The sequence below is a fragment of the Adiantum capillus-veneris genome, chromosome 22 (assembly GCF_014529385.1).
Source record: "Adiantum capillus-veneris isolate H3 chromosome 22, ASM1452938v2, whole genome shotgun sequence".
NCBI classification, from domain to species: Eukaryota; Viridiplantae; Streptophyta; class Polypodiopsida; order Polypodiales; family Pteridaceae; genus Adiantum; species Adiantum capillus-veneris.
This window is the reverse complement of record NC_140952.1, coordinates 61,403,338-61,475,426: the sequence shown is the minus strand read 5'-3', so window position 1 is coordinate 61,475,426 and position 72,089 is coordinate 61,403,338. Positions and strand designations below refer to the sequence as shown.

The 72,089-nt window shown below is 42.7% G+C and overlaps 1 non-coding gene and 1 pseudogene across 1 annotated transcript; one reads left to right on the top strand and one right to left on the bottom strand.

The window, feature by feature from the left end:
• The first annotated feature begins 24,835 nt into the window (after window positions 1–24,835).
• On the top strand, window positions 24,836–24,908 carry TRNAA-AGC (transfer RNA alanine (anticodon AGC)). Its single transcript has one exon. It is a non-coding gene; the product is annotated as a tRNA-Ala (tRNA).
• A 4,927-nt stretch (window positions 24,909–29,835) lies between these two features.
• On the bottom strand, window positions 29,836–41,443 carry LOC147429456 (phenylacetaldehyde reductase-like; annotated as a pseudogene).
• Window positions 41,444–72,089: the final 30,646 nt, after the last annotated feature.

The following is a 72,089-nucleotide window of genomic DNA, read 5'->3' as shown; positions in this document are numbered from 1 at the left end:
AGGAGCTTTATCGAGTGCTGGAAGAGAATCATGAAGGCGCATGTGGTGGCCATTTTGCTCTAAAGATCACCTTGCATAAGATCTTGCAAGAGGGGTATGTATGGCCTAGTTTGCACAAGGATGTTCACCATTGGTGTAGGTCTTGCAATAGGTGTCAAGCATTTGGGAAGAGAGTGTTGAAGCCAGAGCTATGAAAAACCATTATAGCATTTGATGTGTTTGAAAAGTGGGGGATTGATGCAATAGGCTCGTTACCTATCACAAGCAGGGGTAAAAGCTATATTTTGGCTGCAATGGACTATCTCTCTAGATGGGCAGAGGCTATAACAGTAAAACAGATCACTGCAAAAGATGTGGCAAAATTTGTGTATGATGAAATATGTTGCCAGTTTGGGGTGCCACTAGAGCTACTTTCGGATAAGGGGCCAGTATTTAGAGCAAAATTGCTAGACTTCTTATGCGCGAAGATGAAGATTAGGCACCAGCATACTACTCCTTATTACCTGTAGTGTAATGGCTTAAATGAAAGATTCAATGGTGAGTTGGTACAAATTCTTTCAAAAGTGACATAGCACCAAGGAAAGAATTGGGATTTGGAATTGCCTAGTGCATTATGGGCTTACCGTACTTCGGTGAAGACAGGTACATGGTTTACTCCATTTCATTTGGTGTATGGAAAGGAAGCACTATTGCCTGTGGAGGTAGAGTTGCCTGTAGTAAAGATGCTAGAGAAGCTACTTGGGCCGTCTAGTGATGCATTCAAAGAGAGGCTCTTACAGTTACAAGAGGTTCAACTGGATAGGATGAGTGCATTGGAACATTATGGGCAGATGCAAGATAGGGATTTGGAAAAAATAAATGAAAAAGTCAAAAGTAAGGGTATCAAGAAGCATGACTTGGTTTTGCGCTACAACAGTAAGCTCGACAACACCTTCCAAAAGAAGTTTCAAGTTAAGTGGGAAGGCCCTTTCAAGGTAGTGGAGTGTTTTCCAAATGGTACATATCAACTTGCTAACCTGGATGGGATTCTACATAAGTCAAGGGTAAATGGATTGCGTCTTAAATTGTATCATGTTAGATTAATGATGGTGGAACAAGATGAGCTGTCTGTGGAGCAAGTAATGTCTGTGAGGGATGAGGAGACCTGTGATGAGGCGAGTCTCATATCTCTTTTTGCTCTGATCATGAATGATCTAGCAGGCTAGGGGATGGGCAAATTATGTCACAAGTTTTTTGGAGCAAGGGATTGCGCATATGTACATACCCATGCATGGTGCATCAAATAAAGGATTTCCCATTTTCCAGAGCCAGGTGGTTACGTGGGGCCCACATGTGTACATGTAGGACAGCATGTACATAGTGCATCGATTTTCATCGTTACCAGTACCAGTGTGTTTTTTCTACAATAATGAGGAGTTGATAGCGCGTAAAACTTATCGAGGAAGCTATCTGCGGGCCAAAGACATGAGGTAAGCAAATGCGTCAGATGGCATCTAGTGGCGTAAGGAGGTCGAATGGGGTCAATACTTGCACGTGGAGAAGTACGGGCACAACGTGGATGTTTTCTTGTGATAATTATGCAGAAAGGTCATCATGAGGACCATTTATTGGGGCCACTTCACGTGGTGGCGGGATGCATTATTGAAAAAAGCTGAGTGCCAGGTGTGCGGATGGATGCAGCAGGGTGACAACTATGCACTGCGAGGTCAGTTTTTGGCCTGTTCGGGGTCCGTTTGAGGTCATCTAAAAGGCCAAGGGTGCCCAAGTAATAAATCTAAGTGTGGTAATTGAAAAAACTGAGAGAAGATCAGAAAAAATGTGGAGAAGAGAGGAGGAACAACCGCAACTGTGTTTTCGCTGTTTTTGGAGCTTGTTTTGGCCGAAAATTGCTCATCCGAGGTCGGATTTGAGCACTTTGACATTGCAGACTGGGGTTTTGGGACGTTTTGAACGTGATGGTGCTGTCCATTTGCCAAATTCCTCACTGTTTTTTTGCTGTGAGTGAAGCTTCTGCTCCAATTTGTGATTGTATCTGACATATTTTACCCATATTGTGTGAGCTATTTGCCCCATTGGTGTTGGCCCAAGCTCAATTGTATCTAAACATCAGAAATTCTCCTCTTTTGAGCTGAGTTTTTGGGGGTGTGTGTGTGTGTCTCTGTGTGGAGTGGATAAACAGATAGTCTCTCTCCTCTCACTCCATAGGTGTGTTCCCTGTCTCGGCCAGGTGGGTTGTGTAAGCCGAGTGGTGTCCCATAGTGTGTGTGTGTATCTTCCCAAGAGTGTGTGTCGGGTCATTATAGAGGCATTCTGTGTGTTCCATCCCGCTCACAGCGTTTGAGAAAGCGTTCTACACAGGGTTCTTCACTTGGCAAATGAAGATTTTTGGGCCAGTGATCAGCAACCTGACTTCGAGATTTGTAGGCTACTCCGCTGTTGAGCTTAAAAACAGAGTCACTATGCAGTTTTTGCAGGTGCTAGATAAAGAGAGAAAGATCAGATACGAAAAGGCTCTAAAAGCACTTAAAGACCGCCTCGCCAGCCATCAACCTGAAGACAATTTCAGCCCATAAAGCTGTGTCAAGGGACGACACATGCGAGGAGGGGGGGAATGCTAGCAGCAAGCTAATTTGGATACCATTTTTTGGAGCTCTCATTGTAAAAACACTTATTATTTTGATAAATCAGAAATATTGTAACTTCTATTTTTTGGATAAAGTGTTCTTTCTCCATTCAAGTGCAATCTATTGTCATTGCTCTATTTTTATCTTGCACTCTCTTATGTCTTGACATTGTTACCATATACATATCAGAGTAGGTCACGTCCTCCCGGGCTGAGTCGCCAGCTGTACCAACACACACCTGCTCACTTTCTCCGATTTCAGTGAGCTTTGGCGAGTGTTCGCAGGTCGACAAATACTTTGGGCAAGCTCATAGAGCTGGGTCTGCTCAGAATTTTGATTTGGGCTCATTTCGGCCTCCGTTTCCACTATAGGCAGTACTGCACATGCTATTTCGTCATTTTGTGCAGAATTTCTGTCAGTTCTATTTTCTGCATAATAGGTGCGTTATAGTCTTCTACTGTTTGTGCTATATAGCACAGGTTGTTCCCGCTCCGTTTCTCCTATTTTCGGGCAGTTTTCACATCAGGTACAACATTTACCATGGCTGACAACAACAACACAGATGTGTTCAAGATGTTTGTTGCTGAGGACAGGTTGGATGGGGACAACTACCCTATGTGGGCTTATATGATGCAACATGTTCTTGTGTTAAAGGGCATTTGGAACATTGTGCAGGGCATTGATGTACGTCTTGGTTCTGAGGATGTAGGTGATGTTGAGGATGTTGCAGGTCTTGCTGCAAGGATTGCAGCTGTTAGAGTTGTTTTGCCTACGGCAGAACAAGCTCGTTGGGATGTTAAGGATGCGCAGGCTCATGCATTGATTGCGTTGTCTGTGAAGCGCACCTTTGTTCCTCACATCCGTTCAGCAAAATTTGCAAAACAGGCTTGGGATATTCTAGCAGGTCTTTATGCAAGCCGCAATGAGGCTAAAATTGCTTTGCTGCGTAAAGAGCTGGAGTCGAAGAGATTATGCATGAGGAAGATGATATGGACACCTTCCTTGCTAGTGTCAAGGATATCAATGAGCAACTTATTTCTGCAGGTGAAGTTATTTCAGACAGTTCCCTTGTGCAGACTAATCTTGATGCCTTAGCAGATTCTTACCAGACTTTTGCTAGTACTTGGAGACTTATGACCCAAGGAAATCCAGAAGTTGTCAAGTTTGATGCATTATGTACATTGCTGTTGCAAGAGTCACTTTCTGGAAAAAACAGGACTAGACAGTGTGCAGTTGAACAGGCTTTTATTGCTTCTCAACAAAAGGGTGGTAATAGCAATGCAGCCACTTCTTATGGTTTTGCTGCGAGTGGCAAAAATTTTGTTCCTAATGCTTCTCCTGGCAGCAATTCATCTGGAAATTCTGGTGATAAGGGCAAAAAGAAGATGCATTGCCATTATTGTAAAGCCAATGATCACTTGATCAAGTCGTGTCCTAAGTTGAAGGCCAAAGAGGCTAAGAAGAAAGAGAGTGGTTCCACTGCAAATGCTGGTTCCACTACAAATGCAGCCATTGTTGAGTCTTCTATGAAAGGAGACTGTGTTGCTGATGTTGATGCAGAATGGGCTTTTAGCGCAGAGTGCACTTACAATCATGCTGTCGATGATGCATGCTTGTCAATTGCTGCAGATTCACATGTGTGGTATCTCGACAGTGGTGCTACAAAGCACATTACCTCACATCGTGAATTGTTTACCTCTCTCGAGTCTGTCCCTCATGGGAATTCAGTCACTTGTGTCAACAACGCCTCTTATCCAGTTTAGGGAGTTGGAAAGATGGTGCTCACTGTTGCTAATGGCAGTTCCTTCACACTTGTTGATGCACTTTATGTACCTAGGATCAAGAAGAATCTCTTGTCTGTATCCGCACTTGCTAGACTTGGAATTGTAGTCAAATTTGTGGATGACAGATGTACAGTTCACGATCTCAGTTTTGGTGATGGAATTGTTGCGTCTGGGCTTTTGTGCCGTGGTCTATATAAGCTCACTTTGTATGACAAGTGTGGACAAAATTTTGCAAATGTTGTTGCAGATTCAAGGGCTATTTCATATGCAAAACTTTGGCATGCACGCTTTGGTCATCTGAATTTTGCCAGTTTGCTGCGTTTGCAAAAATTTGATATGGTTGCTTCTTTGCCGCCTCTTGAAGCACCTGTCAAATGCAGGTTGCAGCTTGTGCATAGTGATGTTTGTGGGCCAATGCAAACTCCGTCCTTGGGCAATTACCTGTACTTCGTGACTTTCATTGATGATTACTCCAGGCATGCATGGGTATTCCCGCTAAAGAGAAGTCGGAAGTTTTTATGTGCTTCAAACAATTTCTGGCTATGGTTGAAAATGTCTCGAAATGTACTATGGACACCCTCCGTTCTGATCGAGGGGGGGTGTATATGTCTCATGAATTTAATGCATTTCTGGCAAGTCGTGGGATAAACACCAATGTACAGTGCCTTATACACCTCAACAAAATGGTGTTGCTGAGAGGAAAAACAGGTCACTGATGGAAATGGCACGATGTATGGTCAAAAGTCAAGCTTTGCTGCATTCTTTTTGGCTTGAGGCCATCATGTGTGCCACTTATGTACTTAACAGGTGTCCTACGAAACCGTTGCTGTCTATTACTCCATATGAAGCATGGCATGATAGAAAGCCTTCTATTGAGCACATGCGTGTTTTTGGTTGTTTGGCATATGCTTTGGTGCCACAAGTGCAGCGCAGAAAATTGGATGATAAGACTGTCAAATGTATTTTTGTTGGTTATAGTGCTGAAAGCAAAGGTTACAGGTTGTATCATCCGCAAAAAAAACGTATTCTGGTTTCTCGGGATGTAGTGTTTGTGGAAGATTCTGTTCAACCCTTGCTGTCATGTACTAGAGACAATAATGTAAGCTCACAGGACATTTATGACACTTTGTTGCCTCTTTTCAGTGGTGGAAATACGAATGTAAGTTCCAATGAGGTAAATGTACAACCTATGGGGGTTTCGAAAAATGTTCTAGATCAGCCTATTACTAATGCAGATGTACATGATGTACTTGATGAGGAAAGGGCTGAAAATGAGCAGGCTAGAGGTATGCCAAAATGGTTGGTGCACACTTTGCGTGACAGTAAATTGGATGCACCTTTGTCTAGTCGTACTCGTTCAGGCTCTCACCATGCATCTTATGCACCAGATTGTTATGCTTTGGCTGTGTCTAGCTTACATGATGTTGAGGAGCCTCTGTCTTTTGATGAAGTACAAAATTCAAAAAATTGGATGGCTGCCATGCAATCAGAATATGATGCACTTATAGAAAATGACACATGGACTTTATGTGATTTGCCTCCTGGCAAAAAGGCCATTGGTACGAAGTGGGTTTACAAGTTGAAACGCAAGCCGGATGGTGAGATCGATCGCCATAAGGATCGACTTGTTGCAAAGGGTTATGCACAGCAAAAAGGCATAGATTATGAAGAGACTTTTGCTCCCACTTTTCGTATGACTACTGTGTGTTTTCTATGTGCATTGGCAGCTCATTTTGGTTGGGATGTACATCAATCAGACATTGTTACTGCTTTTTTGAATGGTGACATATTTGAGGAAGTTTATGTAACGCAGCCTCGCGGTTTTTTCATAAAAGAACAAGAGGACAAAAGTGTGCAGATGTAAGAAGGCTTTGTATGGGTTGAAGCAATCTCCTCGTGCTTGATATGAGAAAGCTGACACTCATTTGGTTAAACGAGGCTTTCGTAACAGTCCAACAGAAAGCACATTGTATGTAAAGCGTGAGGATGATGTACTTCTCATTGTGGTTCTTTATGTCGATGATTTGCTGATCACTGGACCAAATGAGAGACATATTGCTGAATTCAAGGCTGATTTGAATGCTACTTTGAAGATGAAAGATTTGGGACTGTTGCATCATTACTTGGGTATACAGTTTAAGCAGTGTGATGGTGATATTGCCTTGTGTCAAAAAAGTTACATAGAGACATTGCTATGTAAGTTTGGACTTGAGGATTGCAAACCTATTGCCACTCCCATGGAAACAGGTTTGAAGTTGAGTCTACATGATGCTGGTGATCTTGCTGATGTCACTCTTTACCAAACTGCTGTTGGCTGCCTCATTTATGTATGCAACACAAGGCCGGATATTTAATTTGCAGTCTCATAGGTCAGCAGATTTATGCATAGCCTAGGGTCTAAGCATTGGCAGGCTGTCAAGAGGATTTTCCGCTACCTTAGTGGCACTTTACATCTTGCCTTGTTTTATCCCAAGATGGGATCATTGCCGCCAGACTTACATGCTTTTTCGGACTCAGATTGGGCTAGTTGTTTTGACAAGCGAGTGTCCACAAGTGGTTTTTGTTTCATGCTTGGCAGTTCATGTATATCATGGTTGAGCAAGAAGCAACCTACTGTGGCCACTTCGAGTTGTGAGGCTGAGTACAGGGCATTCTTCACAGCTATGGTTGAGTGTGTATGGCTCGGACGCCTTATGGCTGATTTGGATGTTGGACATGACACTGCCAACACTATCTACACTGACAGTCAGAGCGCATTGGCAGTTACGAGGAACCCAGCTTTTCATGCTCGCACAAAGCACATTGAGGTGCATTACCACTATGTCAGGGAGAGGCTCTCAGTAGGAGAGATCAGCTTGGCTTATGTGCCAACACAGGACAACCTTGCAGATCTTTTCACAAAGGCATTGTGTTGTGCGAAGCTTGAAGCTTTCCGAAAAGCTTTGGGCTTACTCCCCTTTGTGGACTGATCATGTCCTTAGGGCATGGAACTTCCCTTTACTCATGTGCCAGCTCTCGTTCACCGCATCACTCTAAGGGGAATTTTTTACCATATACATGTGGTAGTGATGTGTGTGCACTAGGACCACCGGGGTATTTTTTCCCTCTTTAGGAGGTTTTTTCCCTCGTGCATTGTATATACGCCCATCACTCTAGGGATATCAATGCTTCCATTGCACACTAAGTAACACACTCTCTATTGTGTGCCTTGAGCTTCCTTCATCTTCTCCAAGATGTGTGTGTCTCTCTGCAACCCTAATTCCAACAGACATTAGCATATTAATTTAAAATTAACAGCGATATTAATCACATTTAAGTTAATCTCTCTAGCCCACACTCGAAGCCTCACTCTCCCTTCTTTTCCAGGAATTCGGCACCTCGAAAGATGGCCGAGTTAGCTTCTTCATCTTCTGCATCCACCTACAAGCCCCGCTACATTATCGACAAGCTTAATGGCACAAACTACCAAGTGTGGAAGATTTGGATGGAACTCTACCTCACGTAGCTGCAACTTTGGGACATCATGTCAGGAGTCGAAGAGCAACCTAACCACCCCGAAGACAAAGATTCAACATACTTCATCGACACCTATAATACTTGGCATAGTAGAAACAATAGTGCCAAGATGGAGCTCATTCTCCATTGCCAAGATCAACAAGTCCAAATGGTGAAAAAGCTAACGCTAACTACTGCTAGCGCCATTTGGAAGTTCTTCGAGAAGAACTATGAGCACACTGACCTCGTCTACCAAGTTTCCCTGATCAAGAAATTGGTAAACACGGGTCAGTCATCCTCCAAGTTTTTGGAGACTTGGCAATACTTCTAGATGAAGTACTTATCTCAGGGCTTGCCATCCTTGAAGAGCTTCAAAGTATGCTCTTATTGGCTTCTGTACCTGCATCATAGAGAGCCTTTATCTTTACACAAGCCACCACAGCTAACTTGCAGCTACAAAATCTTGTAGCCAAGATCCATCAAGAGGAAACGCTTCGCGACCACACTAACAGCTCGCATAAGTCCACAACACTTGTCACTATGACAAGAAACTCACGCCCTTACAATGGCAAGAAGCCTCAACATTCGGGCCCTCCTCGACAACACAATAATTTTGGAAGAAAGTCGCAATTTCAAAGCCACCACAATCACCAAAGTTCAAAGAAATGTGCTAACTGTCATCGCTTTGGACACCTCACAAAGGACTGTCGGCAACCACGCAATCAAGGTAATCGTCCTATCTCTCACGCTAATATATATCCTTCATACCGTCAAGGGGGGACACGCCATGGCCAGCCATCTCCTTTTATTTGTGGTCAAGCTCATTATGCTGACATATCTACTTATGATAGCCCATCTTATCCTTGCCACCCGTTAGGAAATTTCAGAGGTCATTTGGAGGGCCATATGAAGAGAGAGAAAAATAGAGTGCGTCCAATGAGAACGAAGGCTACGTTACGTAGGAAAGTACGTGGAAAGACTCAAAAAATAGGAAAATAGCATAAAACTTTCACGAATCTAGGATTGTAGCATCGTAATTTCCTTCCTTTTACCGAGCTTTTAGGTGCTTGCATGTGGTCCCACTTTTGATATTCTCTTATGGTCATTAACATACTGGAGGGTGACCATTAAGCCCGCACAAGATATTGGAATTCTAAAACAATTTCCCTCCATTAGAATGCTTTCAAAGTGAATCTCCCTCCACTAAAGCTTTTCTCTGAGAGCTATGGCTTCCACGTCTTCTCGCCCAAGAAGCTCCAAGTGTTTACTGTCTCTCACACCAACAACCAACAGCTGCACTTTGCCTAGAAGGCCAAGTAGTAGCATATCCTCAATTACAATATCAACTTCAATAAGTGCAGAGAACCAATGGGTTGAAAAAAGGATAAACAAAGGTTCATGGGTCCTCATGCAACCAAGAAGACCCAAGAGGTCTAGTGGTATCAACGTTTACCGCTCAGCATGGAAGGCCAGAGTGTTGGATTTCAAAGTTGAAATCGGCAAAAGATCTGTAAAGGAAGTTCTTGTTCAGCATGTGTTTACCCATCCAGAGGTGATAGCAAACGGTGGAAATGTATCAGATATACATCAACCACATTGCAATTGTAAGTACTCTTGACATGTGAACTTACTGATACTCTCATTATAACTTTTCTTATATATTTTGCAATGTTTCTCCCGCTTGTTATGAGCAATGTCTCCATTCTTCACAGCTCAATTAGATTAGATTTGTCATTTTTACTTATTGATACTCTTAGTTTAACTCTTCTTATATATATTGCAGATGTTTATCCCTCTTCTTATGAGCAATGGGAGCCTGTGGAGTGCATAATAGGCCTCTTCCATGTTGTTCATGCCCACATTGGTTCTCTACAGTATTCAGGGAGGAGCAGCAAAAGACTGGCTGATGAGGGAATATTTTTTTATGACCACTTCTACCAACTTAGCTTAGGGAATAAGAATGGCATGTTGGTGAAAGTGCCTCTACCAACTGATTGGAACACTGTGGACTGGCCAGTTCTCGAGGAAACAATGGTGGAGGCAATGCGAAGTAAGCTCTACAAGGATATACAGAGGTCTCTACGTAGCTCTATTCCCACCAAACTGGTTAGAATTGCAAAATTTTGTCCTGTTGCACTCTTCATAGAGTTGTTTCATAGCTACAACATCCGTGTTACGAAAACTATGTTCATGTGCAAGTCATTTCAGCAGTCATCCTGTGACAAACTTCTTGACAGAGGATGGTATGTAAAGGAAGAGATTGGTTTACGGTGTGAGGTCGCGCTTGATACTCTAGTTGTCAAGTACATGATTGCAAGCCAATCACTGTTACTCTCGTTTTGGTATATGCGATCACAAATGCTCAATGGTAAGTACATTCCTATGGACCAGGTTTCTGCAGGTTTGGAAGATAATCCTGCTGTGGATGTGGAAGTGATTGATAAAGAGCATGGCCTACTGTTGGTGGTTACAATAAGGGAGCTATGCAGTCTTTAGCATTTGCGGCATGACATAATTGAAGAGTCAATGGACAGGGACCTATCAGATTTTTCCTTTTTCCTAGCTGGCCGTAAGGTGATGCGGCGAAGGGAAAAAGATATTTTGTGCAAAGAGTTGGATGGTCGGGTTGAAGTAGTGTCAATGTAACAGATATTCTTGTGAACCCAAGTGTATACAAATGACTTTCAATACATGAAGTTTATTGAGCTCATTTGTCAATTGTGCCCTGTGAAAAAGTGTGCTTGAAATACATCTCTTTACCATGTCAAATCTCTCTCTCTCTCTCTCTCTCTCAATGTCAGACAAGACAAAGACATGATAGAAGAGTCATCTTAATTCATTAGAAAGTACAAACTCGTCCATGAACAATGGACTGAGATACAATTTCTGTAAGTATGGAATCAGAATGTCTTCAAGGTAAAAATCGAAGGAATGCCCCTCGAAAGAAGGTGGTGAGATAGTTGTTCACGGCGGATTTAGTTCTCCCTTTTCAGGAGTATCATCAATCAGTAGTGTATTAGTTGCATCAAAGGGTACACCGATTTGGCTAAACGGTTTGTACAAAAGAGGTAAGTGTGGTTTTTTAGGGTGGTAGTGGCCCTCAACGGTAACTCATTTTCTTTGATCATACAAAAAGGCAAAATCTGACGTGTGAGCGTCACATACACTGCAAACTATTGTAACTAGTGGCGACAAGTTTTGCCTTTGCATTGAAGACCATATGGCAACTCTGAAGCGCGGAAGAAGAAACTGAATAAATTCCTTGGTTCCTGGACGAACCACGACTCGACAAGTTCCCATCCGAAACGTTTGCAAATCCTCAAAGGGTTCTGTGTCACCGAGAGGCACGCGCATCAACAGCAATCCATTGATGTCCAAGATAATCAACCTCTGTAAAAGTTGACAAGTACATATAAGTAGTTAGAAGCTGCACATATTTTGCCATACTTGAATAGACATTACCGGAACAACCGTATCTACAGGTAGCAAGGGTCCATACTGGGTCTCTGTAGTGTTGATGTCGTTGTTGCTCTCCTCTGCTTTAGCTTCATCATTCACATCTTCATAGTCATCATTCACATCTTCATCAGGGGTCTCCCCCATGGCTCTTTCTGCCTCATTCAAGGTTTCCTCCAAGGTCTTTTCCTCTCCCTCGGTTGACCGGCTTGCCTCATACATCCTTGCCTGATCCATATCAGTTTGCTCATCCCTAGGCCTGCTTTCCTCATCCATATCCTTTTGCTCATCTATAGGCCTGCTTTCCTCATCTTGGGTTTCAGCCATAGGCTCTTTTGGCTCCTCCACTGGCTGACTTGGCTCTTTCATTGTCTCCTCTGGTTGTACACTAGCACCTTCCATATGCTCATTTGACCTTTCCTTATCCTCGGCTCTTTCATCTTCTGCTGATATGAGCCCCTCGGCCCGTTGTGATTCCACTGTATCGGATGCAGGGGTTTGTCGTGGTGGCACGTCATGTATTGTTAGATCAATAGTGCGGTCATCCAAGCCGCTATCTTCAAGCTCTCTGGGGCTAGACATAGTAAGCAGGTGTTGTATTAAACTTACCCGGTATCTTTGCAAATAATCATATGTGTAGTTTTTTAAAGCACTCTGCAAAATTGAAAGACCACATGGTGAGAATTCTTTTATAAACTAAACCAAAACTCACTGAATGCATTGCCAAATGGTTACCTTAGTCATGAAAGGTTTTAATGCAAAGTAGCTTTGCAGGACATATTCTGCATGGAGAAGACATCTCCAGCCGCAAGAATTTCCATCGGTTTGATTTGGGACAGGTACATCTTTGATTGGGGCCTTGTATAGTTCATACCTTCCACATAGCTTGCCATAGGCAAGCAACAACCTCTTTATACAACTGCACAAAGCAATGTCAAGATGTTATCATGAGGCTTCAAATTTACATGGATATCTATAAGAAACACTTTCTGATACAAAACACTTACAGCCTAATTTCAGGGTGGGTTCCTTTTATTGAATTGAACACCCACACTGCTGGTTGGTCAACATCAAGGCATATGAGACTCCAGTGATGGTTGTTCTCATATGGAAAGATGATGACAGTAACTTCCAGCATAGCAGAGTGGAGAAACCAACTCTCAAAGGTCCCAGATGGACTGTTCTTTTGTCTAATAATCACTGACATTTGTGGATCAAGAAGAAACACCTCTGTGTGGGTGTGCAGTGGGAGTTGACTTTTGATCAGGCTGCAGAGACTTTACCTGAGTTAGCAAACCTATTATCTGAGTTTTCAAAGCTAGCAAGATAGTAACACTTACTTAAGACAAGCATAGATAATTGTGTCTGAAATCTGAGCATCTGGATTCTACAATAAATTAATGTCCACTTTTTCCAGATCTAGCTTTCTGGCTCCATCTACAAATGGTATCTCTGCAAGCAAACCATCCTTCATTGAAAGTAAAGTTTCTTGATTGCTTGCCTCTATGGACAGGGTCACATTGCATTCTGTTTGCCTCTGGGACTCCATTGCTACTTTTGCTTTCTTCTTAAGCTCTGCTTCCCTCATGTCCTCTGTTTGGCGAGCAATAGTCTCTGCCCTTGCCCTTGTATTCACATCATGTGTGACATCTACAACTGTGAGTTGTGGCACTAGCTCAGGGGGGTATAACAAAATTTCCCTCATTTTCTTATCCCTGCAGACATTGGGGACCAGTATTTTGTCATACCTCCACCTTATTCTTTTCAGTGTCTCACTATCTTTGTCCATTATAGTAACCCTGTGGGCATGGGCTGCAACAATGGTGATGTCACTGAAGTACTCCAGTAGGAAGTCCTCTACTGCTTCTTGTAGAGCCATTAATGCCACCACCTTCCACCTTTTGGTGCCCCAGGTAGCTTCTTCACATATGGACCTCACCATCCTCTGAAAGGGCAGCTTTGGTATGCATAAATCTACACATTTCTGTGCCTTTTTGATTTCTCTAAAAAGTCCCATGCAGGTTTGTAACTTCTTCACCCTTGGACCTTTCAGAATTTTATTGGGTTTTCCAGGTCTTTTCTTTGGGGTTGCAGATCTGCTACTTGCTTTAGCTGCTAATCCTGGTCCCTTGCCTGCCTTCCTTGCAGTGGCTTTTGTTCTAGCCATTTCACTGTATACAAAAAGAGGAGTCTCTCTCTCTCTCTCTCTCTCTCTCTCTCTCTCTCTCTCTCTCTCTCTCTCTCCTTTCTATAGCTTAGCATATTTAAATAGAGAGAGAGTGAGAGACTCCCATTACTAAAGGCACGCGTGGAGCATGTTTTGACCTCAAAAAACACCTCCGCGCGCCGTTAGTATAAGGTAAAAGAAAGACTCACACTCTCTCTCTCTCTCTCTCTTTCCCCCGCCTTACATCCTCTCTCTATAACACTCACACATACAGTGGTCGATGCACAGTACTAACGACGCGCATAGAGACATGCACACCGGTTATGCCTCTCTACGCGCGCCTTTAGTATAGAGAGAGAGAGAGAGAGAGAGAGAGAGAGAGAGAGAGAGAGAGAGAGAGAGAGAGAGAGAGAGAGAGAGAGAGAGAGAGAGAGAGAGGCTCTGTGTGTGTGTGTGTGTCTGTATTTGTGTGTGTGTGTGTTTGTGAGTGTGTGTGTGTCTCTGTAAGTGTGTGTGTGTGTGTCTGTGTGTGTGTATGTTATATTTGTGTCTCTGTGTGTTTGTGTGTATGTTATATTTGTCTGTATTTGTGTGTGTTTGTGTGTGTATGTTAGATTTGTGTGTCTCTGGGTTTGTGAGTGTGTGTGTCTGTATGTGTGTGTGTGTGTGTATGTTTTATTTGTGTGTCTGTGTGTTTGTGTGTGTGTGTGTGTGTGTTGTGTTTGTGACTGTATGTGTGTGTTGTTTGTTAAGACAGAGCTAGATATGCAATATACTGTGACAGAAACAGAGAGAGAGAGGTAGAGGCAAAGGCAGAGGGAAATTTCAGAAGCAGAGGGAGAGAGAGAGAGGGCCAAACCTCTTGAGGACGCAGACCTTCGTTATGTCTAAGATGGGTCGGCTTGCTGTCGGAGACGCAGACGACGGCTCTTTCTCTTTCTCTCTCTCTCTCTCTCTCTCTCTTTCACGAGGTGTGGTTTTTCTCTCTCATGACCTCTATATATGACGTACAAAAGTATACGGTCTCAATAATGACCGCACGTGCGACAACATGAAATTATACTCTATTTTATAGTAACACGTGGGGCGCCGCCGTGTGTATCCGTTATAAGTGTGATTTTGAGAGAGAGAAAGAGAGAGAACAATAGAGAGAGAGAGAGAGAGAGAGAGCGAGAGAGAGCGAGAGAGAGAGAGAGTGATAGAGAGACAGAGAGAGACAGAACCATAGAAAGAGAGAAGGAGAGAGAGAGAGATAGAGAGAGGGACTCCTTACTCTCAGAGAGAGAGAGGGAGAGAGACAGAGTCAGTTTGACAGACAAAAAGCAATGGAGGAGACACCTCCCTTGGAGTTTTTGCAAACCCCACCAACAAAAGGTGATCTCTCACTCTTTCTCTCTGTATTTCCAACAGTTGGTATTAATTGTGTGTGTGTGTGTGTGTGTAAACAAAGAAAAACCCAGACTGTTGTTCAACACACACACACCTCAACACATACTTCCATAGACAGAGACACACACACACAGACACACACACACAGACACACACACAGAGATATACACACTCTCTCTCTCCCTCCCCTCTCTGTCCCCGTTACTAACGGCGCGCAGAGCCAACCAAACACTGGCTGCAGCTCTCTCCGCGCGCCTATAGTATAGTTATGACTCTCTCTCTCTCTCTTTCTCTCAATTGTACTTAAGGCGCGCGTAGAGAGTTGCAAAAAGTATGTTGTCGTCCTTGCGCACCTTTAGTACAAAGAGACACATACAGAGAGAGAGAGAGAGAGAGAGAGAGAGAGAGAGAGAGAGAGAGAGAGAGAGAGAGAGAGAGAGAGAGAGAGAGACTATGTGTGTTTTTGTTTGTGCTTTGGAGAGAGACAGATATATATATATATATATATATATATATGGAGAGAGAGAGAGAGAGAGAGAGAGAGAGAGAGAGAGAGAGAGAGAGAGAGAGAGAGAGTGAGACTTGTCATGTTTCCTGATGAATAGGATTAAGGTCCAGCAGGCAGAAGAGGTTGAACCCAGATCCAGATCTTGTGCCAGGATTTCAACCTTTGCAGGCTCAGTTGCTTAATGTTTCTGCCAAAAGAGCTGTTGACTTTTTTGAGGACATATCTGAAGAAGGGTCAATTGGTGAAGATCAATCAAAGAGGTCACCAGTTCAAGAGGATCCCTCACCCTACAAGGCTCCCTCACCCTGTACAGTACTTGTCAAGAAAAATACAAGAAAGAGGAATATAGACTTCTCAGATGATGCAGATGTGCTAGAAAGTAGTCCCTGTGCAACTAAATGTAAAGCCAAAGAGGATGTGTCTTCTCTGGAAGACCCAGTTGCAACTGATGAGAGGCTGTTTGATTTTGCAGCATCTTGTGGTGCTGGGGACAAGTTTGATCTAGTTCATTCTATGTTTAATCCAAAGTTTGACATTGAAGACCTGTTAGCTCAGCACAGTAATTTCTTGCAGTCCTACAGAGATAAATTTGAAGTGATGGTGCAGGTAGGGAGGGTTGTTCTGCCCACTATGACTCTTGTGCATTTAAATGACTGTGGTGGAAAGGGACAGGGACTGAAGAAGTATAGGGAATTACCACCTTCTTGCCGACATTCAGCCTGCCCTTTGCACCAAAAAGAATGCAAACTCATTCAGAAAGCCTTTGGCTTTATGATTTACCTGAACAGCCTGTTTGGATTCCTCATGCAGAATCCTGATGAGGTGTTAGAGGAGCAGGATGCAACACCAGATGAAGAATGCGAGGAGACAACTCATATACAAGAAGTCGAGGAGGTTGAAGATACAGTCGACCTTGAGGTTGAGGCAATTGAAGTACAAAGAAGTAAGATGCTCTCTGTGAAAACCACAGAAATCAAACTTCCATTGGATGTCAGTAACTTCACTGAGAAGCATGCTCAGATGATGTTGCCTGCTGTGCCTGACTTCAGGATTAGAGACAGGACCTATATCTTCTTACATGATGTGCAAAGCATCTTTTATTTAAGGGAGGATTTCTCCCTGGCTATTATTTCCAGAGTCCAAGAGGAGAGGAGTGGATTTGTTTCAGAGGATAGTAGTGATGATGAGGCAATGGAAACATCCAGCAATCCAATGGAATGCCTCCGAAGATGCTTTGAGAAAGCTGAAAAATACAAGGAGACACTACCTGATGAAGCCACCTTCCAAGCAATAAGACAAAGCCTAAGACCATCAACAAGTAACAAAGAAGTGGAGGATTAGTTTAACCATTCAGGTCAGGGCTCAACTACATCTGTAGACCTGTGGCAGGAAAACCTCTTTCTGCAGGATGAGAGCTTCATGGTAACTCTCTCTCTCTCTCTCTCTCTCTCTCTGTCTCTCCTTTGTGTCACTTCTGACATGATATGTGCAGTCTTGGATTGCTGACAAGGATGACTTCCTTCGACGGCGGACTCGAGAGTATCGTGGAAGGGATGCGGCCCTAGCGCAGTACCTTTCAAAGCTTTGCGAGTCATCGATAGTAGTTTTTCACAATTCCATGTCACAAGAGGGTTCAATAGAAACTTACACATTCAAGACACTATCACGCTTCTTGGGTGGACCCGTGCTGCCCAAAAGTGCAGATAAAGTCATTCTTGTGGACAAAGTGTTTGCTAGAGATTGTTTTGGTTACTGTCCGGGCTATACAGGTGGTCGGGCAGCGTATTACTACACCTACACAGCAATGGCACTAGCTCTTGGTAGACAAAACCCATATGAACTTTTAGAGTATGGAAAACATCTCATGATTCGTTACAAGGGTGACGTGCCAAAAAACAAAATTGAACCTTCAAAATCTTGATACACTTCAAGTAGCAATTGTATAAGATCATGTATTACATAAATTTTGTACAATGTCATCCACTTAGAGTATCTTTCTCCACTTGTGATTCACATACACCATTGTCTCTCTCCACCTTCGTTGACTTTCACAAGCTCCGGAGTTGTTGTATGCCATTGATCTTTTAACTTTTTGTTGTTGTAAATGTCTCATGGCTTGTGCTGTTGCTGAATTTGCCAAGACTTCTTTTGCCTGCATTCGATGAATGATTCTACGATAGAACCATTCAAATAGTTCTCTCAAACTGTTAGCCTTGATTCGAGAGCCACCATGTCGTGTGTGCCTGAAATAAGCATTTCTCGCCATGTAATGAGACTTTTCCATCCCTTGGGTATTCCATATTGCCGGGTTCCCATACTTTTGTATAAAATATGGTAAATGATTGAAGATGATGTGCTGGATATGAAAACAGATTAGTTAGAATGTTTTACACTCACATATTTGCACATAAGAGAGAATGAAATACACGATAATACCATGTAGTGAGTAATCTGGGTGTCTGTCCATGCTGTCTTGAATGATTTTTTTAGAAGGTTGAGATTCTCCTTGAACTTGTTCATATCACCTTGTGACCAGTCATCTTTGTCGCACATCAAAAATAGGATGTCTATTGATCGCCAAACCTCAGCCTTCGCGTTACGAGTAGTTGGTTCTTGGTCTTTGACTGCAATATGTATCTTTTTCCAGCTCTGATACTCTACCTTGCTAACATAAGATGTGTTATATATTTTTCCATGTTTTGTTAGCTTCGGATCTCTTGTACCTTGGGGTTTAGATAAAAACCTCCGTGCCTTCACCCCACCGATGGATGGTTTGCATGGGACATCCTTCTCAGCAGTTGATCTCTTTTCATCCTGCTGGATTTTCACATTGCCACCATGAAGCCCCATATCCGACAGTACCATTTCTAAGCACTGCAGGGCTACTTGTCGTTCTGCCGAGTTCTTAATCTTCCAAGCAAACCCGATATATAAGTAGACCAATTTCTCCACAATTCTACAAAGGGCATGCATTGTACAAATGTGGACATTCACAAGTGGTATTTTCAAAACCGATCGAAAAGCAGGATCCTCAATGTGACGTGTTGGAGCTTTTCTCCACCACTTTGGGTCCATGACCTTTGCAGGCTCCATGCAGAACAAACACGGCGACTTTGCCATTGCACCCATTCCACAATTATACATGCACTTTAATGTTTTGAGGTCACCTGCAAGATGCCACTGAACTTGAAAGTCTCCCCTTCCATCTAGACGTAGTACCTCTCCCTGGTTAGTCTGTCGATCAATCACCTCCGGAATATTAGTTCGATGGAACACCCAATATAGAATCTCATGATCTTCTTTCTTTACTTGCAACAAAAAATAAATGAGACTTAAGTAGATGTGAACATTTGAGCTTACCTGTAAATCTCGCTTACCTCAAACGCACCAAGCCACCATATGTTAGATTCTGATTGAACACTAAAATATAAAGGATCATCACTGGGACACTTTGAGAGGGCTCTATTCATTAAAGTAATAGTAACACGCTCTAGCTTTTTCTCTTTAACAAGCTCACACTCATCCAGTTTTAACACAAAATGTAATACCCCTCGTGACTCTTCAAATGTGATGTTGTAAAACTCCACCATTCTCTTCTGTAATATTCGCAGGTCCATAAAAATATTATTGAACTCATCATATGCCATGTTTGCTCCATGGCCACTGTAAGTTGCTTTAATATGAAAGGGCTGTCCAAGATAGTCTCCCTGTGCCTCGTTAAGCTGAAGCCTCTCTTTCCAAACACTTGAGGCTGATGGTAGAAGTTTGGATTTAATACCCTTCTTAACAAAGATGGATGAGACAGACTTTTGGATAGCCGAATATCCTCTTTTTCTTACACCAAGTGAATCAAGTGTGCCTTGTATCTCTTTTGCAGGCACTGAGTTCTCTGAAATAAAGCGGTCCACTACATTTCGCTGTAGGACCTTAAACTTCTTGTCATGTACTATATCTGCTGCCAGGCTTCTACTTATAAGTGGCTTCAATCTCTTTCCTATATTGGCTTTGGGGTCAATGTTTTCCTTGTCAGGATAGATTGAATCTCTACATGAAGACAATGCATAAGTAAATAATAGAAAATTTGCTTCACTAACACTATTTAGGCACATGAAAACAATGCATAACAAGAAAAAACAAAAAGATTACTTAACTAAGACAATGTAGCCAACCAAGAAGCATCACCTTAATGCTCGGATTCTTTTCTTGAGACCTCCTGATGCAACCTGCAATGTTTCAAGATTGCGCAATTTCTTCTTTCGGATACGACCACCCAAGATGGTGTCCTTCATTTGACAACTTTGCACCTTTCCTTTCAGTTCTTGTACCTCTGTTTTATGTTGCAAAATGGTAACCTGATCTGTAGAATGTAAATGTGAAAGGCGAACAATCTCACATTGTTGAGCTTGGAGAATGCCCTTGTAAGTTTCAGCTTCTCTTGTAAGAGATTTACAATAACCTAGAAGGCCCTTTTCTCCATCACCAGCAAAGGTCAATAAGCTTGTAGGATTGACAAACGGTGGAAACGCATTAGTCATTGGATTCTTAGGGTAGAGAGAGCCTCTCGTCCAGATATCTATGTGTTTAGCTCCCTGAGCTGAGCGTGTCTATGGAAGCGGGAGGTATATGTGTGTTTGTTTTACTGCGCTTAATCAATGGTTGGTACTCATTGTCCAAATCAATGTGAAGGTGATATTTGGCTCATTTCTGGGTAACATTTGTGCCATTTGAGGAGTGCGCCGTTAGCCAAATGTGCAGGTTTAATGGAAAGTGAATAGCGGCTGCGCCTTCGTCCCTCCATGTTAGCCTCATTCCCTCCATATTGACGAGGTTCATTCAATGCAACTGAAAAGAGGATTATCCCTCAATCACTACGAACGAATATTCAGAAGAGTAAGGAATCTACTTAAAGTACACTTTTTGAACTTTTACTATGAAAGACCCAGCTCTATTATTTGCCATTTTTTCTAGAGAGAGAGTGCAAAAAATATATTTTCTTAGAAGGCCCTCCAAATGACCTCCGAAATTCCCTAATGACTATAGTTACTTCATATCCCAATATATGGCTACTTGATACGGGCACCACCCATCATATGACATATCACCTACACTGGCTATCCAGCATCACTTATCTAGAACACCCTCTAGAAGTATACCTCAGTGATAACAGCATCCAGCTCCCCAAAGCCTATGGAGATGCTGTCATTAACCTACCTAATCGCCTACACACCACTATTTCTCACGTATATTATGTCCTTGGTCTCAAGAAAAATCTCATCTCTGTCAGCGAGCTAACCGACAACGGCATCATCATCAAATTCATGCGAGAAGGCTGCCACATTTTGGCACTAAACAAAGATGGTCAGTATGTCACACTTTTGGTCCCCAAAACTGGGTGTCTTTATCCATTGAGTGACTCATCGCCTGCACATGCATCTGCATCATCCATAAAAACACAAGAAAACACACTCAAATAGCATTATAGACTAGGACATATTTCTCAATATGTTTTGCACCAACTCACTCATCACCAACTTGCACTAGGACTTCCCAAGCACCTCACTCACATCACACTTTGTGAGGGTTGCATTCTTGCTAAAGCACATCATGTCCCATTCCCCACTTCATCATCACGAGCCACTGTACCTCTCAACCTCTCCACTCTGATGTTTGTGGCCCATTGCCCGTCAACTCCCTCACTGGCAATAAGTATATGCTTACTTTTATAGATGGTTTCTCAAAATACACAACTACTTACTACATGGCCAAGAAATCCTCAACCTTCTCTCATTTTTGCACATTCAAGGCATTAGTTGAGACTAAACATGGCTGCCAAATTAAAACTCTCTGCACAGATCATGGTGGGGAATACACTTATCATGCATTCAAAGATCTATGTCTTTTTGCTGGTATTCGACATGAATTCTCCATCACCGATCACACACAAAAAAACGGTCGTGCCGAGAGCAAGAATCGCACACTATTTGAAGCTTTTCGTGCCATGCTTCTTCAAGCTAGCCTCCCAGACACCTATTGGGAAGAAGCTACCGCCACTGCGTGCTACATTCAAAACCGCATTCCATCTACCCGCAATCCTACAACAACACCTACACCCTCTGGCACGGTCACTCACCTCATCTTGGCCACCTTCGCATCTTGGGAAGCATTGCATACCCACTTGTGACGCAAACTTTATCAAAACTATCACCACATGCTAACACACAACTTTTGTCGGCTATGGTGATCGCTTTGACATCAAGGCATACCGCCTCTATATCCCAGATCATCACAAGTTTATCTTTGCCCGCACCATCGTCTTTGATGAAGAATTCGTCATTTCAGGCAAATCTTCTCCACCATTGCACCCTACATTCTCATCACCAGTCCACTCTTCTCATCAATCTTTGTTGAGGGCCTTATCGACACACACACCCATGCAAATTTCCCACCCTTCTGGGCACAATCTTGAGCCTCCATTCACCATCCAAAGGCCTTTCCTCATCGCCCATCCACCTCCTCGTGTCCTGCATTCTCATGCACAGCCAATCGGCAACACTCTTGCACCACCTCTCGCACCCATCTCCTCACAGTTGACACCATCACCAACATTGTCCATCACGACTGCCGCTACTTCCATCACACCGCAGACACTCGGTGCTCCACCTTGTGAGCTCCCATCACCTTCGCTACCGGTCTCACCTTCATAATTGTCATCTTTTTTATGCAACTCCCAAGAAGCCTTGCCAGGTACTCCCATCCCAGTAGATGTCGACGAAGTCAAGCCCCATAGCTCTACTTCTGCCACCTTGCCATCGCAACACACTTCGGCTATACACTTGGACCAAGCCGCCTCTAGCTCGCATGGCTGCACCCGCTCTCTTCGCGAGATCTATGAAGCCACCAATTTCTCTGTTGTCCTCAGTGATGAAATGATTCTTGAACATCCACTAGAGCCTCTTGAAGATGCCCTTCCCCTCTCTGTTCTCAATGCCCTCTCTTCTAGCGAGAGCAAGGAGTGGCATGCCACCATATCGGATGAACTCCAAGCCCTCAAAGAAGCTAGCACTTGGGAGCTTGTGCCCCCTCCTAAGACTCATAACATTGTCTCTAGCAAATGGCTATTAAAGAAGAAATACCACCCCAACGGATCAGTCGATCGCTACAAGGCACGCCTTGTCGCTCGCAGCTTCACTCAACAACAAGGTGTGGATTACTTCGACACCTATTCGCCAGTACTGGGTATGACTGCATTTTGGCTTCTTATTGCACTTGCTGCTAAGTTTAATCTTCTTTTACATCATCTTGATATAAAAAATGCCTTCTTACATGGCTTGCTCCAAGAGCTTATCTATATGCTACAACCTCCTCATTTTGAAGACCCTCACCACCCTGATTATGTATGTAAATTGCATAACCCTATTTATGGCTTATAACAGTCTGCGCGAGAGTGGTACATCCGCATGCACCACTTGCTCAAATGTGGCTGGGAACGTCTTATGGCAGACTACAATGTCTACATATGGTAGACCTCTATGGCTATCTTAGGCCTCTTTGTGGATGACATTCCTCTTCTTGGCACATCAGAGTACATGTTGCTACAAGCAATTGATTGCATCTGGCATGAATTCTCAGTAATCGACAAAGGACCTATGACTTATTTTCTCGGCATTGAAGTCATAAGAGATCCAACACGTAAATTTATTCAATTATCCCAATCCAAATACATTGAAGAACTCCTCCTCTTCTACGGTATGTCTGCTTCAACCCCTGAGTTTACCCCTTTGCCTGTTAAGCACAAGCTTGCTCCTGAATTTCATGATTACACTCACACTGATGCACTCTACTGCCCATCATTTCATTTCCCAAAATTCTGCGGACAATTACATTATCTTATCTCTTGTACCCATTTCAATCTTTGCTACGCGGGCCATATCCTCTCTTGCTCTATGTCAAAGCCCTGTAAAGTGCACAAGCAAGCTACAAAGCGCACCCTTCGCTACTTACGCACCACTCAACACTATGCCCTCACTTTCTACTACGACCCCTCTAGCCCCATCTCTATTTCAGGATATGTTGATGCCAACTAACCCTCGATGTTTTTCTACAGGGGGACTATGTATTCACTTTGGCTGGTGGTCCTATCTCTTGGCAAACCAAAAGACAATCTTCTATTGCAAGTTCTTCTCCTGAAGCGGAATACCTTGCTGCTGCTCTTGCCTCCCGCGAGGCTCTTTGGATCTTTGAATTGATCAACGAATTGAAGCTACCCTTCAATATCCCTACTGATCCAATCACTCTTTTTTGTGATAATCAGTCTACTATCGCACTTACAGAATCACTGTCCTTCTCATCCAAGATAAAACACATTAAGATAAGCTTTCATCTCTTGAAAGAATTAGTCGTAAATGGATTTATCAAGCTAGCATATGTTCCATCTGCAGAAAACTGGGCAAACTTTCTCACCAAGTCTGTGCCCGCCACTAAACAAACAGCTTCATCTCATAAGTTGAGTTTGATCCCTACTGGATGAACTTCTCATTGAGGGGGGATAACATGTATCTACGACATGACTGCTTCACAAAGCTTTGTTGTTCATCAATCTCAATGCGTTACAACGCGAAGTCCACTCTTAAGGGGGGATGTAAAAGTAACTTATTACTTTATTACGTGTGGACTTCTTTCCACCTACCTCTATTCCCTAATTCCCACATGGACCCCTTCCACCTATGTAAGTCTCAACATGTGTCTATTCCCACCAACCTATAATTCACATGTGATGGATAATCCTCACTCCCTCAACTTGTATATGAATCCCATTAGCTGCTCTCATTTGTAACAAGGTGTTCTTTCTCCATTCAAGTGCAATCTTTGTCATTGCTCTATTTCTATCTTGCACTCTCTTATGTCTTGACATTAGCATATTAATTAACAGTGATATTAATCACATTTAAGTTAATCTCTAAGTTCTCAGAGTTCAAGGAAGACACACACCCTGATTTTATTTGCATGGTGAACCCTTCAAAGAGGCTGTTGGATCTTGGATTCATGTTTACACCAGAAGAAAGGCTATCAAGGATGCAGTACTAAGCTTGCAAGAAAAGGGGCACCTTGAAGCATGAAGCACGGAACATCAGATCTCAGAACCTGTAGTTGTGTACTTCAACATTGTGTAATGATATTGTTGCCTTCAATAAGCATATTAATTAGTTCCTTTGCTTGACAAGCATGGATTAAAGAACATAGCAATGAGAAGAGAAGTATCAGGTATTTTTTTAAAGGACAAGCACTTTCCATAAAACTGTTCTTTTACAGTAGGACACTTGAAATGATAAGCAACTGAAAGCGCCCATGTGTGAGTTCCATAATTACTTTATAAACGTTATAGTAGTAATTATATCAGTGTTTTTGCCAACCCGGGGATGTAGCTCAGATGGTAGAGCGCTCGCTTAGCATGCGAGAGGTACGGGGATCGATACCCCGCATCTCCATCACTATTTCGCTACTCGGGAACCTTTGTTGGGTACTGCTGAGCCCACTCCTACTCCAGGCTTTTTGATACGCTCCAGTCTCTTTCATCTTTTGCTTGTTTGCACCTGCTTTACAGATGTCGTCTGCATTCGGCTTTACTGATGTTGTCTGCTTTGTTAGCTCTGCACTCGGATTGAGTCTTCTTTTCTTTTTTAAAGAGAAAATAACTGAATTAAAATAAAAGGAAATGAGTTATAAGTGCCCCTAAGGTAGGATAGGGGTTATCTTGTCCTGTGAAATAAGATACTAGGAAAGGGATTTGCCTACATCTGCTGAACCCATTCCATATAATCAAGTATCTTAGATACAATCTGGAAGAAGTACACTTTCTCCATTTTTGCCAACATACAGATTTTTGAATCTCAGTGGTACTTATATGACAGGCTTCCTTTATATGAGATTTGATCTCCTTCATGACGATCAGGAAGGTAATCCGTAGTAGTACGTACCACCTTATTTCTCTCATTCCATGCATGCCAGATGTATGCACTTCTGAGACAAGTCCAAAGAGGGATGTCCATAAGTTTACATTCCCCAAGCAGAATAGACTTCCATGAAATTTGGAACACGCTACTTGTAATTCCCTTCTGAATTGGAAGTTGCGAGGACAGTTGAGCAAGAGTTTCTTTCCTCTTGAAGATTACACTTGTAGCAAACTCCATCAGAGATACCAAACTTCTTGGCTTTTGCACCTATTCATAAACCTTGTTGAAGGATTAATTAACCACACGAGGCAACTTTGCTTGGTAGATAAAGGATAAGCCCACAGCATTAGATTCAAGGATTAATTAACCACACGAGGCAACTTTGCTTGGTAGATAAAGGATAAGCCCACAAGCATTTGAATCTATAAGCCCATCGGTGGACATTCCAAGAAATCCTCGATCTGGAAATCAATTTTTCAACCAGAGTGGTCCATTTTGGTTTGAGCACATCTGGAGTTGTAAATGAATCTGTAGATCCTTGTTGCAGAAAATGGTTGCCCTTTGAAGAATCTTGGGACTTTAGGTTTCATAATCCCCATTTTCCCTAAGATATATTGTGCATAACCTTTTGAAATTTGGTATTATTGGAGAAGTTCATGCTTTGTCAGCCATTGGCCATCTTTGATGTCAGGCCAAGGGCCACCCTGGAGGAGCCAAGGGCCGGCTGCTCTACTGGAGATGGGATCCTAGGGGCAAGGCCTATAAAGGGAGGTTGGGCGGAGGATCGAGGTCGGACAGTCCCAGGGTTTTACATTGGTATCAGAGCTCAGGGGAGAAGGAGAGGCATGGAGGAGCGAGCAAGGCTCGGCATGGTTCCTCTCTCTCTCTCTCTCTCTCGTCGTAAGGAAGGAACAAGGCACGGAGCCCATGGCGGATTTGATGAGTGCGTGAAGGCATGCAAAGGAGGAGGATGGTCGAGGACGTGCAGGAAACCGCCCCTGCAAAGCCAAGAACAATCGACAAAAGTTGCACGTGAAGGAGGGCTTGCATAGAGAAGGGGGGCCGCTTGACCTGCTCGATTTCTCATGCAAATCACATGGTTGGATTTGCACTGTAGTGGGGGATAACTTTCGTCACATCACCTTGCTCGGAGAAGGTCTGTAGCGCTGGCCTTGTCTTCTTCTTGGCTCGCGTTGTCTGTTGCCGCCATGCAAGCTACAATTTTTTTTTTCATTTTTTTTTTTAGTGCCCTAGCTTGACCATGCAAGGGCACTTACCCACGGGCAAGGCCCCTATTTTCAGTATCTTTTCCCAGCACCGATGTTGTACAACAAGTTTGTTGGGGCAAGGCTCCTAGGCAAGCTGTCTCCCATGAGTTACATTACACGAGCCCGACTATTCATTTTCATATCTCCTCGTTGTGTTACCTAGAGGAGGAGGAAAGCAGGCAACATAACTACATGAAGCATAGTGGAAAAACATTGCATTCACAGCTATGAGCTGACTCCAATGTTGACCACCACCTATACCATCACATGAATTTTCACAATGGCAACTTGTCGAGCAAATGTTTCTTCGATCAAGCAGTGTTGGGCAATAGCTGACATCTGACCGCTCAGCTGTAGACGCTATCTCTCTTAGTATTGAGCAATCTCATAATTCTCAGTAAGTAGAAAAACTCGGCATGGCCGATTCTCTATGAAATTTTGACAAGGTCGATCCTTTTGTGCTTGGACATATGTGTGTCAACAAGAGAATCTGTTAGCTATGAGCACTCAAGTTACATTCTTGTCTCATCTATTTGATGAACTTATGTGAAGCAAGGCTTCCATTTCTGCATCTTGCGTTGAGACTTCCCACGTTTGGCATATGCTATGAGCATACACCTTGGGAAGGATATGGCGAAATTTTTGCAGGTTAATTCATTTTGTGCCCGACGGTCGTATATGATACACGTGACGTATATGTACATACGACAGCTACCACTCGTGCAGTAGATATGGCTATCAGCCATCTTTGAGCGAGTTTTTTTCCACAAAATCTCGGGACAACTAGTTATAGCAACGTCCAGGTTAGCCAATTTTAAGCTCTGCTTATTTTTTCAATGTTTACACCTTTGCTTGGAAACTACTTGTTTTTTTGCAAAGCAAAGTGCTTTGACAATTTTACACGTAGCAAGGCTTCTCACTTGTGCCAAGGTATTGCCCATTGACTTGGAATCAAGGGCATTGGCAGATAAGTTTGGGACACTGGCAAAATAGGGAATATCACTTCACAGAATCCCTACCAGTCTAGACTGTGCCAGGCATGTATGATTTTGGCTCTCATGTTTGAGGCCATCACTCTTGCCAAGGGCTTAAAATTTTGCATGCACGGCATGCTAGCTAGGTGGATTCAATTCTATTGCCTCATGAAATACACTTCCGCTATAACACCAGACACTCTATCACGAACAAGATACGTTCTGGATTGTTTAACATGCTTTTTGGTGGCTGTCAACGTACAACAACACTAAAAAGAACCTAAAACTCAAACTCGATTCATAGTAGGCAAAGTGCCAATGCTAAGTCATCCTCATCCAATCACGACCCCTGCAAGGTAGGTGGGTCAGGATGTGTTTTGTGTTTTTCTGTTAACAGGCTCTCTTGATGAGAGAGCGTTATACCGGAAAACTGTGGAATGCTTATAGGATAAGCTGCAAGTCAAGCATAAGATGCGTAAGAGCACACAAATTGGGTACACACTCTAGTAACTTAAGGAAAGTTCCTCATCCCAGCATGCTCTTCTTCTTTCTCTCTCTTATTTCTCTCGAAGAATAATGAAAACTTTTTTAAGAATCTTTTGATACATGTTTTTCTCGTGAGTCATCCTGAGCCAAGATGCTTTAACTCAGCTAGAAAGTGGCAAGACGCCATCCAAATTAGTCTTCATCGGTTTGTCGATTGAATACTAATTGCCATAAGGGCTGAGTCACACACACTGGCTAAGACTCATTGTCAGATCTCGGGTAAGACCCAACTATTGGTATTCCTTGGATGATTGTTCTCCAACTTAAACAGATCTAGCCAATGGACTTCCCATCGATGTTCATGGTCAAGCAAGAGTCTTGCCCTTACATATGGGTATTTTGTAAGCACTACATGTTTTAGTGTGAAGATTGAGTTGAGTTTTTGATAAACTTCCACTCGCATAGACTAATCCATAGCACGGTGTATAGATGCAGTAAGCATTTCAAACAGCATGGATGTCCCTAAGAGCTAGAGGTTCCGCCCTGCGTGGATCTCCCATTTTCTCTATAGCATTAGGCGTGCATATATGAGCACATTTTTGTGGTATGACCATATATGTGCTTACTAAATCACACAATACGTGTTGATGGTCATTCTTGGACATATTCACACTTTGTTTTTCAAGAAAACTATATGCTAAGGGGTAGTTGTGGGACGGGTGTCTAACCTCACTCCTATCTTATTGCAGATTTAGCGAGAACCACGATTAAATTGTCAATCCATGGGACAAAGCTGACTCGACTAGTGCATAGAGGCTACAAAAGGTTGTCAACCTCTCGAAAAACAACAAACAACTCGCATCTAACTCAAGCTACACTCAAGTGACTGAAATCACCAAAAGCCAATCGCTCATCGGTAAATAAATCACATCGGTTACAGCATTAAATGACATCCAAACGTAACGAAACTTCTAAGACATGTTTATAAGACCTAAGCACACATCATTATGGTCTCAAATCCCACTTTAGGTCAAGTGCCAAAATCGCTATTATGAATAGCAGTGGATTTTTGACCTAGTCGTTTTCGACCCAGAATGCACCTAAATGCTTAGCAATGATACCCCAATACTCCGCCTATGTTTAGTTTTTGATTTTGAAGTGTAAATTCTTACTTATGATGAAATTAGGCCGCAGATTGACGCTACCAAAGTCTACAAAATACTGTGAAATGTTTACGTCAATACGTAGAGCTCTTACCTACGGTTGCAATGCAACAAACGCGACTGCAATGTGACAACCGGGGAGACAATATGAAGCGCGATAAGGAGAGAAGTGAGCGTCGTTAGCTCACACTGTGTATTTCATTATCCAAAACTTAAAATTAACATATAAAAATTGGCTTTTATACCTTAGCCAAGGTTTTTGGTGGTCAAAACTAATAATCTAGGAGCTCTAACTAAAGATAGGTACTGACAGGTTAATACAATCTAGAAGCTTGTAGCCCTGGCTCATCTATCAGCTAATGGGATTTATATACAAGTTGAGGTAGTGAGGATTATCCATCACATGTGAATTATAGGTTGGTGGGAATAGACACATGTTGAGACTTACGTAGGTGGAAGGGGTCCATGTGGGAATTAGGGAATAGAGGTAGGTGGAAAGAAGTCCACACTTAATAAAGTAATAAGTTACTTTTACATGACCCTGCATCAATATACCACCAATATTATGATGTTAATAACAAGATTCTGGCATTAACACTAGCTCCAGCAATGCAACAGCATTATCACCGAACATGGATCGCAACAAAAAGGTGTTCAACTCAAAAATCCAAACCATTTTTCTGCTATCTACTTTCAAAAAGATTACCTCATTTTTTCCTATTTCAATATCAAGTCTGGCCAGTTCAACTGAATACGTTGAATTGTAGCCCACCAAGGCCAATTGTTGTGAATCCTCATGCCGAACTTTTCCAAGGTATTGTGGGCCGATAAAAGGTAGATAAATTAAGTCTAGGCACCAACAAACATAATGTGCCTTAATGTCACACTGAGACGTACAGAAATTCCAAGATGTTTAAAATCCCATAACTTGGAAACTGACTTAGATAGGATTCCAAGGAAATGGAACCCAATTGCCTATCTCAGCACGCGAAAAAGGGAACTGCATCTTTTGCTGATGTGCATAGTACCTCGTGGTCTCACAATGTACACACTCCTAATTGTTGCACACACACTTTGCTTTGAAAGAGTGACCATGGAATGCATAGAAAGAGAGAGTAGGCATTCTCAAGCATAGGTTAATGCAAGCAACACACACATAAGCATGGTTATTATGCAGCAAAGAGATTAGTGTTAAGGAAGAAGGAGCTAGACGTAGAAGGGCTCTTCTTGTGGCCAATCAAGTAACACTTTAGAAACACTCTACCATAGTATTATCAATGGCACGTCTCTGCTATGTCATGAAGAAATTAGCCCAAAAATGAATACCTCTATTACTTGGATACAATACTTTATAAAAGAATACTCCTCACATCTCCCAAGTATAAAACTTAGAATCTTTTCTCTCTTCTAGAGCTGATTGTATGAGAGAAGGCCTACATGGAACTGGCTTGCCTCAAATATGGCTTTGGCTTTTTTTGCTCTATGCGGATGTTTCCAACCCTCCTAGGTATCCACAATTTCAGGCCCGTGGTGTTTCAGTAATTAGGTGTGTGCAGTGAGACAAAGACAGATATGTGTGTCACATAATAGTTGGTACAAATATAACCCCAAAGACGTTCAAGTAATTTCCAGAATTGCTACATCTGCAGTGTCAGAATCTCGTATCATATATGTAATTATAACAGAGTTATCTATGCCAACAACAGGAACCCATGCACGTGCAGACATTACACTGTGGGTACAATTGTGCAACCTTCTTAGCAAAGTCACTAAAACATGTGATAGCAGATGTGCACAGATGTCTTCCGTTAGCATTTGGAGTCTCGAACAACAGAATGTGAGCTCTGGCGACATCTTTCACATTGACAATCCCAATCCAATTAAACGTTCGTGGGTCTGATGCACCTGTAGAGAAGAGATGAACCAACTGAGTGAGCCTTACCGCAATCACTATGAAAATCTCCAAGTGTTTACCGTGCTGTCTTACCGCATTTTATAGAGAGAAGGTGTAAATTCAATGAGAGAAACAAGAGAGAGGAGGGCGGGTTTTTTTTTTGGTGTTTAAAGTATTACCGCGACTTTATCCGCTGTTATTACCGCGCTCATTACCGTTGTTATATCCGCTCTCGGGGGGTGCACTACGTAATTACGTTAATGTATAACGTGAGTTTGAAAGGAGGGGTTTTAGAATAAAAAATATTTAGGCAATTAACAGAGATGCATTAAAATAAGGGGTTTTAATATTCAATTTTGAAAAAAATCTTAAAATAAGGGGTCATTTTATTCATTCAAACATGTTAAAAGAGGGGTTTTTAAAATACCCCGCGAACGCACGTTATATAGGGAGGCACTGAACGGTGAACCCCCCGAGTATCCGCTGCCCAAATTTAGGGCCTAAACTTTTAAATTCTGGATTAACTCCCCCCCCCCCATTCAAATTTTGGTGTTTTCCTCCTCTCAATAAAAATTAAAGAGTATTGTATATAATTTTCAAATATAAAAAAGAAGAGAAAGAAAGAGAGAGAGAGAGAAAGAGAAAGAGAAAGAGGGGAGAGAAGGAGACGGGGGATATAAGGCCCGGTTCAAACGCTGCAGCGGAAATGCTTCCCACAGGGGCATCTAAGTTGGGTGACAAAAGCCTATTTGCTGCATCAGGTATCATCTTCCTCCGGGCCCGCCATTTTTCTTCCGGTACCCCCCCCCTCGGAAGAGCTGCCAGCCTCTCTCCACCTCTCTCGGTTTTTCACTCTTCTTCCTCCAACACCGTTCAGACGAGGCGGCGGTAGATTCTTCTAGCCTCGTCTGAACCTGGCCTAAGATTACCCTTGGTTACAACTAAAATAATCATTGTCAATTGATTAACATAATTGAGCATATTTTCAAATCTAAAGAGAGGAAGAGGAGGGAGAGAGAGGTGAATGGACTACACGATCAAAGAACTTCAGAACTGCAAAATGTTTATGAATCATCTTCCAAAAGATCTCTACATGAAGCATTATCCAATTCTAAGCCCATGGCTCCTAAATCAATAAAGAGAGAAACGGAATTGTCCTTTGTGGATGCATTGCCAGCTTCATCATCTTCGAGTTCGTCATCCTCCATCTCATCATCTTCATCATCATGACAATCATCCTCGCTAAGACTTGCTGCCGCTGGACTTGATTCATCGACCTCCCTCTCCTCTATTTCCACCTCATCCAAAGTCGGAGGTGGAAGAGGGTCGAAGATAGTCTCCACTTCATTAGTGGAAAAAATGGTTCTCCCACGAGGTGTTACGCGAATTATGAACCAAAGTTTTGGTTGGTGGATTGCTGGGATATAGATGACCTATAAAATAGAAGCTCAAAGTGAGTAACATTGGTATAACTAACGCTACAACAAGTAAATAAGAATAAAAAAGGTACATGTCACTCACCTGCTCACAATTGCACGATAAAACTAAATTGTCATACCTTCTTGTGTAATGCACACTAGAGTCCACCATGTAGAGGCCATTCTCATGTCATCTAGACACATTTGCAAACCACTTGCACTCGAAGATGAAGCTATGAAAGGTTCTAAAATTAACCTTTAGTATTCTTTCAATAGTTCCACATTACCTAGCTTCATCACCGTCTGTGTCAAAGTTGCCCATGATGGCATAATCCATGGTGGTTCTACGCTCGTCAATGTGGTGCATATGAAAGTGACGACCCTTTGATCACATAGAGTTAAAGGAAAGGCACTAGAAAATAGAAAAATATATTAATTTATCAAATACATATTAAAGATAATTTCAAGAAATAGCGAGACAATATGGTTAGGTATATGAGTACTCTATCTTTGGTACACAGCCTCGTGCATACTCCCATTCTTTGTTGGTGCTGTCTTCTCCGCGCGCTTTTGCCTCGGTCATTCTCTCATGAATCCACTCTACACTAATGAGATATGGGAAACATGCAAGGTGTCTAGGCACTGGGGGTGCCCTCCTTCCTCCATGTGCTTGTTTCCATGCTTCCCTCTCTTGAAAACGCCTGGACTTTGCCACTGTCCACAAGTCCACCCACTTGGTCATAATCTTTGCATTGAGAATGTAAAAGTTATCGACCACTCGGGATAGATTCATATCCATGTTAAGTAGTTTTCCCTTTCCACTTGTCAAGTGTGAAGTCATCCTTGAATCTTCCTTGTCTGACCACATGCGAGGCATTGAAGGATCAACTTGTGCCAAATACTCTCATATGTAAACAAATGCCTCTTGAACAATCCACCCTTTGGCCATACATGCCTTTGGTTGAGACCGTAGCCGCACAAAATATTTGAGAGTGTTTTAAAACCTCTCTAAGAAGAACATCCATCATGCGTGCACTACTCTACATATAGCTATCTCCTCCACCACATGAACCAAGAGGTGAATTTGACTAAGAAGGACCGATCGAGGAAATGCATCTTCAATGGCACACACAGTTTCTGTTGCAAGTGTTTGAGCAGCAGGGATAGCATCTATTTTGATTTCCTTGGAGCTCACAAATCTGCAAGAAAACACACAAGATACACTAAGTGCTAGTTGAAATTATTGTGTACATAAAAAAGGTGTAGTTGAGTGGAGTCTTGTGGTGTACCTTACTAGCTCTCCTAATTTGAAAATAGTGTCCCTGAATTTCTTGTCCCGACATATACACATACTCACCGGCAGAATGAACTACAATGTGAATCAGGAAAAGGGAAAGTGAGTGATAGTCATACACACAAACTATAGATAGAATAGGGAGTATGAAGATTACCTGAAGCATCTTGTGCCAATCATGGGACTTCAACCCATACAATTGAACGTTTCCACCCTTCTTCGATTTTGTGAAAGCTCCCTTTAGCGACCTCATGTATCCTGTTGGTGTGCAAATAGAGGTGTTGGTACCCTTCACCTTGTCTAAGTCTTCTTTTTCTATCATCCATGGTGCTTTAGGAAGCACAATCTTTCCATTTGGGGCACGCCGTGGAGTGGCAGAGGTGGGGAGACGTTTAAAAAGCCTCAAATCCTCCCTCGCACCCAAAGAGTCCTTCTTGCCAATAATGTGGTCCCATAGTGTTTGGGCTACATTTTTGAATATGTGCATGGGATCCAAGAGGTGAGGTGTTGTATTTTTAAGTCCTTACAATATGGAAGCCTTAAAAATATGGAATACCTTGACATAACTTTTGGTGGAGGACACAAAGCCAGATTGGTTCCTCCCAAATGGTTGCCCAATCTGCCATTGTGAGCAGTGGAGCCTTCCCATTTGTTGGATCCTTGTGCTTGATATGCCCTTGGGGTAATAAATGATGTTTGTTTGGATAGGTTACCTTGCACAAGGAATCTGGCCTCTCTGTCACCAATGATGGCTCGCAAGTAGGACATGCATTGTGGTCCGATGTGGAAAACCCTACATACATATCATATGGTTAGAGAGACGAGTGAACTAAAGTGAGCTAAAGGGAGAGAGGGAATGAGGGAAAGAGAGAGGATAGGGGTTTACCAGAAATCTCTCCGAGACCAGGATAGTCGTGCATAGTCCACATAAGGATTTCCCTCACGAGCCTCTCCCCCCCCCCCCCCCCCCCCCCCCCCCCCTTTGCAAGTGAGACATTGACAACAAAAATGCCTCTCCATAAGTCCAACTCCTTGATGAGGGGCTCGAGGTAAATGTCAATATTTGACACTTTGTACTTCCCTGGCACAAGCAAGGAAAGAAGGATATTACCCTTCTTAGTTGTCTCCCACGATGGAATATTGTAGTTGATGATCAACACAGGCCAAGTGCTCCATAAAGTAGACTTAGTGCCGAAGGGGTTGACACCATCACTTGCTAACCCAAGCCTCAAGTGTTGAGGCTCCAGCCCAAACTCTAGCCATTGAGTTTCGATATGCCTCCATCCAAGTGAATCGACAGGGACATCCATCATTCCATCATTTGAATGATGGTTTGCATGCCACGCGAGAAGCTCCACGATAGACCTGCTTTTAATCTCCCTACCCTCTCTCTCCTTCAACAAGCTTCCCCCCCCCCCCCCCCCCCTCTCCCTTTCCCCTCTCTCCTTCTCCAAGCTTCTCAAGTTTCGTCGAAGAGGGTTTCGTCCAAGTTTCGGGAAGGGGGTATTCCGCCATCTTCTTTGGACGCTCAACCTACAACCGCACTACAAAGAAGAGGTAAACACAAAAGCATATCCTCCCTCTTTCCCCTTTGGTTTTCTACTACACACACACACACACACACACACATAAATAATAAAATAGAGAAAATAGAGAATCCATTATAACATATCTCGTTCATTAGGAAATGATTGTTTTGCATAGATTTTTTGAAATGGTTGCTTTGCTAAGCACGTTAAAAAATGGTTGCTTTGCTACGCACGTTTGGAAATGATTGCTTTGTCATGCACGTTTTGGAAATGATTTTTTGGATAGTGTTAAATGAAATAGAGAGAGAGAGAGAGAGAAAGAGATAAATGAAGAGAGAGAGAGAGAGAGAGAGAGAGAGAGAGAGAGAGAGATTTAAAGAGAGGGAGAGAAATAGATAAAGAGAGTGAGAGAAATGTTAGATAAAGAGAGGTAAATGTTAGATAGAGAGAGAGAAATAGATAAAGAGGGAGAGAAATGCTAGAGAGAGAGAGAGAGAGAGAGAGAGAGAGAGAGAGAGAGAGAGAGAGAGAGAGAGGAAAAGAGGGAAAGAGATAGGGATAGGGATAGAGGGAGTCCATGTTAGGGAAAGAGGGAGAGAGATAGGGAGATAGAAATAGGGGGATAGGGGGACAGAGAGATAGAGGGAGAGAAAGAGAGAGGTAGATAGAGAGGGAGAGAGGGAAAGAGAGAGAGAGAGAGTAGATAGAGAGGGAAAGAGAGGGAGAGAGGGAAAGAGAGAGAGAGAGAGAGAGAGAGAGAGAGAGAGAGAGAGTAGATAGAGGGAGAGAAAGAGAGAGATAGAGGGAAATAGGGATAGGGAAAGAGAGAGAGAAAGAGGGAGATGGAGGGAAATAGGGATAGGGATAGAGGGAGAGAGTGATAGGGAAAGAGAGAGAGATAGAAAGAGGGAGAGAAAGAGAGAAGAGAGGGAAAGAGAGAGAGTAGATAGAGGGAGAGAAAGAGAGAGATAGAGGTAAATAGGGATAGGGAAAGAGAGAGAGAAAGAGGGAAATAGGGATAGGGAAAGAGAGAGAGTAGGTAGAGAGGGAGAGAGGGAAAAAGAGAGAGTAGATAGAGGGAAATAGGGATAGGGAAAGAGAGAGAGAAAGAGGGAAATAGGGATAGGGAAAAAGAGAGAGTAGATACAGGGAGAGGGAAAGAGAGAGAGGGAGAGAGGGAAAGAGGGAGAGAGGGAAAGAAAGAGAGAGAGAGAGAGAGAGAGAGAGAGAGAGAGAGAGAGAGGGAAAGAGGGAGAGAAAGAGAGAGAGAGAGAGAGTAGATAGAGGAAAATAGGGATAGAGAAAGAGAGAAAGAAAGAGGGAAATAGGGATAGGGAAAGAGAGAGAGTAGATAGAGAGGGAGAGGGAAAGAGAGAGAGGGAGAGAAAGAGAGGGAAAGAGGGAGAGAAACAAAGAGAGAAAGAGAGGTAGAGAAAAAAAGAGAGAGAGATAGAGGGAGAGAAAGAGAGAGATAGAGGGAAAGAGGGAGAGAAAGAGAGGGAGAAAGAAAGAGAGATAGAGGGAGAGAGGGAGAGAAAGAGAGAGATAGAGGGAAAGAGGGAGAGAAAAAGAGAGAAAGAAACAGAGAGAGATAGAGTGAGAGAGGGAAAGAGGGAGAGAAAGAGAGAGATAGAGTGAAAGAGAGGGAGAGAGAGAGAGAGAGAGAGAGAGAGAGAGAGAGAGGAGAGAGAGAAGAGAGATAGAGGGAAAGAGGGAGAAATAAAGAGAGAGATAGAGGGAAAGAGGGAAAGAGGGAGAGAAAGAGAGAGATAGAGGAAAATAGGGATTGGGAAAGAGAGAGAGTAGATAGAGAGGGAGAGAAAGAGAGGAATAGAGATAGAGAGAAAGAGAGGGAGAGAAAGAAAGAGAGATAGAGAAAGAGAGGGAAAGAGGGAGAGAAAGAGAGAGATAGAGGGAAAGAGGTAGAGAAATAAAGAGAGAGAAAACAAAGGGCAGTCCATCCCCAAGCTTATAGGGTGTAGGTAGAAGACAATGGGTTCCACTTGTAAAACATGCTGATCTATGTTTTGCAATAACGGGATGAAGCGGCTGCCCCAGTTTGCGAGGCCATTCTAGGACATGGTGGATGTCCCTGGGGTCGCTCTTGTGGACGTACGCAAAGCCCGAAAAAGTGGTGCCCGTCCAAAGCCACCATGACCTTAGCCGAGACCTCCATACCTCGGCAGAAGATGTCGTCCATGTTTGGCTTCTCATCTCTGAGAGTGCTTGCTTTACATGGAGGCACAGACATGACTCTGGGATGGAGAGAGAGAGAGACTCAGTGAGAGAAATAGAATTACTTATTGCATTACATTAGAATTGTAATGTTACGATCAATTGATCACTTAGATGTTGAATTTAGGTGCATCCAACACAAAATGATGGCTACATTTACAACCTTAACATATATATGTGTGTACATATATATCTGTTTATGCATGTATGTAGGCACTAAGTACAGGAGCATAGCATCTGAAGGTTAGCCGCTTCCTCTTGGGTATAGTCCTTTTTTAATCGTGCGTTGCGGTCATTGATCCACTCATGCATGGATTACCGCAATGTACCTTTGGTTTAATTTTACCACGGTTGAGACTGCGATGATATCTAAAGAGGTGCAGTTGACCTTTGGCACTACTAGCCTCTACTTAGGTCTGCTAGTATGTGTATGTATCTATAAATTGTGTACTAATATATATATCCTCTGGGAGAGAATTGTAATGTTACGATCAATTGATCACTTAGACGTTGAATTTAGGTGCAACCAACACAAAACGATGGCTACATTTACAACCTTAACATATATATCTGTTTATGTATGTATGTAGGCACTAAGTACGGGAGCATAGCATCTGAAGGTTAGACGCTTCCTCTTGGATATAATCCTTTTTTACTCGTGGCGTTGCGGTCATTGATCCACTCATGCCACAACGTACCTTTGGTTTTACCACGGTTGAGATTGCGATGATATCTAAAGAGGTGCAGTTGACCTTTGGCACTACTAGCCTCTACTTAGGTCTACTAGTATGTATATGTATCTACGTGTTTGTGTGGTAATATACTTTGTGTATGTATATTTAGATGAGTGAGTAGGATGGAAAGCTTAATCTTATATTGCTCTTTGTAATGTAGATATCCGACGATAGACCAGCTGGTGAGGAGCAGTCAGTTGGCTCTTCTTTAAACAAGCAAAGAAATAAACAATGTTTCTACATAGTTAACCATAAACCATGAGTGTCATAGTTTTTTTTTTGGTTATTTGCAGGCATGGACATCCTACACCTACCCTTCTCAGATTCCTCCACCGATCATATATCCTGACTTACAGTGGGCTATCCCTTTACGAGAGTAGTACCTTCGTTCGACGGAGGATTTGTTTGGCCACTACACTCCGTAGCAGCTTGTAACCTACGACATTTCTCCACAGACTACACCATGGGGGAGTTAGGGAGGGACTCCTTACCTATAGAGCCTCACTTCTATTCCATCGCACGGTCCTACTCCCCTTGCATCACAGGGTCCTACTCCCCTGTAATCGCAGGGTCCTACTCCCATGGCATCACACGGTCCTATGCCACTCCATTCCACTCCGGCTTCACGAGAACATCGTCGACGGACTTCCTCTGGCAACACGCGTCGACGCTCGTCTCAGGGGAGCAAGCGTCGTGAGAGACGAAGCGGCGGCGGATCTTGTGGTTTCGCATATTTTGGTAGTGGCAGGGGAACGGAGTCCCCACTTTCAAAGCGTGCCGTCTCTAACGTAGAAGACAAGGATACTGACGCACCCGTGCCAGACACGCATGAGCACTACTACAGGGTTAAATATGGCGGGGAGGTTAATTTTGGCACAGCACAGGGCAGGGCATTTTGACGCCATCTACAAATTCTTATACATTCAACGTGCAAGAATTTTTTAATAAAGTTCAAAGACCAAGTGCCCGATCATGCACGGTACATTGAGGACGCTCTGTTAGCTAGATTTCCAAACCCCTCCGATTAACGTTTTTCACAACAATGGTTGGACGGCTACATAAAGACATTTCTAAAAAACAAGCAGTCCAGTGTGCGGCGCGGAGCAGCCAACCAGGTCAGAGATCCAAACAGGAGTTACCGCGGTGGCAACATGGCAGACGCGGAGTAAGAGTGAGCAATTCAAGAGAAGAGAGATCAAGCTGCGACGAGTTCATCATATAGAAGACAAGGCGAGGCCCGGGCAAGACAAACTCCCACGCACTATGGCTGAGGAGGCAATCGAGCTTGGAAGGATAAATATGTAAGATTATTTGAATTATAACCTCGATCGTTGATTATAAAGATTGTAGTTGATAATCTGGTATTGTTATTGCTAACTTAGGAAAGTGTCACTCTCTCTCGACCAACCAGAGAGATGGTCAGGTATTGGGAGCAACATACAGAATTTGATACTTGGTAATGGCTGTTTGAAAACAACCACATTCTTGCGAGTAATTCGACACGGCGGTTGGACCACTACAAGCGGTAAGTTTAAACAAGTAATTTTGTATCAATTGTTTTGATTATTGTAACTTTTTTAAATAGTTGATCTTCTACATTTTTAATTGTCAAGGTAAAGTAAATTCAATTTCAGCTCGTTGATATTTTTTATACTCTTCCAAAAAACAATTGATGTCTTATTGTTTTATGTGCAGCTCAAAAATAAAGGTGCTCATTTGGGCCACCCAAATTAATGAGCACCTTTATTTTTGAATTGGCATTTAGCGGTAATATATGCGATAATAACAACGGCAATTGATGCGGTAATAGCAGTGGGTATATTTCCACGACTATTACCGCGCTTATTGCTGATAAACCACTACCGCGTTCATAGCCGCGGTTATTGCCGCCCACGTAAATTTTTCTCTCTTCTTTTTCCTTTGTTTTTCCGCGGCAATGTTAGAGGTTATAGACAACTCCTCTTATAGTGAATGCATGCAAAGAAGGCATCTTTGATGAACATTGAAAGAAACCACATATATGCAAGAACAATAACCTTGAAGGAGGTTCAAAAGAATAGCAGCACTTGCATTCAATCTTGGTTGTAGCATCTTCCCAAGAACATAGCCTACGTTAATTACTACCACGTCTAATCCTGTGTTCCTGAGAACTTCCAAGCTGCTTCCTCTGCAATTATCTTTGATATAGCATACCAAGCCTGCGCCATAAATATCACCCATGACATTTAGTGATGTAACACTTAAGTGGTATCAATTTCATTCTCAATGCAGAATTGATGTTTGTCCTATTGTTCTCATCTACAATGGCATTGCCAAGCTGGAGCCTAGGATTGGGGTACATTGCTGCGACCGAGGAAGTTAGCACAACTCGCTTTACACCAGCATTTTATGAAGCTTTCAGCACATTCAATGTGCCTTCCTTTGCTGGTTCAAGAAGCTCCTTCCGTTTCACAACCAAAAATTACCATCGAGGAAGAAATTCAGCATGCCACCATGTAATGCGTCATGGCCCGCTGAAGATTTAATGAAAACCATGAATACCTTACCTGTGGATCCTTGGCTCGGTGCAAAAAGCAAGGAGAGGCAACATGGAAAACCCCAACACTCTTGCCTATAGCTGTGGCAATGGCATGATAATCGAGAAGATACGCTTGAAACAGATCCAGCCTTTTGTCTGATCCTTCAAACTTGAGAAGATGTCCGGTCTCTTGCTCATCATCTGCGGGAAATTAGAGAGGGACTTTGTTTGTGATCTATAGCAAGAGATTAATGCTTTCTCATCCATTTGCAAAAATAGCATGCGTTCTTCATAATTAGCTGGAACGGTATAAATAATGCATGCACACTAGACGTCTGCCCCATTGAAAAATGATTAGCTGCAGCGGTGCAAACATACAAACAAACGGAAAATGAAGGGATAAGCGATGAAATGGTGAAGGAGCGTTTGCCTTTGTTCTGCACAGTGGCACGCACACGGTAGCCTCGTTGAGGAAGGAAGAGAACGATCCATGAACCAATGAAGCCACTTCCACCAGTAACACACACAGTTTTCTCTCCTTTTGCATAGCTATCCATGAAGGAGAAAACCATGCCATTTGGGGGGGGGGGGCTCAGGACTAAGTGGCACGGGCATGGGAGGGTGGGATCTACGGCGGGGGCATTGTGGGCCGTAGATCTCAAATATGGGTACCGTGGATTACAAAAGTAATCTAGAGTAAAAAGTAATATAGGGTACCAGCATTTCGGAAGTAATCTAGGATATCCCCATTTTGCGGCATCGGGTTTTAACCCGGGACCTCACACACGCGAGGCGCCTACCCTAACCACTACGCCATGCGTGCATTATGAAACATGGGGGCCCTAATTTACTTAAAACATGTAAATTAGGGGCAAGCACCAAAAGTAAATTAGGATACCCTAGATTACTTTTTATCTAGGGTACCTTAATTTACTTTCGACGCCACCACTGGGATCTACGGTCCACAGTGCCCCCGCTGTAGACCCCACCCTTCCATGCCCGTGCCACTTAGTCCTGAGGGGGAGGGGGGGGGGGGGGGGACGAGTAGTAGAAGAAGTAGAAGATGCAGACGACAATGTGAGTTTGATTATTCATATGTCAGGCTGCAGGAGGCGGGCCGCCATGAGAGTGACTAGCTGATAACCGTAGTGCCACTTAGTCCTGAGGGGGGGGGACGGGTAGCAAAAGAAGTAGAAGATGTAGACGGACAATTTCAGTTTGATTATTGATATCTCAAGATGTAGGAGGCGGGACGCCATGAGAGTGACTAGCTCATAACCGTAGTTAAAAATTTACAATTGCTTGTAGTTGTGCAAGGTGAAGGTACTGGGTTGGTCTTCAATGTTCTTTCATGGGTAACCCTCTCTTAGGCCTCCGTCACACCACGATCTCAACTTCTTACATGATGTCACATGCCCTCATGAGGATGCATTCCAAGAGTGACTACTTGCAGTCACACAAAGACACATTCTTTGAAAATAGCTTTGACAATACCCCTATTCAACATATCCCGTTGCCAATGTAGTCCACGAGATTACATTTGAGATGGAAAGATCATCAATGACTTCCCGTGCTTTGGAATGTGCACCATAGAAAGCGTATAGCCTATGGGTCGACCAAAGCATTGCCATGTTATCAAGTATCTATTTCCTCATGTCAACTTCATGCATATAGACACATGCCTCATTAGGACATTTTGGAGGCTTTTTAGGAGCCTTTTAGAAGAGAGAAAAAAGAGCTCTTCTAATGAGAGAAGAGCCAATGTTACTTAAAAAAATAGGTTGATATTAATAAAAATATAAAAATAAAAATATGAAAAAGCACTACAACACGTCGCACAAAAATTGGTGCAGGTACCAACGAAATAAAGTTAGTTTTAAAACTAAAAAGCACTGAAATAGGCCTCGGAAGAAACGCCGGTATTGTAATGTCAGAATGAGCATCGGTATACTTAACGTCGGAATAATCCTTTAAATACGCGTCAGAATAGACTACAAAATAAGCACCGATATTTCTATAGTATATTCCGAGGCTTCTTTAGAAGTCTGTACCGACGCTCATACCGTACTCTGTACCGACAACCAAACCTGCAAATTTGTTTTGGGTAGAGAGGGTTGGGAACTAATGCTGCACGTACTGCAGCAAAAGAAAACAGCCCTCTCTGCCCAAAGGAAGAGTGCACAAGCAACCGCACTCCACCTACAAGCTGACGCTAAAGAGCGAATATATGAATTAGCAAAATTGTAAGAATAGCATAACCTATTTGCCATACCATAACCTGTTACCATAATTAAAACATGAGTCGAAAACTGTAAAACCATAAACATAACCTGTATGCCATACCATAACTTGGTTGTCATACCATAACCATAACAGCCATACCATCATTGCACAACCATAACCATAACCATAACCATCACATGATTGCTATACCATCATAGCAAAACCATAACCATCACATGATTTCCATACCATCATAGCAAAACCATAATCTTAAGTTGACTGTCAAAGCTTAACCATAACATCTGTACCATACCATAAACATAACCATAAACCATAAACATAAGGACTACAAAACTGTACATATGCAAACAATCACTGAGTGAGAAGACCCTCATGGTAATGCCTCCCAGTCGACGTCCTCTCCCTCCTCCTGCACTTGGGTCAAAAGGGCCACAAGTCCATGCTTGTACCCATACTTCTCCTCTCGGCATGTCGTAAGGTGCTTCACGACAACTTCCTGTAAAATTATGGTTTAATCATTAGATAAATCTTCAAGTCACATATATATTATCAATAATTTAAAGCATACGTATAATACTTACAAACTCATGTCAAAGCGTATTGTAGACTCCACTCCCAAGATGTGACGCTCCAGCAGACTCCAAACATGCTCTGGCTGCATCTCTCTGCTGTTGAAATCTCTCAGGATTGTCTTGTGTCTCTCGTGCAATCCCTGCCCACTCCTCTGTGTCCAACCATGTCGACTTGGGACTACCGTCATCGTACCTGTCTCTCTCCTCTGACCAACATGTGACATTGTGGACATCGCCACGCTCAAAATCCAATTGTTCGAGATTGAATCGTACCCCTCTGCCGGCCTGTACTCTCTCTGAATGGCTTCGACAATGACCAAAATGAATCGTACAGAGTTGTCAAATCCTCTGTCGCATGGCCTTTCCAACCCTATCTGCCACAACAGCCCTATCCCTGCTCTTGTACACCTTGCTAGGATCATGCTCGTGTGATCCCCAAGGTGTACGTGGTGTGCTAATCGATGAACTATCTACTGAAGAGAGTGGTGGATGCTCTCTTGGTGGTGTGGACGCATCGGTAGAACCGCTACCACAGCAACCACTGCTTCCAAAACAATGCCTACCTCGTCTCGAGGATGAACCACCCGTTGGTGTAGGGGGCTCATGAGTCCTAGGCGTAGGGGACACACTAGACTGAGGTGTGGGGCCGCTCGGTGTAGGGACCACACTAGTCCCGGGTGTAGGATCTACCGTAGTAGGTTTAGAGGGATCTACTGCCCAAAGGTGCTGTGTCATCACGATCTGCTCTGGTGTGAACTGAGACAAAAACGAGCCCATCTGCTTGGCTGACATGCCGACTGGAGTGACAGGAAAACTAAAACTAGGAGAGTATGGCTCATCGTCATCGGCCATGGCTAATCATACACAAACAACATCCAAAAAATACGTTAGTTTACATATAAGAAATGCTTAATCAATATAAATAACAAATCAACAAAACTGCTACACAAATGACAACATCTAAAGTGTATTGTAGACTAATAAAAAGAGATTTACAAAAGGGTTCCTAGCAAAAGTCATTAGTTAATCTCTCATCCTCTATGAGATCTGATGCACCAAAGAGGTCTATCTCAATCTGTACTTCTGCATCTTCGTCATCGAACTCTACTTCTTCATCGCTCTCCACATCAACTTCAGTGTTTGAGACCTCATCTTTAGCTTCAGACAATTGCTCAATGCTGACATCCACCTCAAAATCTAAAAAAGTTGGAGTCGGTCCTATGATTTGTTCATGAATCACCTCTTCGACCTTAACATACAATCCTTCACACACTTTCTTGCTACGTGGAGCAACTTGAATGACATAGAGCCAGTAGGGTTTAAACAGATCATTCTCATCATTTTCTGTTCATAGTGGATCGTGCACGAACACAACTTTTTCACAATGCTACGGAAGTACGAATGTATCCTGCACATCTGTCCACACCCGCCTAGAGTTCACTTGAATCAATCCACTCTTGTATTTACGCACAGTTGCATTAGGGCCGCTGGTAATAACTTGAACCCCTTGACATCAAATATAAACATATCAAACTTTCTAAAGCTAATCTTCAAGATGTCTTGGATGTAGCCAAAGTATTCAAGCTGGCTAGTCTCTGTATTCTCATCCCTGGCACTACTCCTACTTTCTTGGATGAAGCTTGCCCTAACACCACTGTCAAAAGTGACCCTTTGTTCGTTGATTCGTTCCACTCTGAAGTGCTTCCCATGTGACCACAAAGCTCCATATTTGTGATACTGTAGCCACAAAATGAAACAGACTAAAAGTTATTAAAGCAAACTAGTCTTCATGTGGAGCTCAAAAAGGAAGTTGTGAAATATACATGCCAATCGCAACCCCTTGACATCTCCTCTTCCTCTTCAATAATCAACACTCCATTCATCTTTACCTCTGAGAGTGTCGCATCTAACCATTGCCCAGTTGGAAAGTCAGGCAATTTTTGAAGATGATCTGGAAAGGAAGATTTCTAGTTGCACGGTTGCGCTTGAATTGAAGGCGATCTATCAAATGTTGTTGGTTTTCCCCTTCATACCTCTCTAGCCACTTTTGCATGATGTTTGAGTTGAGAAGGCAAAATCTCATAACCTTTTCTTGCATTGTGATGTCCATATTCCTAACGATGCCTTGTCCCTGCGGCTCGTCCCATGTCACCTTGACGTTGACCTCAGTAGTCCATATTCGGGGAATCTCTGGATCAGTTGAGACCAAAACTTCACTGATCAGGACAAGAGACTCTTGTACAAGCCATCCTTTGGCCATGCTACCCTTTCGATTTGGACTCGTCCACACAAGGGTGGCTACACACGGTTGCCTCTCATGAGAGAGGGCAGCCCTTTTGGCCTATAAAAGGAGGCCATTTCTACACGCATTTCATAGTGTGGAGTTGATGCAACAAGGTGGGTGTGAGGTGGTGAGAGTGAAGCAAGGCGGGAGCTCTATTAAGGGTATAATCCCTTTGTAACCTAAGTTGCATTGTACGTTATACGGTGTACGTACAATATGCTTTAAATGGACGTATTATACCACACCTATCTTTATTCGACTCTATATAGTGCCACATCAGCAAAACCACCCTATCGTATAATTTCTTAGAATTTTGATCAAAATAATATTTCGATCGAAATAGTATTTTGATCGAAATAAAGCTCTTTATATACCGTCAAAACGGACTGCTTTTCTCATTCTATTGAGCTCTCTTCCCTTATCTCATCTATAGGTGAGCTTTACAACATCAAGAAAAATATAAAAGATTCAATTTAAGTTTAGTCATATAAATTTTTTTAGTAAAAATTTAGAGCTTTGGATATATATATATTTTTTAGGCTTTCGAGTTTTGAGTTATCTACTCTGTGTGAAGTATATCTTACACTAGGAGGTAAATTAAGTAAGATAGTTAATGATTACTTGCCTTGTGTAGAGAAAACTCACACTTGGAGGTGATTTAAGATAGTTAAAGTTAGCAGTTATTTGCTTTGTGGTGAACTATGTTCACACTCAGAAGTAAGTTTAGTTAGATAGTTAACTTTAAGAGTTACTTGTTGTGTCTTGAACTATGTTCACACCTGGAAGTAACTTAGGTTAGATTTATCTAATGATTGTCTGTCATGTGTAGAGTAATACTCACACTACATGCAATTTAGGTAGATTAAACAATAATCTCTCTCTTTGTGTAGAGGTATTCTTACACCTAGAAGAGATTTAGAGAAGTAGTGAATTTTGATTGCTTGCCATGTGTAGAGTTACACTCACACTGGGAGGTAATTTAGATAGGTTTTTTTAAATATATCTTGCTTTGTGTAGAGTTTAATCACACTTGGAAGTTATTGAGATAGATTAAGAGATTTATTTATCATAATTCAGGTGTAAAGTGAAAGCTCACACTTGAAAAAAAAAGGGGTAAATGGTTTTAGAGTTTGATTTTAGATGTGTCTTTAGCAATTAGTTTTCTTTCAGTTTTTAGATCTTAAGAAGATGGTGAAAGGATATGAGTGGAACTACGTAGATGAATTTGTCAGTGGAAAGACTACATCAGAGTTGAGGTGTAAGACCTGCGGCCATAATTTTAGTGAAAATGCTCACAAGATAAAAGAACATGTGTTCAAAATTCCTTGAATCGTTTTAGCTTGCAAATACCCCCCAAGAGGTATTGAAGAAAAAATTCCTGAGTGGGCGCTGAGGGAAAAGAGAGCACATCTTGAGGGCAGAAAAAAGGGAGGCCCCAAAATGATGGCTCCATCTACGGCTAGGGACATTGAGATGACACTCGAGAATGATCAAAACCCTCACTCGACCCCTGCTTCAGGTCAAGGAGAGTGTCATTCATCCTTTGCTAGGGATCGTAGCTCTAATCCTACCGAAAGCTCTGCTAACGTTGTCAGGAGTTTTTTTGAGCAAGGGATTGCGCATATGTACATACAAAGGCATGGTGCATCGAATAAAGGATTACTCAATTTCCATAGCCAGGTGGTTACGTGGGGCCCACATGTGTACAGGTAGGACAGCATGAACATAGTGCAGCGATTTTCACTATTATCAATACTAGCGTGTTTTTTCTACAATAAGGAGGAGTTGGTAGCGCGTAAAACTTCTCGAGGAAGCTATCCGCGGGCCGACGACATGAGGTAAGCAGGTGCGTCAGATGGCATCTAGTGGCGTCAGGAAGCCGAATGGGGTCAATACTTGCACGTGGATGAGTACGGACACAACGTGGATGTTTTCTTGTGATACGTATGCAAAAAGGTCATCATGAGGACCACTTTTTGGGGCCACTTCACGTGGTTGCGGGACGCATTATTGAAAAGAAATGAGTGCCAGGTGTGCGGATGATGCAAAAAAGGTGACAACTATGCACTGCGAGGTCAGTTTTTGGCATGTTCGGGGTCCGTTTGAGGTCATCTAAAAGGCCAAGGGTGCCCAAGTAATAAAGCTAAGTGTGGGAACTGAAAAAACGGAGAGAAGACCAGAAAAAACGTGGAGAAGAGAGGAGGAACAGCCGCAGGTGTGTTTTTGCTCATTTTGGAGCCTGTTTTGGCCGTAAACTGCTCATTCGAGGTCGGATTTGAGCACTTTGACATTGTAGACTGGGGTTTTGGGCCGTTCCGGACGCGATGGCGCTGTCCATTTTGCCAAATTCCTCACTCTTTTTCTATTGTTTTTCTGTGTAATCTTCTCCGGTGAGTGAAGCTTCTTCTCCAATTTGTGATTGTATCTGGTATCTTTTACCCATATTGTGTGAGCTATTTGCCCCATTGGTGTTGGCCCAAGCTCAATTATATCTAAACATCAGAAATTCTCCTCTTTTGAGCTGAGTTTTTTGGGTGTGTGTGTGTGTGTGTGTGTGTGTGTGTGTGTGTGGAGTGGACAAGTGGATAGTCTCTCTCCTCTCACTCCAAAGGTGTGTTCCCTGTCTCGGCCAGGTGTGTTGTCTAAGCCGAGTGGTGCCCCATAGTGTGTGTGTGTATCTTCCCAAGAGTGTGTGTCGGGTCATTACAGAGGCGCTGTGTGTGTTTTCATCCCGCTCACATTCTTTTGGCGCCCCCACGGAGGACCTTCTTCGAGTACCTTCTGCTTCGAGCGTCAAGCTTCGAGATTCGGGATTACAGGTTGCAGGTTGCAGATTACATGTTACAGAGACAGGTACAGGTACAGGTGATTCACACAGGTATAGGTAGCTGGAGTATAGTGATATACTAGCAGTGATGTCACTTGCAGTTGTTGTGGGTATGCATCCCTTGGCGCCTGTTTGAGCGCATTGTCTGCTGGATTGTACGTTACTTGTGGAAACTGTCATTGTACGCATTTGTGGAGCCATACTTGGTTGTATTTGGCAGTCCCAGCCATTTCTTGACTTGGTCTGGAAGATAGTCATTTCTGAGACTTAACTATACGCGAATTGCGTTAGCCTTCGTGTGAGGGTCGATAGCGTGAGGTTTTTATTGAGCTGGGGGATTCTCAAATGTGGAGATCCTTTCGGTGATACAGGTAGCTAGATCACCCTTTTCGTGACCTCGCCATAGGCTATGTACTAGTGAGTCCTATTTGATGCTCGGGTTCTATTGTTGGCAGTTTATGCATACATATACAGTCTATATTTTGGGTTCACACTGCTCTACTTATGGGGAAACTCTGCCAAAATTTTTCCAATTTATGATGGATGGTTTTTTGGTCTTTTGAGCCATTTATGCTGTTATGGTGCTGAAATTCTGGCAAAATCAGAGGATAAGACAGGTGTGCTTTCTTGGGAGCTGCATGGTTGACTTTCATGGATGATCAAAATGGCCCTCAATTCACTCCTTTTCATTTAACTCAAAGAATCCAGATAAATTTTCATGTGTCCAGGAAGATTTTTTTCCAGCAGCGCATAGTCTTTATGTTCGGGCCAAGAAGATTAAGAGAGATCCTGGAATGTCCTTTGCCTGTTGTAATTCCGATGATCAACTATGAAAACTCATTTGATGTACATGTGTTTGTCCTTATCTAAAGCTGAGCTCCATTGAAGTTTCTAGGGATTGGGTAGTGAAAAGTTTTGGGTTCTTGCACGTGTGTTCAAAGGGGTTCTCAAAGCATCATAATTTGGGTAGCCATGGCTTTCTCTTATCCCGAGTTTCATGGAAGAAGTGATGAAGATGTGGAAGAATTTTTGGAAAAGATGGAGGTTGCCTGCATTAGCAACCAGATTCATGACCCTACGCAAATGTTACGCCTTCTCCAAATTTGTTTGAAGAGTGATGCACGAGTTTGGTCTAAAGCATTTGAAGAGGAGTTGCGTGTGGCTGATCCACCTATAAGGTTGAGTTGGGACAATCTACGACATGGGTTGGAAGTCGAGTTTGTGAAGATAGAAGATCCCGACAAGGTGTGGCAAGAAGTACAGGATTTGGTGCAAAAGGAAGGTGAGCCAGTAGATGCGTACATACGTAAGTTTTCATTGGCATGGGAGCGAATGTGCAAGGCTTTAGCACCACAGGTACCCCCGCCTGACATGATGAAGAAGGACAGGTTCTTGGCTGGTCTTTGGGAGAATATACGTTGGAGAGTGGAGCTAAAGAAGCCTGTGACATATGAGGATGCACTAGAGGTAGCAAGGAACAAAGAGTGGAAGCTGAGGAAAATGAGTCAGTTAGGGGTGGAGTCTTTGCCAATGAAGTCTGAATTTCAGCCTATAGAGTCTTTACAAGGGCGCATGTCAGGGGTTCATCATGAACCAATAGTTCCTGTTACTACTCAGGTTATGCCAGCAGTGGTCACTACTGCAGTGCAAGATGATGGGCTAAGGCAAGACATGAGGCAAATGGTAGATTTGATGAAGAATCTCAGCCTAAACATGCTAGGTCAAGTGGGAAATAATCGAGGTCGAGGGAGGTTTGCAAATCAGCAAGGAGGTGAAGAAAGGCCTAGGAATGGTGTTGGACAAAGCAATGGTAGGTTTTGGAGGCAGACGCCCACATGTTATAATTGTGGAGAGTTGGGTCACATCAGCCCGCAATGTGATAAGCCACCAAGGATGGGGGGAGACATGTATCCATTGGCAAGACAGGTGCTAACTAGGTCAAATGATTATGGCATCGAAATTAAGGGAGACGAAGGAACCAGTGGACTGACCCAGTAGGAAAAGGGAAAGACAAAAGTGCTAAGTGTAGTCACCTTGGAGAAGGCATCAAAGCTAGAGGATACATTAGTGATGCCTATTGGGAAGAGGACCACAGAGGATAAGGAAGGAAGAAGTGCCCCAGGTCCTAGTAAGAAGAAAGGAAAGAGCCATGAAGGTGAGGATGTCAAGGCCAAGAGGAAAAGGAGAGCTCGTCGAAAGTTTCATGTTTCAGATTTTCCACTAGGGGATGGGCAATTAAGCTATGACTTGAAGGAGGATCTGACGAGCAGGAAGGCAGATGTTACTTTTGGGCAGCTTATAGAGATGGTGCCTAAGCTAAAGCGACAGTGGAAGAGGATGGTTAACCCAATGGAGAAAGATCCAGAGAGAGGTTCAGTAAAGGTGTTGGCAATGGACGAGCTACCAGACATTTGTCCAATAGTAGATGTGTGGCATAAAAGGAAAAATTTGGGACAAGGTTATGTGGATGGTGGAGCCCAAATATGCGTCATAACACACTCATGCGTTGAGAAGATGGGTCTCATAGTGGCTGGGGTGTCAGGTTTTCGGATCAGATTGGCAAACCATCAAAAAGTAAAATGCTTGGGTGTGGTAAAGAGCTTAGAAGTGGAGGCATATGATGCAAAGGCAGTGGTTGATTTTCATGTGATGCCAGCAGGGTTGGGAGCATATCCTATTATACTGGGAAGACCATGGTTACGTGCAGTGGGAGCTGTTCAAGATTGGCGACATGGTACGATTAGCCTCTATGGAAAGACAGTACCAAGAAGCTTTACAATATGGACACAAGGAAACGATTAGAGCAGCTTTATGAAGATGAGGATGAGTCTAGTGATGAAGACTCTTCCACGGTGACAGATGAGGACAGTGATAGCACTACCAGCAGTGATGAGGATGCTAATGTTGCATTTCTTTTGATGGATAAAGAAATCCAGGAGTGTGGTTTAGTCGCATTTGCGAATGAAGTTGAAGATGAAAGTGAAGGGCCTTATGAAGTGATTGAAGGGCTGATGCAAACCAAGGTTGAGTTGTCAAAGAAGCAGGAATTAATGACACAAATGATTAGTGGAGACCTCTCAGCTATGGAGAAGGATATATATTTGCACATGCTGGCTAGTTTTCCTGATTTGTTCATTACTTCATATGAAGAGATCAGAGGGTTCAAGGGTGAAGAGATGCATATAGAGCTGAAAGAAGATGCTAAGCCAGTGTGGCAAAGGCTAAGAAGGATGGGTCAAGAGCAAATGGAAGCCTTGCGAGAAGAGGTGGACAAGTTGTTGAAGGCAGTGTTCATAGTCCCTGTGGAGACCACAGAATGGGTGAGTCCAGTAGTAGTTAGTCCAAAGAAGGATGGGAAGTGGAGGATTTGTGTAGATTTTAAGCCCTTAAACGCAGCCACTAAGAAGAACCCATATCCTCTTCCATTCATCGATCAGATCTTGGATTCAGTGGCAGGTTATGAGAGGTACAGTGTGTGTGATGGTTTTTCAGGCTATTTTCAATTGAAGATTGCTCTTAAAGACCGCACAAAGACCACTTTTATTATGCCATGGGGCTGCTATTGCTACACAGTTTGCCATTTGGGTTGTCAAATGGACCTTCCTTCTATCAAGAGAGAGCAAATTGGGTGTTGGAACCATTCATTGGTAGTTGTGTTAAAGCTTTTATGGATGACTTCTGTGTCTACAGCAGCAGGGATGAACACCATGAGAAGTTGCAGATGGTATTAGCTAGATATGATGAATGTGGAGGACAACTAAACCCAAAGAAATTTCATCTAGCATAGCCAAGGGTGAAGTTGTTGGGCCACATGGTGTCAGAAAATGGCATTGAGGCTGATCCAGATAAGGTGAAGTCTATTATTCTTCTTCCATCACCTATGAGTACGAAGCAATTGGCAACCTTTATACACAAAGTGAAGTACATGGCACGGTTTATTCCATTGTCTTCGCAACTTATTTATCCATTACAGCAAGTGGCAAAGCATGATCCATTGCAATGGGATGACAAGTGTGAAGAAGTGTTTCAAGAGGTGAAAGAGGTGTTAGGGGGGTTGTCAGCCATGCAGGCTCCTGATTGGGAGAAAGTTTTTTATGTAAATCCATTAGTAGGGGATGATGCCATTGGAGCCATGCTATTGCAAAAGGGGAAGGGCAGCCATTATATGAGGCCAGTGTATTGTGCAAGCCGAGTGAAGTTGGTAGCGAAGAGAAAGTTATCGGAAGTAGAGCTAGTGATGGCCAGTGTAATATTTGCTTGTCGACGATTTCGTCATTACTTGCTACCACGGCCTTTTGTTTTCTTGACAAGTTATGCCTTTTTGCCACAGTTAATTAATGGTACTAACATGTCAAATGTGGTGAAGAAATGGGTAATTGAGCTGCAAGAGTTTGAGTTCTCTTTTCTAGTGGAAGATAGTACAAGGGCTACCCTAGCTGATTTGTTGACCTACAAGGAGAATCCCCTTATTGTTAAGGAAGAGGTGGTGAGAAAGGTAGTTGAAGAAGTGCCACAGATCAGCCATGCACATGTGTTGTTCTTTGATGGTTCATACAGAAAGAGCCACGATGCAGCTTCAGGGGGTATAGCACTTTATGATCCAGAGGGGAAGCTAGTATGCAAGAGAGGGTTCAAATTGGATGCGCATAGTAACAATGAGGCTGAATATGCTACATTGGAAGCCGGATTACACATTTGTTTGAAGCATGGGGTTCAAAGGTTGAGCATAAAAGGTGATGCCTTGTTAGTGGTGAAGCAAGTGCTGGGTGTGTGGAAGAGCAAGAACACCTCATTGAAGGAAATGTGCTTTAGAATTAAAGGCCTGTTAAAAAAGTTTGAAGCATGGAGCATCAAACACATTGAACGTGCTCTAAATGGAGAGGCACATGAAGCAGCTCAAGGCATGATTGGGGAGCTATTCGTGTTGAGGACCAATTTACCTCTTTATCATGGCCGGGAAAGTTTGGCTCAAGAAGAGGAGTTTTTGCTAACAGGAATCATTCCAAAGGAGATACAGAAGTCTAAGGAGTATGGCTTTGTGCGTAGAGCATACAGGTACAAATTGATTGGCGATGTCTTATACATGAAAGGGGCTGATCTCGTGTTGAGACGTGTACCTTGGCGGGAGGAGCTTTACAGAGTGTTGGAAGAGAATCATGAAGGCGCATGTGGTGGCCATTTTTCTCTAAAGATCACCTTGTATAAGATTTTGCAAGAGGGGTATGTATGGCCTAGTTTGCACAAGGATGTTCACCATTGGTGTAGGTCTTGCAATAGGTGTCAAGCATTTGGGAAGAGAGTGTTGAAGCCAGAGCTACGAAAAACCATTATGGCATTTGATGTGTTTGAAAAGTGGGGGATTGATGCAATAGGCCCGTTACCTATCACAAGCAGGGGCAAAAGCTATATTTTGACGGCAGTGGACTATCTTTCTAGATGGGCAGAGGCTATAGCAGTAAAACAGATCACTGCAAAGGATGTGGCAAAATTTGTATATGATGAAATATGTTGCAAGTTTGGGGTGCCATTAGAGCTACTTTCAGATAAGGGGCCAGGATTTAGAGCTAAACTGCTAGACTTCTTATGCACAAAGATGAAGATTAAACATCAGCATACCACTCCTTATTACCCACAGTGTAATGGCTTAAATGAAAGATTCAATGGTGAGTTGGTACAAATTCTTTCTAAAGTGACAGAGCACCAAGGAAAGAATTGGGATTTGGAATTGCCTAGTGCATTATGGGCTTACCGTACTTCAGTGAAGACAGGTAGAGGGTTTACTCCATTTCATTTGGTGTATGGAAAGGAAGCACTATTGCCTGTGGAGGTAGAGCTGCCTGCGGTCAAGATGTTAGAGAAGTTGCTTGGGTCGCCTAGTGATGCATTCAAAGAGAGGCTCTTGCAGTTACAAGAGGTCCAGTTGGATAGGATGAGCGCATTGGAGCATTATGGGCAGATGCAGGATAAGGCTTTGGCAAAGATAAATGAAAAGGTTAAAAGTAAGGGTATCAAGAAACATGACTTGGTTTTGCGCTACAATAGTAAGCTGGACAACACCTTCCAAAAGAAGTTTCAAATTAAGTGGGAAGGCCCTTTCAAGGTAGTGGAGTGTTTTCCAAATGGCACATATCAGCTGGCTAACCTGGAAGGTGTTCTACATAAGTCAAGGGTAAATGGATTGCGTCTTAAATTGTATCATGCTAGATTGATGATGGTGGAGCAAGATGAGCTGTCTGTGGAGCAAGCAATGTTGGTGAAGGATGAGGAGACCTGTGATGCGGCGAGTCTCATATCTCTCTTTGCTGCTGCTGATCATGAATGATCTAGCAGGCTAGGGGATGGGCAAATTATGTCAGGAGTTTTTTTGAGCAAGGGATTGCGCATATGTACATACACAGGCATGGTGCATCGAATAAAGGATTACACAATTTCCATAGCCAGGTGGTTACGTGGGACCCACATGTGTACAGGTAGGACAACATGTACATAGTGCAGCGATTTTCACTATTATCAATACTAGCGTGTTTTTTCTACAATAAGGAGGAGTTGGTAGCGCGTAAAACTTCTCGAGGAATCTATCCGTGGGCCGATGACATGAGGTAAGCAGGTGCGTCAGATGGCATCTAGTGGCGTCAGGAAGCCGAATGGGGTCAATACTTGCACGTGGATGAGTACGGACACAACGTGGATGTTTTCTTGTGATACGTATGCAAAAAGGTCATCATGAGGACCACTTTTTGGGGCCACTTCACGTGGTTGCGGGACGCATTATTGAAAAGAAATGAGTGCCAGGTGTGCGGATGATGCAAAAAAGGTGACAACTATGCACTGCGAGGTCAGTTTTTGGCATGTTCGGGGTCCGTTTGAGGTCATCTAAAAGGCCAAGGGTGCCCAAGTAATAAAGCTAAATGTGGGAACTGAAAAAACGGAGAGAAGACCAGGAAAAACGTGGAGAAGAGAGGAGGAACAGCCGCAGGTGTGTTTTTGCTCATTTTGGAGCCTGTTTTGGCCGTAAACTGCTCATCCGAGGTCGGATTTGAGCACTTTGAAATTGTAGACTGGGGTTTTGGGCCATTCTGGACGCGATGGCGCTGTCCATTTTGCCAAATTCCTCACTCTTTTTTTGCTGTTTTTCTGTGTAATCTTCTCCGGTGAGTGAAGCTTCTTCTCCAATTTGTGATTGTATCTGGTATCTTTTACCCATATTGTGTGAGCTATTTGCCCCATTGGTGTTGGCCCAAGCTCAATTATATCTAAACATCAGAAATTCTTCTCTTTTGAGCTGAGTTTTTTGGGTGTGTGTGTGTGTGTGTGTGTGGAGTGGGCAAGTGGATAGTCTCTCTCCTCTCACTCCAGAGGTGTGTTCCCTGTCTCGGCCAGGTGTGTTGTCTAAGCCGAGTGGTGCCCCATAGTGTGTGTGTGTGTGTATCTTCCCAAGAGTGTGTGTCGGGTCATTATAGAGGCGCTGTGTGTGTTTTCATCCCGCTCACAACGTAAGTCGAAGTGAAGCATGGACAGGAGGAGAACATGCACCAAGTGATCCTACTTTGCAAGATGCATTTGGGAAACAAAGGCTGCTTGAAATCCATCTTAAGAGGATGCAAGAATTTGTTGCATGTGGAATTTCTTTTAATGTCATTCCAAATCCTATCTTCAAAGATGCTTTAACGAGCACAACGAAGAAGGGTTTTGTGGTTCCTGATTATAATAAGATGCATACAAAATATTTAGATAAAGTGAAAACTACATCAAAGAATATTTTAAAGCGCACAACTCTTGATTATGTGCCGGTGTATGGATGCACAATTTCTCTAGATGGTTAGACAAATTGTCAAAAGAAACCATTGACTAATGTGATGTTGATTTATCAAAGAGGTTCCATCTTTCTTGAAGCGATCGATACATCTTGAAAGAGAAAACTAGTGGATATCTTGTTGGTCCATATGAGCATTAGATCAGAAGAGCAGGGGGACTTAAAATGGTGACTGCCATTATCACAGATAATGCATCTAACTACAAAGCAACTGGAAAAGCAATTGAAGCAAAGTATCCAGAGATTACATGGGTTCCATGTGCTTCTCGCACTTTGAATTTTCTCTTACAAGACTTTGGGAAAGTTACTTCTATTAAGAAAACTCTTCCATATGCAAACCACTTGGTGAAGTTTATAAGAGAGCATTCATTTTCTTACGCTTTGTTTAGAACCAAGTCCCCAACCAAAAATTTGCAATTTTTTTATGTGACCCGTTTTGTAACAGCATATTACGTTCTCTCTACACTGCAGTAGGTAGAAGCAGCCCTTGTTGAAACAATGGAAGATAGAAGATGGGACATTTGGCTTGATAAATATCCCAAGTATGAACCTGCTGCTTCCAAATGCTATCAGCTTGTAAACTCTCCTGGGTTTTGGAGAAATGTAGACAAAATTGTTACTATCATAGAACCCTTCACTCATCTGATATGATTAATGGACAAAGAAGCATCTATCTTTGGACGAGTTTACTGGTACATGCATGAATCCACTTGCAAGTTAAAAGATTGTACATCTTATGCTAGAAAAGAGAAAGCCATGATGATGTCATTTGTCAAAAGATGATGGGAGCAGCTACATACTCCTTTACATGGAGTAGGTTTTGTCTTGGATCCCAAGTTCCGGATGCATGAGCAATCTTCAAACAACGAAGTGATCAGTGATTTCAAGAAAGTGCGTGCTCAACTATTAGACAATGTGGATGGACACGTGGCATACACACAGAAGACAACATATACTAGCAGAGAAGGAATGTTTGGCCACTGAAACTTGTTTCACATTTGCAAAACGTCCCTCACCTAATTGAGGTTCTTGCAAGTGAAAGATAGAATGCTCCCCAAGTAAGTGTAGGACAGGAGTACATGTAGCATCATCCAGGTGTACAGCTAAGGGCTCAGCACCTGAAGGAGGAGGTACATCCTCTTTTGTCCTAGGACATTTTGAAGAGCCTTCAATCTTATCCTTGCTCTCAATTTTGAATGTTGATGTGCCACAAGCTGCATTTGCTCTTTGATTCCAGGTTTGGTTTTGATTTTTGGATGAACCATACTCTCAAAGCTTCTTGTAACCAGGCCTAATAATTGCTTTATTGTGTTATGCATCACTCCATTATTAGCGCACAGAGTTGGGTCAAATGAAATAGGAAATGCACTGCACAGTTTTAGCCAGCACTGTTCCACAAGTTTAATCACAAAATCATCGAACTTCTCGTGCAGTGGATCAAATGCCTGTGGCAAATGATCATCTGAAGCTCCATATAGAGACAAAACTAGAGCATCACAAATGATTTTGTGATGCTGACGCATTAACTCTGTCTCTACCATGACTGAAGCATGAAAATACATGAAACAAATATAAGTAAGGTAAATCTAGAATAGATTTAAGTTTGACATATATGATTGTAAATAGTTCTAAACAAAACATTTCATGGACAATAATAACAACCAGTAACGAAAGATCTAAAACAATTGTCAAGGACAAAGGATTTGTACTATCTAACCTCTCTCTACAGTGCGACACGGTGGTCAACAACAACTAGAGACGAGAGTTTTATTAAATCCAATTAACCTGTAGTGTGATGCAATGGTCAAAGCATTTAGGATTGAAGGATAAAAAACATATACTCCCTCCTTGCAGTGCGACACGGTGGTCAACAACAACCAGAGATGAAGAATCCATTAAATCCAATCTCCTTGTAGTGCAACACGATGGTCAACAACAACCAAGAATGATGGATTTAAGACCCTAAACCCCTCACTGCAGTGCGACACGGTGGTCAACAACAATCAGATATGAGGAATCTATTAAACCCAATCTTCTTGCGGTGTGACATGATGGTCAACAACATGCAAGAGCAAATAGTTTGACAACCCTAAACCCCTCCCTGTAGTGCGACATGGTGGTCAGGAACAAACAGAGACAAAGAATCTATTAAATCCAATCTTCTTGCGGTGCAACACGATGGTCAGCAATAGTCAAGAACAAAGGATTGGGCAACCCTAAACTTCTCTCTGTAGTGCGACACGATGGTCAGCAACAGACAAAGACAAAGAATCTATTTTTTAAAATCCGATCTTCCAGTAGTGCGATGCAATGGTTAGCAACAACTAGGAAGAAAAGATGTAAGATAGCTAACTCCTCTCTGCAGTGTGACTTGGTGGTCAGCAACAACCAGGGACAAAAATTCTAATTGTACAACCTAAGCTACTCCCTGCAATGCGACACGATGGTCAGCAGCAGTCAAGGACAAAGCGTCTAAAGTCTAACCCCTCTTGTAGTATGTCACAAGGATCAACACAGTCAAGGACGGGTGTTTAAACCTCCAGACTAACACTAAGGTGTGAGCAAAGCTCCACAACAATAGCGTTAGCAAAAAACAAGATGTAAACTAACACTGGGGTGAGAGAAAAGCTCCACAACAACAGCGTTAGCAAATAAAATTTACAAAAAAAAATAAAAATTACCTGCTCGGCTCCTGGCATGGCTCGGCTCTGCTCTATCACTACTCTCTCTCTAGCAATTCTCTCTCTAGCGCGATAGCTCAAACAAACTGTCGCGGTGCCTTTTCTTTAAAGGAAAACTATATTTCGATCAAAATATGGTTTATTTGGAAATACACCTATAATACGGATATACAACGTGTATAACCAAAATATACGTACAATTTTTGATCTACGGGTGTATAAATGCAACTTAGTTTGTAACCTACTTCTTGTTTGAAGTACTAAAGCCATTAAGTGTCTACTTTCCCATGTTTGTAGCCCACATTGGGTGAACCACGTATATCGTGTGCTCTCTCTCTCTCTCTCTCTCTCTCTCTCTCTCTCTCTCTCTCTCTCTCTTTCTCTCTCTCTCGTATAATCTCTCATGTGTGAAAATTTCTCTCTCTCCATTAAGTAAGCTACTCAAATATCTATTTATCTACGTCATATTTCCTAAAAACTGGTATCAAAGCAAGGTTTGCTTGTAGCTAAATTATCTCAAGGAAAGAATTCCTTTAATCGAGTGGGAGTAATGGCAAAGGAAGGGAAGCTCAAGATCGAGAAGTTCAACAATAAAAAAATATCAACTTTGAAAGATGCAAATTGAAGACTATCTCTCCAAGAATGACCTTTATTTGTCACTAGGTGGTCTTACAAAGAAGATTGAAACAATGTCATACGAAGCATGATTGTCCTTGATCAAAAGGCATTAGGAACAATCCGGATAAACTTGGTGTTAACGATGGCCTTCAATGTTTCGGAGATGAAGACCACAGAGGACTTGATGAAGTCACTTGACGGCTTCTACAAGAAACCATCGGCATCCAATAAGGTATTTCTCGTGAAGCACTTGTTCAATCTAAAGATGGCACAGAATGGTTCAGTTTCAGAACACCTAAATGACTTTAACACCAACATAAGTCAACTTCGATCAGTTAAAATCAATTTCAATGACAAAGTGTGAGCTCTCCTTATACTATCATCTCTACCGGATAGTTGGGATAGCCTTGTGATGGATGTAAGTAATTCTATCTCTGGCACAAATACTCTTAAGTTTGATGATGTTGTGGGTGTTCTTCTAAGAGAGGAAATTCAAAGAAGAAGCTCAGGAGAATCATCAAGTGTTGCATTATCAGTGGAAACAAGAGGAAGGCCTAAGGAGAGGTTTAAAATCCAAAAGGGTCATCATCACTCAAGACGGAGCAAGTCACGCACAAAGTCGTTCTTGAATTTTAGAACTGCGACAAGAAGGGCCATGCCAAGAAGGATTGTTGGTCCAAGAAGAAGAAGGAGTCAGAATCTCAAGACAAAAAGCCAACATCGGAGGCTAATGTGGCAAGTAAAGTAGAGCAAGATGCTCTAATTCTCTCATTAGACATTGTATCTAATTCCTGGATAGTAGATTCCGGGGCTTCATTCCATGCGACACCACACAAGCAACATTTCCAAGATTATATCAAAGGTAATTTTGGGTATGTATACTTGGGATATGATGAAGCTTGTGAAATTGTCAGCAAAGGTACAGTTTGTGTCAAAATTGCTAACGAAAATGAATGGAAGCTTAAAGATGTAAGGCATGTTCCTTCTCTTCGCAAAAAATTGATCTCTATAGGACAATTGGACGATGAAGGTCACAACATTGCATTCAAAAACAAACAGTGGAAGATCTCAAAGGGATCTTTGGTGGTTACTCAAGGAGAAAAGGTCAGTACACTTTACTTGTGTACTGTTAGCACACAATCTTCAACTTGTGCAATAGCTATAAAAGTCGACAATGCGGTGTGGCACTATCGGCTTGGGCATTTGAGTGCCAAAGGAATACAAATCCTTCAATCAAAGAAGCTTCTACCAGTTTTGAAATAAGTGGACTTAGAGTTTGGTGAAGATTATGTTTATGGTAAGCAAAAGAGGGTAAAATTCCTAAAAGCAGAAAATGAAAGAAAAAATAAAAAACTTGAATTGATACGTTTTGATGTTTGGGGTCCTGCAAGTACACCATCCCTTGGTGGCTCATTGTACTATGTAACATTCATAGACAATGCAACTAGAAAAACATGGGTTTATGTCATGAATAATAAATCTGATGTGTTTTCCATATTTCATATGTGGAAAGCCTTTCTGGAGAATGAAGTAGGTATCAAGGTTAAATGCCTCAGATCTGACAATGGAGGTGAATATTACAACCAAGATTTGAAAGCTTTTGTGCTAGCAATGGAGTACGGAGGCAAAGGACAACCCCAAGGACATCTCAACAAAATGGAATTTCCAAAAGGATGAACTGAACAATAATGGAGCGAGCACAAATCATGTGGCTACATGCAGGCCTGCCGCTTGAGCTTTGGACGGTACGTCTGTGTACTTAATCAATCGGTCACCCTCAACGACATTGGATGAGGGAGTTCTAGAGGAGGCATGGACAGGTAAACTAGTGAATTATTTACTTCTCAAAGTGTTTGGGTGTGAGGCTTTCATGCACATAGAATAGAAGCCTAAGGTCAAAGCTATGGAATCGTGAAGATGGTAAAATATTTAAAAGTAGGGATGTAATTTTCAACGAAAAAAATATGTACAAAGACTACTTGGAAAGAAAACAAACAAAATAAACAGGTGATGAGTACATGGAGCTTGACGATGGTGAAGACTCAACGAGTGAAAATGGTGACAACATGCACTGACGTCAACCAAATGAGGAGCCTCAACCTATTCCCCAAAGATCCAAAAGATCAAGTAGACCTCCAAAAAGGTTTGTTCCTTCCTTCAACCATCTCTTGATCTGAGATTCTGGAGAGCCAGAATCATACAAAGAATCTATGCATCACGAATCCAAGGAAGAATGGATAAAGAGCATGCAAGTGGAAATGGACTCATTACATCGCAACCAAACATGGGAGCTGGTTGAGTTTCCTAAAGATAAGTGGGCACTTTAGAACAAATGGGTGTACAAGATAAAGTAAGAAGAAGGTGGGAAGAAAAGGTACAAGTCTAGGCTTGTGGTAAAAGGGTTTTCTCAAAAGAAAGGTATTGACTTCAATGAAATATTTTCTCATGTTGTAAAAATGAACTCAATTAGGCTTGTCTTAAGCCTTGTGGCTACTCATGATTACTCATGATTTAAATCTTGAGCAAATGGATGTAAATATGGCATTTCCTCACGGTGACTTAGAGGAGAAAATTTACATGCTTCAACCAAAGAGGTATGAGGTAAGGGGTAAGGAGAAAATGGTTTTTAGATTAAATAAGAGATTGTATGGTTTAAAGAAAGCATTAAGACAAAGGTAGTTGAAGTTCGATCGATGGATGCTGGATCGTGGATTCAAAAGGTGCAACTCAGATCATTGCGTCTACACAAAGAATTTGGGAGATGGGAAGTTCATCATCCTAATGTTGTATGTTGATGACATGTTGATTGCAAGTACTAACATGTAGGATATCAAAGACCTAAAAGAGGAGCTGACTAAATCTTTTTCAATGAAAGATTTAGGTGCTACAAAGAGGATACTTGGTATGAAGATATCAAGTGACAGGACGAAGAAGACAATAAAGCGATCTCACGAGGATTACATCAAGAAGAAAATAGAAAGGTTTGCAATGCAAAATGCAACAACGGTTTCTACACCTTCGGCTAGTCACTTTAAACTAACCAAGGATATGTGTCCAAAGACACAAGAGGAGATAGCATATATGTCTAAAGTTCAATATGTTGCAACGGTAGGTTCTCTTATGTATGCTATGGTCTTGACAAGGCCAAACATTGCACATGCAGTGCGAGTTGTAAGTAGGTTCATAGACAACCTAGGTAAAGAGAACTGGCAAGCTGTGAAGTGGATACTTAGGTATCTGAAAGGGACAACAACAAAATCCTTTGTATTTTGGAGGAATTGTTATTTTTCTTCAAGGATATGCTGATGCAGATATGGCAGGTGACAAAGATACTCAAAGGAGCACCATTAGGAAAAATATGAACCCTCTAGGGGCCCTTTGGGATTAAGATTAATTATAGGCCAACCAATGAGAAGAGGGTGGTGGACACACTCTATGCCCTCAAAAATGTAGGGGGGCAAAGTAGTCTTACACTTCTTAAATGGGCTCTTACCTAGTGAGAAGGTGGGGTGGGGGTGGGCCATATGGAACCTCCAACTTCCCTCTTTGTTGATCCAGTTTTGAAAAAATCCCAAAAATTTGAAATTTTTCAAATTTTTCAGAACTCAAATTTCATCTTCTTAAAACCCGCCTAAATCTATTTTATGGTCAAAAAAGCATTTTTTGACCTCAAAAAGTCAAAACGTGCACCCAAAAACCCTAAAATTCAAATTTTTTAAAAAAAATTTGAAAAATCTTTTTTTGCTATCCAGAGCTCCCCCCAAAAGTAGTTATTAGGCAAAAAGTGATTTTCTCTCTCTAGAATCCCTTTTTCAACCCCTCCTTGGTTGCAACCATCACACTCATCCTCTACTCCAACACTCTCTCTCTCTACACCATCTCCATTGTTGCAGCAAGGAAGCTCCTCTCTCCTCCCCTACCACCTTCCATTGCCACACCAAGCAAGGGTTATCCACCTTCTCCTCCCATTGCCACACCAAGCAAGGGTTATTCATCTTCTCCTCCCATTACCACAAAAGTTAACCGCCTTATCATATCACTTTATCCCACCTACATTGTAGCAACAAGCAAGGTCAACTCTACTTCGCAAAGGCGGCCAAAGGATGAGGTCACAGCACTTGCATGCCAAAACACTAGAGGTGTAGATGATGAGTGGGTGCCACAAGAGTTCACCAAAGGTGCTTGGGTATACATGCAACCATCTGCTATTGGCCCTCATCGTGTGCGGAATCATGCAAACTTGGATCTTCATTGGAAATGAAAGCTCCTTGGCTTCAAGAACCGCAAAGACAAGGGGACCGTCGCCATTGTGCAACATGTTTTCTCAATGTCAACCATGCACTTGCAACAACCACCTCGATTTTCAACACATTGTAAGTACATGTTTTGAGAATACAAAGCTAGGTGTGAAATCACACTGTAATGTTATTATGGATTCATACTTAAGATTTGTCATGCATTTATAGTCATATTTCCATCCACGTTGGTGGAGGAGCAGCCACTACATAGTCTCTCTATCACATTCAATGCTATACATGCGGATATTGGAGCAATAATGTTCCCACATCTTTGCCCAACCAAACTGGTTTGAAGAAGGATTTTCTTCTATTCTCACTCCTATATTGTCCCTACTTCTACACAAGCATTTGGAACGCTTGAACCCATCAAAGTAACTTCCTTATTAAGTATAGAGTGGCCGGTGCCAGATTTGTGGTCGGTAGCATCTTTCAAGGAAAAGATGATAATGGATGTCCAAAACTCTTTGAAATACTCTAAAGCTTCTAGGTCTGTGGGCTTGAGTTGGTGTTTGCCTATTCATTGTTTTATGCACATTTTTAAAGAGTTTGGATTTGTAGAGACTACCGCAATGCTTGTATGTAAAGATGCTCATTACGAGGAATTAGGAAGGCTTTTAGAAGAGGACTTGGGTTTTGTGGAGGGCATGCACAACGGGGACCGGTACCATTGTAAGGTTGGAGCTTCAGGTATTGGAATGCGCTATTTGAAATCCCGCACCTCCTTGTACATACGATTTCACTATGATCGTTGGATGGGCAATCTTGGAGTGTGGACTCCCTTACAGAGTGTAGACAGCGCTATTGCAAGCTTTGACATTGCAGTGAAGATGTCCAACGATGCTTTGGAGCCAGTCCAAGTGAACAAGCATTGGACTCTCAGTAATGTTTGAGAACATTTGGTTATTATGGGTTTTGAGGCCCTTCAACAAGCACAATTTCGTTTACAAGGTCGCAAGGTGAGAATCCGGTTAACCACATTTTCAATACATCATGGTTTGTCGATCATTGGTGTTGGGGTATAAACCCCAATTTGGTCGCCCAGGTAAGTGGGCGGGCCGCCAGGTATGTACACATATTCTTTTGTTAAAACCTAATAAGAACTCACTATGCTCTACACATTACAGTAGAGCGAGTTCACCGTATCGTCGTGCTCTTCTTCTCGCACTCTCTCTCGCGTCGCAATTCCGCTCGTACTCCTTCAACTAGTATCAGAGCTCAGATCGAGGCTCGGGGCAGCACTGCAGGAGGCTAGAGTCACCAGCTCAGATTGGAGTGAAATTCGACAGGCGAAGACACGGCCCCAAATCCTATGGGAGAACCCGAAGGGCTTGGTGTTCTCAGAATTTCATTCTAAGGTCATCTCAGCCACCGTTCGGCTTCGACAAAGGTCTGCGCAGGCCATTTTCGACTACGTGGTCTCGGCGGGTGCAGATCTGACTCTGCAAATTTGGGGTTTTCGGCCTACGACTACAGGTGCTGAGGATATCGACACTCCCAGAGTGCTGATTTGTGGTTTTCTACACATCCAAGGACGGCTCACAGTTCTTGGAGGCGTGTCACATACGACACGGGCGCATCTACACACAGATTGTAGGCGACATCCACTAGTTCATCAGGTATCTTGTGTTTCCTGCTTGATATTCCAGATTTCATCCTAACATTGCAGGTACTTCCACATTGGATGTATTGTCAGAGATGATGTATGTCTGTTGAGGGTTTGCTGGCTGTGAGTCACGCAGCAAACAACCGTCGTAGCGGTTACAACATACAGTGGGAAATTTGTGGATGTATGACTTTGTGGGAATTCTATGTACTATCATATTTACTGCAGCCTTTGTTGAGGGTCGAGTGAGGTTTTATTGAGCTGGGGGATTCTCGAATGTTGAGATCCTTTCGGTGATACAGGTCTTGGAGCGATCCCTCGAGCACCCTTAGATAGGCAGCTAGGATGTATTGACTGTGAGTTAGACAGTTGGGATTGCATCTTTGCTTTACTGCCATTGAGGCATTGTTGCAGTCTATGCTTACAGGACAGTCAGAGACAGTACAGGTGCAGGACAGTTTTACCCGCAACTTACAGTGTCAGAGAGATAGTGTTTTTTGAGCTGTTTTTTGGTTTGTTTTTGAGTACACCAGAGCCATTTTACAAAGGAGACTCTGCCGAAATTTATGCAGAATCTGAAGCTTTCTTGGTTCATTTGACAGGTTGATATTGGTTCAGAGGTCAGTTTACAGGGGAAACTCTACCGAATTTTTCCCAGGAAAGTAAACTACTGTGAAGTGTAGCTATGGCTGGATCACAGGACACTGCTCTTTACAATATCAAGAAGCTGGATGGAACAAATTTCCTATTGTGGAATAAGCAGATTTGGCACGTGTTGGTACAAAAGAAGCAGATAAAACCTATAAAGCTCAAGGGGATAAAACCAGAAGATATGGACGAAGATGAATGGAGCGAAATGGATGAATTGGCAATGTCTACCATTATGCTGACTTTGGCAGAAAGCGTTTACTTCAATGTAGCAGACGAGATGTCGGCTTATCAAGCATGGTTAAAGCTGAGTGATATTTATGAGAAGCAGAGTGCAGCTTCACAGGTATACTGGCTTAAGAAGCTTGTTGACTTGAAGATGAAAGAAGGGACACCTATGTCCAATCATTTGAATGAATTCAACACAATCTACAGTCAGTTGTCAGCTCAAGGTGTCAAGTTTGATGAACTTGTTAGAGCTATGTTCCTGTTGATCACATTGCCGGAAAGTTGGGACACTTTTCGCACAACTTTAAGTAATTCTGCACCTCCAGATGGTTTGAACATAGCAGGTGTAGAAGGAAGTCTGCTTACTGAAGAAACCAATAGAAAGACAATGGACAAAGGCAAAGGAACAGCCTTGGTTGTCAAGGGAAGGACCAAAGAAAAGTACAAAGGTGGAAAGAGGAATCAGTCTCGTAGCAAGTCCTGCAGTGCTAAAGGCAAGAGTGACATAGAATGCTACCATTGTGGCAAGAAGGGTCACATGAAAAGAGACTGCTGAGAATGGAAAGCAGAAAAAGGCAAAGAGAAAGTTGAAGACCATGGTGAGAAGAACAAGTCCTCAGTGAAGATTCAAGAAATAAATGTGACAAACACTGTTGCAGAGGATGATAGTCTAGTGTCAGGAGACATCTACTTCTTGAAGAATACAATGGACTCAGTTCTTCTTATAGCATCTGATGGAAATGCACTGAGTGACTGGATTATAGACTCAGGGGCATCACTTCATGTGTCTCCAAACAAGGAGTGGTTTACCTCTTATGTGACTAAGATCATGTTCGGCTAGGCAATGGGCAGACATGTGAGATCTTAGGTGTTGGAGATGTTCAATTGAAGTTTCAGAATGGCTCTTCTTTCACACTGAAGAATGTGAGACATGTTCCCGCAATTACAAAGAGCTTGATCAGCACAGGTTTACTTTATGATGCTGGCTACGTCACCACTTTTGGACTGAACATGTGGAAGATATCCAAGGGTTCTATGACAGTAGCACATGGAGTAAAGTCTGGAGGACTTTACATGATTTATGTATCAAATGTCTCTAAAAATGTAATCAATGTAACCGAGCAGCCGAACGTTTCTTTGTGGCATAGCCGGTTAGGACATATGTCCAAGAAGGGAATGGAAATCTTGTCTCGTTCTGGTTATTTGCCTGGCTTTTCATTTAATGATTTTGAATTCTGTGAACATTGTCTGTATGGTAAGCAAACACAGCAGCCACATAAGCATAGAAGCAGTAGAAGAGATACACAGTTGGCACTTGTTCATAGTGATTTGTGTGGACCTATGCCTAACCTATCTCTAGGGGGAGCTTCTTACTTTATGACATTTATAGATGATTACTCGAGGAAAGTATATATGGATTTACTTTCTCAAGCACAAGGATGAAGCCTTTAGTGTTTTCAAAACTTTTGTGACACTTGTGGAGAATCAGAGTGGCAAGAAGCTTAAATGCTTCCGCACTGACAATGGTGGAGAGTATGTTTCAAAGGCCTTTCAGGACTTTTGTGAGTCAAAAGGTATAAAACGTGAACTTACTGCTCCTTACAATCCTCCTCAAAATGGTGTTGCTGAGAGGATGAATAGGACCATACAAGAGAATGTCAGAAGTATGTTGTCTAATGCACAGCTGCCAAATGGGTTTTGGGCTGAAGCTGTATCAACAGCTCTTCATCTTGTAAATAGATCTCCTAGCAAGGTTTTGCAGAAGGATTCAGTGCCAGAGATGGTATGGTCAGGCAAAATGCCCTCATACAAGCATCTCAGAGTCTTTGGTTGTGAGGCATATACTCACGTTCCAAAGGAATTTAGGAACAAACTTGAGCCAAAGAGTAGAAAGTGCATCTTTCTAGGCTATGGTAATTCTGGTGAGATGAGGTACAGACTTTGGGATCCCGAATCCAGAAAGGTTGTCCGCAGCAATGATGTTCACTTTAATGAATCCAAATATCATTCTAAACCAGAGAGGGTTGAGGAGATTAGAAGAGTTGTCTTCCAAGAAGATGGACCTGCACGTGCAAGACAAAATGTCAGGGCTCAACAGGAGCAAGGACAGGATAGAGTGGAACCACAGGTTGTGGCTGAGCCTGAGCCACCTATTGTGCGTAGATCTGGACGTGTCACGCGACCTCCTGATAGGTTTGTTCCATCTATGAACTATGTCATGTTGACTGATTGCAATGAGCCTTCATGTTACAAGGAAGCAGTGCAAATGAAGGACTCCGGGAATTTGCAATTGGCCATGTAGTCAGAGATGACAGCTCTGCATTTAAACAAGACATGGAAGCTAGTTAAATTACCACAGTGCAAAAAGGCTCTACCTTGTAAATGGGTTTACAGGTATAAGATCACCGCTCATGATAGTCAGCCAAAGTACAAAGCAAGGCTTGTTGCCAAGGGCTTGAAGCAAGAACAAGGCATTGACTTTGAGGAAGTCTTCTCTCCGGTGGTCAAGATGACTACATTGAGATGCTTTCTTGCATTGGTTGCCATATTAGATTTGGTGTTGCACCAAATGGATGTCAAGACAGCGTTCTTGCATGGTGATTTAGATGTGGAAATTTACATGCAGCAGCCAGAAGGGTTTGTTGAGAAAGGCAAGGAAGATTGGGTATGCCAGTTGTTAAAGAGTCTTTATGGCTTAAAACAATCACCGAGGGCATGGTACCATAAATTCCACAAGTTTATGCTTTCTCAAGGCTACAAACGTAGTGAGTTCGATCACTGTCTATATACAAAGAAGGCTAAGGATGGTAGTTGGTTGATCCTTATTTTGTATGTGGATGACATGTTGATTGCTGGCAAGCACTTGGAAGAAATTTCAGCTTTGAAGTCAAAGATGGAAAAATCGTTTGACATGAAAGACATGGGTGAGGCAAGTCATATACTTGGTATGCGCATTGAGAGAGACAGATCAATGAAGTTGATTTGGTTATCTCAAACAGAGTATATTGACAAGGTTTTGCAACGTTTCAATATGGAGAAGGGAAAGGCATTGAGTGTTCCATTGCCACCATATGTGAAACTTAGCAAACAAGATTGTCCTGTGTCTGAGGAAGAACAGGCTGAAATGGATAAGATTCCATATGCGTCTGCAGTGGGTAGTTTGATGTATGCAATGATTGCTACTTGCCGAGACATTGCATTTGCAGTGGGAGTAGTAAGTCGATACATGTCAAACCCAGGCAAGAAACATTGGGAGGCAGTGAAAGGAATATTAAGATACCTGAAAGCTACAAAGAGTATGTGTATATGATATGGGAGTCAGGAGCTAAGTGTAAAGGGTTTTACAGACTCAGATTATGCAGGTGACTTAGACAATCGAAGGTCTACGTCAGGGTATGTCTTTACATTGGCTGGTGGAGCAGTATCATGGCGTTCTAGATTACAAGATTGTGTTACTCAGTCTACTACAGAGGCTGAATATGTTGCAGCATCAGAGGCATGCAAAGAATCAATTTGGCTTAATCGACTAGTAACAGATTTGGGAATCAAAGAAGAGATGCCTGTGTTATATTGTGATAGTCAAAGTGCTATACAATTGGCTCGCAATCCAGTTTATCACTCAAAGACAAAGCATGTGGATGTGAAGTATCATTTCATCAGGGAAATGCTCGAGGATAAGCAACTTCAGCTTGTCAAAGTTCACACCACAGAAAATCCTGCTGATCTACTTACAAAAGGAATTCCCTCAGAGAGCTTTGCGCATTTTCGCAAGCAGTTAGGTGTAGGGTAGTACACCACTTCTCTACATTTCTTGTATATTAGCTTGTATAGTAGCTTCTCTCACACTTAAAGTACCACATTGGACTTTAAGTGGGAGGTTGTTGGGGTATAAAGCCCAATGTGGTCGCCCAGGTAAGTGGGCGGGCCGCCAGGTATGTACACATATTCTTTTGTTAAAACCTTATAAGAACTCACTATGCTCTACACATTACAGTAGAGCGAGTTCACCATATCGTCGTGCTCTTCTTCTCGCACTCTCTCTCGCGTCGCACTTTCGCTCGTACTCCTTCAATTGGATGCTTATTGTAATGAATGTCCACAGATTGGGAAGAGAATGGAAGACAAATTGAAGGTCGAGCAGGACCGGGGGATGGATGGAACTATGCTATCGATCTTATAACTTTGTAACTCTTGCAATTTTCAAACTGATCCCCGCTGTAATCAACATGATTTGCTTCGGCAAATCATGCCTTTGAATATAATTTTTTGCATTGGGATGAGAAATCATTTTTTGGTGAAAGTGCCTTTTTTTTAATGTCTTAAAAAAAGGGTCCATTATAAAAGGGGGGCCACCTAACTCATTCACTATTTTCACTGTTGCAACTCTTGAGCTCCTCCACTCTCTATCTACACCCTAGGCTAGACATGGATGCTTCCATAGCCTCTGCAACTACAGCCACATCCACCCCTTTGTCACGCTTCATCCTCTTCCTCGAGGACACCAAATACAAATGGAAGTTGGACCTCCACAACTTTTTTACTCGTCTCCCTGACCTTGACGCCATAGTTTCCCTTCACATGGATGCATTTGCCGAGATTTTTGCATTCATGGAGGAGCAATCGCCCATTCTCCAAGCGGCTGCAATGATTCCAAGAAATTGCAACCAATGGAGGCCATTACTTGGACGAGCAAGCCCCAGGGGTGTCAGCGCTCAAGAAGCGCAAGTTGGGGGTGGAGTATCTTTCTCGGCTCGCAACATTTATCTTCTTGGTGAGCGAGGAACCTGATTTGGAGGAGCTCCGCTTACCACACCTTCAGGTTGGGTCCTTTATCAAGGACACCAAGGAGCAGCAAGTTATCCCCATGAACCCTGCAGTAGAAGGAAAGGCAAACCGGCTCGAGTACCCTAGGGGTCTTGAGGAAGTGGTTGAGAAATCCATAGTTACAGCTGGACCTAGTGACACTCCAATGCCACTACCACTGACAGATGTGGCTATCCCAGAGGTAGAAATCAGCCGCTTCTCCTCAGTGTTAGTGGATGGGGAGGAGTATGTGTTCCTACATGATTTGGAGAAATCATTTGGCCTGCGCATGGATGAATGCTTGAGCATGCTATGCAACAGCACCAAATGTCCCTTAGACAATACGCAAGATGCCCTAGAAAGCAAGCTCTTGCCAGATGGGGACTCTGTTGCTGACACTATTGCAGATATATGTGCGGAGGTCCTGGCAGCAGAGCAGTTGCACGTGGCTGATGAAGAATTCCAAGCCACGCAATCCAAGGTTGAGGCTTCTAGGATGCCTATGCCATTATGCAACCTCCCATCTGATGATCCAAAGCTCGTATCTGTGGTGCATGGGAGCATTGACTTGGATGCAAGGGGCA